This window comes from Argopecten irradians, chromosome 4 (genome assembly GCF_041381155.1).
Source record: "Argopecten irradians isolate NY chromosome 4, Ai_NY, whole genome shotgun sequence".
Lineage (NCBI taxonomy): Eukaryota > Metazoa > Mollusca > Bivalvia > Pectinida > Pectinidae > Argopecten > Argopecten irradians.
This window is the reverse complement of record NC_091137.1, coordinates 22,920,524-22,992,612: the sequence shown is the minus strand read 5'-3', so window position 1 is coordinate 22,992,612 and position 72,089 is coordinate 22,920,524. Positions and strand designations below refer to the sequence as shown.

The window sequence follows — 72,089 nt, the reverse complement described above, 5'->3', positions numbered from 1 at the left end:
TGATGAGATCTTATTGTTTTGAAAACAAAAGAGATTGGGACGAAGGTATACACATGTTGTTGTTTGGCGTTAGAGAATCTGTACAAGAATCTCTTGGTTTCAGTCCCTTTGAACTTGTGTTTGGACATACTGTACGTGGTCCTTTGAAAATTTTGAAAGACAAAATTTTGGACGAAGATTCTAAAGTTAATCTCTTAGAGTATGTGTCTAACTTTAAGCAAAGGTTGACAAGGGCATGTGAACTGGCAAAAGAAAATTTGGCCGTTACTCAAACCAAAATGAAAACATGGTATGATAAAGATGCCCGTGCAAGAAGTTTTGATCCAGGTGACAAAATTTTGGCTCTATTACCAATACCGGGTCAGCCTTTGCAAGCTAGATATTTTGGACCTTATGTTGTTGAGAAAAAGGTCGATGATGTTAACTACATTGTACAAACTCCAGGGAGGCGCAAGAAAACTCAATTATGTCATGTTAATATGCTTAAGAAATATGTAGATAGAGAAGAGAGCAAGACCTCTCAACCTATTGCTACTTTGGCCTCTGTACCATCACAAAGTGAAAGTACAGCTGATATTTGTAAATTAGACTTAGATGGTGGTGTACAAGATGTAGGTTTAGACTGTGGTGTTAAGTTACGGAATTCAGATGTGCTCGCGAACTTGGACAAGAAACTGTGTCATCTATCAGAAAAGGAACGCAATGAACTGAAAGATTTGATACTTGAGTTTAAACATTTGTTTCCGGATACACCAGGCAAAACAGATGCTATCTATCACGACGTGGATGTAGGCGATGCGCCACCTGTCAAGCAACATCCTTACCGTGTCAATCCTTTGAAAGAAGAACACTTAAAGAAAGAAATTCAATACATGTTGGACAATGATATTATTGAACCAAGCAAAAGTGAATGGAGCTCTCCATGTGTTCTGGTGCCAAAGCCAGACAAGACATACCGGTTCTGTACTGACTTCAGAAAAGTAAACTCTGTCAGTAAAACAGACTCTTATCCAATTCCAAGGATTGACTCATGTATTGACAAAGTTGGCAAAGCCAAGTACGTAAGCAAGTTTGACCTGTTGAAAGGATATTGGCAGGTGCCATTAACAGAAAGAGCTAAAGAAGTGTCGGCATTTGTAACCTCGCAAGGTTTGTACCAGTACAAAGTTATGCCATTTGGTATGAAGAATGCCCCGGCAACATTTCAACGTCTTCTTAACAGCGTGATATCAGACCTGGAAGGCTGTGATGGATACATTGATGACGTCATCAACTACCACGACACGTGGGAAGACCATCTACGCGGGATTCGTGAATTCTTCGAGAGACTCACTACCATGAAATTGACTGTAAACTTATTGAAATGTGAATTTTGTCATGCAACTGTTGAATTTTTAGGCCATGTTGTAGGACAGGGGCAGGTTAAACCTGTTCAGGCCAAAGTAGAATCAATTATAGATTTTCCAGCTCCTGGAGGCAAGAGAGAGCTGATGAGGTTTCTTGGTATGGCTGGATACTACAGAAAATTTTGTCAAAATTTCTCTGTTATAGCAGCTCCACTTACTGCTTTGTTAAAGAAAAATGTCAAATTTGTCTGGTCAGACGAATGTAAGTCTGCCTTTGAGAAATTGAAAGCCATACTATCAAACTCACCAGTTCTGACTGCTCCAGATTTTAATAAACAGTTTAAACTATTTGTTGACGCCAGCGATGTAGGTGTTGGTGCTGTTTTGATGCAAGAAGGTACTGAACAAATTGACCATCCAATTTGTTATTTCTCGAAAAAGTTTGACAAACACCAGAGAAATAATTCCACCATTGAGAAAGAATGTTTAGCGTTGATTTTGGCCTTGAACCAATTTGATGTGTATCTCTGCACTACAGTTGTGCCTGTGTTGGTCTTCACCGACCACAACCCTTTGACATTCATTGGGAAAATGAAAAACAAAAACCAAAGAATTCTCAGGTGGAGTTTGACTTTGCAAGAATACAATCTTGACATCAAACATATCAAAGGAAAAGACAATATTCTAGCTGATGCTTTATCAAGGATTTAAATATTACTTGATATGTCAAGAAAGTTTCCTTTTCAAGAAAACTTTCTTTTCTTTAAGGAGGGGTGTGTTATGTATGACACTAAATACATGTAGTTATGAGATAAGGGAGATAACTCCTATAGTTTTTTTTTATCAATACATCCTATAAAGGTCATATCATTAATCTAGGTTATAGAACTTTCTAGAATATAATCATGTATAAACAAATATGTTTGTAAACATGTTGATTTTAAGTAGAGATCTAGAATGATCTATTTCCAGAAAGTTATGTGTGTTTATTTGTTTACTGCTTTTAGTTAGATATTTCTAGAAGTAGAAGGTTCTCCAATATTCTTGAATTAGGGTTTAGCTATATATACTCCAGCTGTCCAAGGCTAATCAGAACTGTAATGAGACCTGTAATAAGACATATCAAGAATTGTACAGCGCCATACAAGATTCTATTGGGAGAGCTATTGTGACTTTATCTGTGGATTATTACAACACTTTGTGTGGATTTTTTCATATTGCCTGGAACTTTACAAATCATCGGTGGACATTCAATTTCCTTGTGGATTTGTGATTATTGTTAATTTGAAACCTGGAAGGATCAAGGATTATACCAGGACATTCGCATACAGATAAGTAACACTTTAAATCATCGTACTAGTCTTGTACCACCACCAATTACTTTAGATATTGTAAACCATCTCTGTATAATATTGTATATATAATTAAATTGTGTTTTTGAATTTAGCTGCTGGTTTCTCCTTTCTGTTATTCGTTCATGTAACAACTTTATCTACTGCCTCTACTCTACCCACATAGGTTTTTTCTAGGATAGTAACAGGTTGTCCAGTTAAATTTAATATGGAAAGAGGTATTGATTTGCCTTCTTCAGGGGCGACAACTGTTTTAGCTAGCAGTAATTGTTTGTTAGTGATAAATTTAACAGGTTCTACTACCCCAACTCCACCATCCAAATGGCCCTCTACTCGCCCTGGAAAACACATCTCAGAGTTTTGAGGTATAGTCACTGTTTCACATACACGAACTCTAGCACATTGTGGCTTGACATGGGAGGATACGGGTACCTTACGACCACCTAACCGTAATGTCTGAGTACCAAAACTAATCTCACCATTATGTGCTGTGAGGAAATCTATCCCTATTATGCCTGCATGCTCTATTTTTGCAATGATAGTGTTCTGTTTAACAGTGTGACCACCTATTCTAAATTCCATGATGCTAGCACCTAAAACATCAAGGTTATCCCCAGAGGCTGTTGCTAACCGTAATCTACTGTTGTTTAACACAGGTTTATTCTTTAATACCCTAAAGACCCTATCTGATATAATGGTAACAGAAGATCCGGAATCTAGTAAAAAGCTTATTTGTTTACCTCCTACGCTAGCCTCAACATATAAACTCGGTTGTACCATGTTTAGATATACCACTGGCCCTTTCTCAACCTCAATTTCCTTCCCAAGGACTGGACCTCCGGGCCCGAGCCCAGCCCTGACTAGTTTTCCTGGATGGGGTTAGGTTTATCATCATCTCCCCCCTTCCTATTTGGGCATGTATAGGTGATATGACCCAGCTCCCCACATATGAAGCATACTTTCTTTGACATGTCAATTCTCCCTTGTTTACGGTAAGTAGGGGCCTTCGCCTGACATTGTTCCATCTTTTGTTCTAACTTAGCTATCTGCTCCATCATCCAGGACTTAAAATCATCCCCCTTTGTACTTTCTACTAGGGTCTCTACTTCTTTATTGACAGCACAGACCTGGGGTGTGGGGTTTAAGTCCCATTGTGTTGGTTTTTTAGGAAGTCTACCATGTTTATTGCTAAACGCCTCAAATTCGATAGCGTTACTCACTGCTTCCTCTAATGTTTTAGGATGACTGAATTGGACATATCGCTTAACCTCCATACTACCAAGCCCCTCAATAAACTGCTCTATCGAGTTACTTTCTCTACTAGTTGCTGGCTCATCAGGATAGGCCTGTGAAGCTAGAGACCTAAGAGCACTCCCATATTCCTCAAGAGTTTCGTCCCCTTGCCTACACCTGCCTCTGAATACCTGTTTATGGGCATACTCCCTACCTGGAGGTGAAAATCTTGCCTTGAGACATTTCTTAAGTTCCCCATAATCATTGAGCTGTGTTATGGTAAGTTCCCTAAGTACCTTTAGAGCAGGACCCCTTAAGCATGCACTTAAATTAAAGGCTCTATCATACTCTCCCCAGCCATTGTAGGCCGCTACGGTCTCGAAATGTACCATAAAATCCTGGAAATCAGTATCCCCTTTTCCATCAAAGGTCATAACCTTTTCTTTTTTCCCACTCAACTGTATCCTTTCTGGACCCTGGGAATACCTTGACTGAGTTTCTGCACTAGGTATAGGTCTATAGGATTGACTTGGATATGGAGGAGGGGAAGGTCCTATCCCTGCAGGGTTACTGGTAGTTTGAGGGAATAGTTCTGATTGGATATTTCCCATTAGTGCACCCCGGTCAACCCTTTGTTCCTCAACAGGTGTATCTCTGACCCCTGGATTATGTTCTACCCTCCTGTTACTTGGAAGCCTAGTGTATTGCTGGCTAGTGTGTGTAGAACCACTATATTGTCGGGGTTGCGTAAACATAGACCTACTAGTCCCTGCCTGACTATCTGTAATAGGGGTCCCTGGGGGAATAACAGGAGTACTAGTACTGGTACTGTTCTCTACTTTCCTATTTGCTTGCCCACTATACCGGGAGGAATTACTGTAACTCTGCCGAAATTCTTCCCTAGGCACCCTATTGGAAGGTGTGGTTACTCTATGCATGGCCAGAAATTCCTCAATCTGTTCCCTATGAGTAGGAGAAATACCTATCTCATCCTGACCTGGGGCAACAGTAATAGTCTCAATACCAAATTTATTCTGCCCATTAGTAGGAGAGGTGTAATGACTAGCCTGGTTAGGGGCTGGAGTACTAGTTATCCAGTGATTTATCCTGAAAATGTCTGGGGACTCCTGAGAGAAAGATACAGACTTTCCCATGCCCTTTCCTATTACCCTACCAGAGTCTAATGACTTATACATATTGTAAGTGGACTCTCCTGGTGTTTCAGGTATAACCAAATCAAATTGGGCACGCCCACCGTCACCGTGTAATACAGTCTCTGGTGTGTCATGTACCAAAACTCTAGTTTCTAGCTCCTGTCCTAGCCCGGAGTTTAAACAGTTTCCTGTCTCTGTACCCTACCAGGAACCATCGACAATTCTACAGGGTAACAATCCTCCCCTAGCTCTTCCTCACGGTCTACAATTTCTATGCTGGGACTATGGGCCGGTACATAATTAGGTGGGGTTGTTGGAACTACTACGTTACCTACTCTACTCTGCTCAGAACTCTTTCTTCTAAACTTATCCTTTAGACTGTTTAGGACCCTATCCATGTTTACAGTTTATTTAATACCTTGATACAACTTCAAAATAGCCAATATCCTGGTCCCACGCACCAATTTGTAACGGGAGGGGTGAACTCACGCGTGCACCCGCTCCGCGCACATGTGTGTACTGATCAACCCAGGTTCGAATTGAGTTATGATGTTAAGTACGGTATTGGCTATTAGAAGAATGAACAAAGGCGTTTAAATACTGATATTGACGTTTATTACATAGACATAAACAAACAAAAGTAAACAATTACCGCAGCGGTTCGACTACACATACATATTGACATGGCACTCTACACATGACGTACACAAATACTCTTTGAGACCGTCCCCCCAACCCTCATACCGCTACATTCCTATAAACCCCCATGCATATAAAGCTTATCAACGACCACCCACCATAGTTATACCTAAATAAGAGAGGGAAAGAAATGTGACCGTCGGCTCACGAAGTCAATCGTAATAGCGGCGAACATACCTGCAAACACGGCGTGATAAATAAGTTCCGAGCACACAAATCCGAATAACCGTCCAATCAGAAGACCGAATCGAAGGTACCTGACTAAATAATCTCGGACCCAAAGTACTCTCATTGGTAAACGAGGAAAGCGTGCAAAGTGTCGCAAGTCACCAGACAGAACAGGCGGCAAGTGCTAACTTTGGCTATAATTTGCATTACAATAATCTTAAACATCGCGAGACATATGCCTAACAACGAGAGGTAAACAAATAGGAAACGAACTGACAGAAATTTAAGAAACTAAAACCAATCCCGTTACAGATGTATATCTATGTGCGTGGCGCAGGCGCAGTCCTGGAATGACAAGATTTTGTTGGATGAGGAGAGTACGAGTCAAATGCGGTTTTTGTTGAATCACTTAGGTTGCATTAATGTCAGAGAAATTTGTTACACCCCTCATTGTAATAGAATTAGTATATTCAGATGCTAGCGGTACTGGGTACGGTGGCTATCGCTGTACGAGGCAGGTCAGAGTTCGACGTATCGAGAACTAACAGCCGTATAAAGGTTTTATTTCATTTCTATATGAATTAAGAGGTACCCGGGTCAAATGGTTTTCGGATAACCAGGCTGTGGTGAAGATTGTTGAGAAAGGAAGTATGAAGAGTACTTTACAGCATATAGCTTTGGACATTTATAATATTATGGTGAAGAATCACATTTCATTGGAAATGGAATGGGTACCACGAGATAAAAATGAGAGGGCTGACTTCATAAGCCAAATTGTTGATTTTGATGACTGGAGTGTGGCTGAATGTGTGTTTCAGCAACTGAATCAATGTTGGGGTCCGTTTGAAATGGACTGGTTCGCATCGTGGTATAATGCAAAAGTTCCTATGTTCTATTCCAGGTATTGGAATCCCGGTTCTACAGGTATCGATGCGTTTTCGGCAGATTGGTCAAGTATGAATGGTTGGTTTAATCCATCTGTGTAACTGATTACTAGGGTCATTTAGTACAAGCAGATCGGTGGAGCATGTGGTATCCATATCATTCCGTTTTGCAAATCGGGTAGGTTTTGGCCATTCTTATGCCAAGATGGAAAGCATTTTATATACGGAGTACGAGAGTACAAAGCTCTGGGTACTGACAGGTGTTGTTACATTCCCTACAGGTCAGGGACAGGTATATTTGGTAATGTGGATTTAAAATTCCGTATGTTAGCAACGCGTATGGATTTTCGTAGAAAGATATTGGTACAGTTGGGAGCAAACTAAACTTGGTATCTAGTGCACTTTGTAGTGCACATGTAGTGAACAACGTAGTGCACTAGACTAAACATTGTAGAGCACTAGAGTGCACTACAATGTGAACTCAAGTGCACTACAGTGCTAACTCTAGTGCACTACGTAGTGCACTTCAGTTTTACAGTGCCAGTGTGATTCACACATATTCCCTTATAACCTTACAAATACAAGTATCTTCAAATTTGAATATTCATTTTGAAATAAAAATATGAATGAATTTTCCGGATACCATATGGTTCCTTACAATTACTTACAATTGTAATATGGGGGATGAAAGTAATCCCAACAGTACTGTGCATGGACAATTAAACTTGTCAAATAAATAACTTGTATTTAACTTGTAACTTATATATTCTGGCTAGATTATAGGTTTTACCAGAAATTTATATAGAATATTATCTAAAAATCGGATTTTACAAACGATCATTCACGTTATCACATCCTTTCTATACTAGATACTAGTATGTATGATTGCTGTATGTAAACCTGAGCCAGCATGTTAGTTATATTTTAGGTAAAACAATTCATGGCCAGAGGGCAGAATTAGTGTCATTTTTGAGTGGCGAAAAAAAACTTACAACATAGCTAGGTAGGTTTGGGATGGGGCTGGGGTATAAGAGAGCCCAAATGGTATTGTCTCGAAGCATGTGTGGAATACACATATATACATGTCCATGTACATGTAGTATAAATTTAACTATAATACATAGTTAATAAACCCCTATCCATCTCTTCAAAAAAATATAAAAATAAAAACAAGATACAAAACAACGTGTATACATTATCTTCATTTTGAGAAAAAAAAATATTATAACAATTATTCTCAATTGAAAGAATAAGCGTGTTTTGATAAAAAGTAGATATGAGTTTAATTTATTTTTATCAGGTATTATTATATGAAACAAAACCACATGGGGTCAAGTAGACAGTTAGACTTTACTTAACTAATCAGGTACATGTACAGAGGATGTCACAGCATGTTATCAATTAAATTGAATGCATGGACCCCCTATGGTTAAAGAAAATAATTATACCTTACCTGTGACACCTAACTAATCATCAGGTGGTGGAATGGGGAAAGGGGAGAAAAAGGCCCTAGGCCCAGTAGACAAGTAATTTACGCGGGTGCAGTGTATACCTGTATCCCCATGTACAATGTACAGTACATATATATCAGTGTATGCGACAGACTTTACTACCAATTACACATCAATTATACATGTACATACATCTACAGACATGTAATAATGATATGATAACAATTAAATAATTAATATGTAGACGTAGTATGTAGTTTGTGAAATCCTTGTTATGTACATGATAAAAATATTGTATTTTATGTGCATGTGTAAACACTTAAACGATTAAAATGTCTCTTGACAACATGAATTAAATATTTATGACACTACACATTATTTCAATGTGCATATGCAGGTCATCACTTTTAGTTAATTATCTTTTAATAAATATACACAACTTTTGCTTAATTTCAATATAGATTTCATATGTTTATACCAGAGATTTAAATCTTATACATGTCTGTATAAGCGCTATGGTTTAATACCGGAAATACATTTTTTTTTACTTTATCGCTATTCATGATTTAGTGCTTCAAACACAGCGCTAAAATGTCACTAAAACAAGAACATTTACAGTATATGAGCAATAAAGCATAATTCAATAAAACCGGTTTCGTCATTTTTAAGACAAAAACAGCATTTGCGCTCTCTGTTTCAGACTTGCTGATGCTACAATGTATCAACCGCTCTCGGCACTGGACTGGTTGTGATGTTGATTGCCGGAGCTCTTATATCTGTGCTTGACACGGACATCATCAGTGCATACATTATCGCCACCGTGCCTGCCATCGTCTAAGCCCAAATTTATACCAAATTCTAGCCGCACAGGCCCTTGGTGCATTATATATTTTTATTATGGCTATTGTTTTTGTCGAGATTATAAACATCGCTTTTCAAGAAAACCCGCTGCATCCAAGTGTTATATTTATTGAAGCACTGATACTGGACATCATATTTTGCGCTATCATCCATCCACGTGAATTTTCTAATGTTATCTATATATGCTACAATATATTATATGTGTATGCCAGTAAGCTTCCTACTATTAATGATATATTGTCTTTGCAATATGCACATTATGGCTTGGGGAACAAGAGAAATACCGAAGATTAAAACACAACAAGAAATTGAAGAGGAAGAGAAATTAGAGAAAGAAAAAGAAGAAATGAAAAACCAAGGTTCATCGCTCGTTTCTTGCCAAGGATGACATTTAATGATATAAGTCACGTACTTGACAACCTGAGGCTTAGGAACAGAAACAAAGACAAAATGTTAGAAATACTCAGAACCATGAATACTAAATTTGAAATGTTTCTTAAAGCTAAACAATCGAACGGAGCCAACATTAGTGCAGATATGATGGATGCTGACAATAATCCAGAAATAGTTAATCATGATAAACAGCTTTCAAACATCGACCGCAAAGTCAAGTTTGATGCTGATGCTTTACAACATGACCAAGAAGTCTCAGAAAAAGCAAATAGTAACGCAAACAATAATGAATTCAAGGAAACCAACTGGGTATTACAAAGCCAGCTTGGGAATGGTCGCATACTACAAATGAATGCTGCGGAAGAAGATTTCTGGAAAAGTTTAATAAACAGGTATATCAGCACTATAATACTATATGTCCCGTTTAAATCGCTATCAACATTTCTAAATGCAAATGGAAATGTATAATACTGGTCAAAATAAAACAATTCGGTAAACCATTTATGAATATCAGGAAATTGCAATTCTGAAATAAATAGGGAGCATAAGGCATGTTTTAGTCAGTCGCCATACATATGTAGCGGTACTGGACTGGGTCAGTCATTGGCGACCAGGTAGCTGAGTCGGTAAATGTTCGGAGGCAACGATTTCGAACCACGGTCTAGAAGCTACATTTTCTCCTTCATTACTACACGTAGCTTATTAACAGATTTTGACTTAGTCCAATTATTATTTGGTAATCAAGGTATTCGAAGTTTTAAGAATGCTAAAACATGAAAAAATATCGATGACGATGTAGTCAATGCATACGAAACGTATTAATATCTCTGTATATTATCATATATCATATACATTTTGTATTATCTCCTGGCGAAAGACATACGTTAATATCAATCACTAAATTAATCTTTTATTCAGGTATCTTTATCCTTTGGAGAATTCCGTTGCCTCACAGGAAAGAATCAGGACTAAGCTAACAGAGCTACGAAACAATGTGTGTGATGGCATCGGCATCCTCAATTTCCTTTATATCGCTGTTAACTTCATGTTTCAGCTGAGAAAACCATCTGTGATCTTCTTTACAGTACCGGTATGTATCGAAAACCGCCATCTTATTCTTTGTGTGAGAGACAGTGACGTTGACAAGGACAAACATCGATCTGATGAAATCTAGTAGATTCAGACATATTGCTGGACGTAGGTTTATTTGTATGTAACAGTCATTAAGATGTCACATATAGTTCAAAAGGCTGGGGAATGCTGGAGTAAGTTTGAAAATACGGTGGTACTATGCTCGAATACATAAATTATAAGATCATAGCGGTATATCTCTATATAGGTATGTTAATGTTTTGTTTCATAATTATGATTTAACCTATCCATCAATACATTGTGGTTACAAATTCCACATGATTATTTACAACTATATTAACATAATAATGAGTCTAACTTCGGTTAATTTACTATTGTGTTTGACGAAAAATAATCGACATTGAATTTATCAGGCGACAGGATCATGGATCAGTCTTAGACTTTCGCTTAGCCAATCAATATTGATTATATTGTTTTTGTCTGCTTCATTAAATGACAGTTAATTAACAGTCATTTAAACTATTTGAACCTTCGTATATTTGTGCTTCTAACAAACGTTCATACTTCTTGTAAATGTTGTTTTCAGGATGATGTTGACGAAGAAAACGTAAACACTAACAGCTTCGAAGTAGACGTGCTTGGTTTGTTATATGTTATATTCTTCGGCGGTGTATTACTTATCCAAAGCATTGGAATGTACATACATAGATGGGGAACCTTTTTGCAACTGATTTCAGCTACAAGCATACCGAGTCATTTACCAACGAGGATAGAAAATGAGGATGAAGTGGAATTTGGTGATCCCAAATATGTCGCGGAGAAGGTTCTTGACTTTTATGAGAGATTAGACGCAGAGGCAATCCCAGAATATGCTATGAATAGTGATGATGAAAAGGAGGAGGAAGAGAAGGTTACTCGTGCACCAAACAAATATCACCAAGTTTACAACGGATTTCGAGTCATACGTACCCCTCTATAAACTCATAAAGACACGAAATTGGAGTTTTCTCAATTAAGAAATAGAATAAAATCAAACATTTTGTATGATAAAAATTGTTGTAAATAATATCAAAGGCAAAGTCACAGTTATTCTTGATTGATATAAAGATAGGTGTTTCCAATATTCGATGCATTCGGACAAAACCACAAGCTGGATCCTTACTGAATGAGCGGATGAGAATGTGCTTAATTATATTTATTTAATTTATCTCTGCCAATCAGAATTTTAATATTGTTCTTGGTAAGTGTGTTAAATGTGTATGTTTTATGCACATGGCTTAGAATTTGTGTTTGTGCATGTTGGCCGTCGTTCGCTCTCCGTCTTTCATTTTTAAACTTTTTGATATAATTTGCGGATGTCGATTTGTCCTCCTTCTTAATGAAATGACAATGCCTCCGAAGCATCTCACACCCACATGAGCATATGATAAAATTGGGAATAATTTCAAATGTAACAGACAACAACAATGTACCTATGGCGTAAAATCCTGAGTTGAAGAATACAATTTCAACTGCAGTTAAAGAACTATTGTTTTATATTGATAATATACATGTATGAGATATAAACATTTTTCGACATCCTAATCAGCATGATAAGTCCAAAACTGCTCGCCACCATAGCATTCAGCAGCATTTAGTCCAAAGTTGTTTGTTGAATAATGGATGACGATAAACCATTTAATGGATATGATAACCAATAATGTTTTTAAAAAGCAAATGGTATTGGAAAACATGCATATTGAGCACCGGCATGGTAATTGGATATCATGAACAAGGTTTCAAGGTTTTCCCTTATCAGATACGTAAAAACTGTAACTGATCCAGTAAGGGCAAAGACGGCATGAGCCGAATCTGGTGATGTAAAAAAGAAAATGAAGCTGTGATGGTGTCCTAGGAACAAATTCGTCTCATAGCGTGCATTCAATATTTCAATTATCACTGAAGTTGGACTCGAAGAAACTACTTTAAAAAAAATCTTGTCTCATTTGCACATGGACTCTGGTATCTTAACATTCATCTAAGAGCAAGAAAATATTTTATCTAGATCTACTTTTGCCTAAGAAGGCGTTGCTTCCTACTAGGCCTAAATCTAAACAGCGATAGTGTTAAAAAGTGCAAATATTACGGACGGATGTCTAAAATATCAAAAACATTTTAATGAACTCACATTTTGTAGTTTTAGCATTAGCTTGATCACGTCGTCACCAAAGGAGAAGTGAGACGTGTACTTTTTTGGCGGTAGGGGGTTTGTAGATCTATTATACAGATAGCGTTTAATATATACTTTAATTGGGTCTATCGGATTTTTTTTCTGTCATTTAACTGACTCTTGTTTATCGTTTGAGTCGAGCAAGCAACATGGCCTACTGAAGAAGAATAAAATGTGTCACGTCACTGTGTGACGTGTGTCGAAACGAAAGTAGGTCTTCGTTAGAACGATTTCGACAATTTCCTATAAATGGAAGGAATGTTTATATATGATCAGAAGTCTTATTCGGCTTTGAATCCCTATAAACAAACAAGTTACTAAAGTGATCTGTTCTCTTCGTTTATCACTTTACATGTATATAAAACGAGCTATTGTACAAACTAATGTATACAATCTTACCATCACATCCATACTTGTCATGTTTTGCTATCAGAATATATGAGTCATCTTCACGACCACACGAATGTAAGAAACAAGGTTTAATAAAAAAAAAAGTACCACCGTTTTGTTGAACTTAATATTATATTGCATGACATCACCGTAAATATCAAACCTATTTTACAAACCTTAATAAAAACATAAGTACCTGTTATTCTCATTAAAGATATCTTTTATTTAACAAAAATGTAATGTTGTCTGTAAATATTAATTAAATTATCAACGCTAGTCAATCTGTTGTTTAACATACATAATCATATATCAACAATATGTTCGTGAAAGTTTAATTTCAGATTTCATTGAATTTTCCATCATCATCTGTGGTGGTGTCGCACTAATCGTTATGTCATTTGTTGATTTAATTGTGATAAATTCATTTTATTGACAATCTACAACCTGTAAAACAGAAAAAATACAGATTACCACCAACGTGAAAGGACAAAATACTTTATTCTAGATCACCCTTACACCGTCGCCATGTGTGTAAAATAAAAGTGCATGTGGCTTCCCTCCCAAACGTTTTTATTTATGAAGTAAATGTTCAAGAAATACCAAAACCTTTATTCATATATCTTTGATAAGGCAAGAAGTTTTTATTAGAGGATAATATTTACATTTATGTATAATCGATCGATTCGTCTTTAATGGATTGGTTAATTGGTAGTCATGATATAAATCTTTATTAACGAGGGTGACATATAGAGACAAGACTAATTCAAAATTGTCATGATGCTTTGTCGTTACTATTAATTCTAAATAAATCAGCAAACATAGATAAAAATGGTTTGTATACAGGTATATATATAAACAAAGACTAATTCTTTAAACGTTTTCATATAGCATTTGCTAGAAAATGGAAATCTGGTACTAAAATCCGAGATTTAGGTAAATATTTAGTAAATGTAATGCTTGCATTTGCGCTATGTAAAGCATGCGGTTTTGCTTGTAATTTGACTATATCATATACAATGTACACATAAAGCGTGCACAAGTTGTTTCAGATTTCATTACAGGAAGGCCAAAACAAGCATTTTTTCTCAAGAAAGGGTAACGCATTTCTATGAAAAGGTGATTTTGAAATGAATGATTCTCGAGTCTGTAAATAAACTTACCGCATTTAAGTGTGTGCTCTAATCATGGATATATAGGATATATAAGTAACAGATAAACATCAAAAGTTTGATATCTAAATTGTAACTTTTTTACATGTATGACACAGGGTTGTATGCATAATGTAAATAACGATCTAATATGCATATACGTGGTAGAACATATTTTATACTTCATTTGCTCATGACGAGATAAATACAAAATACATTTTTGATACAAAATTAGTATCAAAACCATCAGCATATGTTCACTCGATTTCTTTTTATAAATATAGGAACCAATTAGTAATGGAATAATGAGAAGGGAAATATTTCAATGTTAACGTTTTGTTAATGTTTTTCACTTTTTAACGATCAATAGTCAGCTTCCGGGATGTGGACACTAGCTATTCCCTGATGCCTTTTCCGAAGCCTTTGTGAGAGGTAGTGACTTAACGTTCCGACCTCGTAATTCAAGGAACGATCTCTAGTTTTTTCCCGTCTGTAGACATCTTCCGCCCATTTCCGACTTCTTTCATCAGGCTCTACTCCATGTCCTCCTGTTTTACCACTAATCTGGATACCCTGTACTCTTTTAATTTTCTGCGTTTTTCTGATTTATCATTTTTATTGTCTGTTTGGCTATCATTTTGGTAAATTATTTTCGCAGTGTAATTCTTCTTTAATTCGGCCAGAAACTGCTCCCTCTTTTCTTCCAACGTTGTCTTGGACCACGGCAGTGTCAGTTCTGTGAATGCTAATAGATGAAGTAGAGTCCCCCAGCGATGCATCACCATCCCACAGAACTGTATAAGCAGGAGCACCATGAAGAATATGACAAAGGAAAGTCCTAGAATGTCAACCTGGAGATAATCTGGGCCTCCTCTGTCGTCTCCCCATACCTAAAATAAATATCAAGCTAAAGGGAAAGTCATATAGTGATATATATATGGTCTTTGCCTAGTGAAAAAGCGCTAATAATATTGAAATTGAATGTGACTGTATGAGATTTGTCTCATTTGAATCAGTTTCTACTTAAGATTTTGTCATAATGACAGTCAATATAACCACTTATATTTCGCACTTATTAAGCAAAATAAAATAGTTTGTGCAAACCAAGTGTGACTATGAAAAGTGCTTATTCTAAATGACAATTATATTAACGATATGAGACTTAAAAACTTAACTGAAAATTTAACTTCAATTTCTGGCAAATAATGTGTGAAATATGGTTATCACGAAAATCTAAACATGTACATTATATACATACGGACGGAATAGGAATTGTGACTAGTCCAGGGCCCCGGAGCTGGAACATAAAATTAACGGCAATCCAGATAACATTGATGACTGCTATGCCTCCACACACTCCGTTTCGTAGCTCAATCAGCGTTTCCTGAGTTTCTTTCTGTGTTTTGACGTTTGCATCTAATGGCGAAAGGTACCTACGGAATACACACAAACATTTTCATAACACAGAGGGGGAATATCATAAATTCCATGATGTACCTATTTCAAAATATGAATGACTAAGGAGCTAATTGTTCCTATCAAGAGCCATATTTGGTACTACCAATATTTTACTACATACTAAATATACCGTACATTTATTGATTTATGCTATCATAGTCTGGGACATATTTATGTATTTGTAAATACAAATGGATGATATCGAGCCAGTGTATATCAGTCTATTTTGCGCACCTTTAGATGCCGCGAAATCCCGAAAATCAATTGACGCGAAATTGTTTCAAACCCATATACAATGCAACCAAATGAATAGCTTAAATCGCGACATTAAACCGTCTGACAATAGTCGAAAGTCAAAAACTGTGAAATAAAATTATCGCGAAAATAAGATGTTTTACAGTTTATGTAAATGCATGCCATTACAACGCTTATGTGATGAAATCACAAGGCAACATCTTACTTTTCTGTCGTACACCGTGCATTTGGGCTTGATCCTACTCCACCGACACTATAAAATAAACCATGAATGTCGGTCATCTTTTCGGTAAGGTAAAATATTCACTGACAGAAAAAAACCACACATACCTGAGCTCTCCTTCTATTTTAAGTTTAAAAACAATAACACCTTACAACGTAACCCAAGACAACCCGCTCAAAAACTGTGGTTCACAAAAACCATTTCAGACAAATGTATAGAGACCTCTTATAGACACAACTTGTTCTTTGTCTCTTAGGTGGTCTTTATAGACAGGTTTGACGTGTTTGGGAAACCACTAATAAAGTCTTCCTTCCATCACATTCATATATAAGCAGAATGGATATTTAATCTTTTGAGTGAAATCATAACTCGATACGAGAAAACTTTGTAAACAGAAGTGTAAATAAATGTTCTACCAATGAACCCATTAAAATGAGTATAAATAGAACAAGAATGAACAAATATACGATGGTGAAATGGTTTGGTTCCGAAAGGCACGAAACAGGATAGATCCATCGTAAATAATTGTATAAAATATTAACATCACATCAGATGCTAATAGAAGCTTATTTCACTGCATATACTATTAAGTAGTTTTTAATCCGATAAAACAATTTAGTATTACAAAAGAATAAACTTATATATCAAAATATTTTAATGTCTACTACATGGTTCTGTTATATTGATGACGGGTCAATTTTGAATACAAAAAAAAACTTAACATAACAACCGTTCATGTTCGAATTTCATTCAACGAAAAACTTTTTTCTGGGAATCATAAGTCATCCCATGCGTGTTGTAAACAATTCATCATTCAATAACAAATATAACACTCATTTGAATAAAGGAATACTTAATGTTTGTAAAACAACAACCCATATATCAGAGTGAGATTGATTTTTAACCAGATGGTCATTATATACAGGTTACATTGCATCATAATTTATGACCCTAGAAAGATGGTTTTATCAAGCAGGTGATCTAGAGATGGTTTTTACGTCGGGCTTTCATTTCCCTTAATCATGAGAAATTTTTGAACTATTTGAACAAAAGGGAGATAACTCTTCTAGTCGTCTGGTATTGTAGATATTCAACGTTCTAACATCAAATACATGGATCCTGAGCTTATTCAAAATTCTTTACACTGGCACTTTATATCCTGGTTTAGGCAAAACCGATATAATAACACCTGCCAGGAGGGAATACCAATTTTTTACCCATACTCATAACATTTATGAAAGGTAATGAAATTTAATCTGCACGACAATAAAAGGTTGAGATGTTACGTAAGTCAAACAAAAGACAAATGGGGATATGAAATATATCGTATTCGTTTCTCCTGGAAGTTGATAATTTTATAAAAAAAAATAATAAATAACTGATAGTCATTTTGAGAGAAAACACTATGCATCTAAAATGAGTTGTGAATTCAATGGTGTTGTCATTTTTGTAGCCATATGCTTGGTCATTTCTCAGATTTTCACGCATCTGTATCTACAAACATAGCATTTGTATATCTAATGTTAACAAATGAGAGCAGTCGACAATTGGCACTCGACACCTACCATATTGACAGTACACAATATCAATATCTCTTCGGGGTCTCTAAAACGTTCAATGTTTCCATTTTTTCTGTTGGGTATCGCATTACAGTTTCCTAACCTAACATTCCGTTAGCAATACGTAACTATTTTAGTGTAAATATATGTAATATTCTTACTTTTCTATAAATTCCTTCCAGAACAATTCCTCTTCTATTTGTAAGTTAGAAGTCTTGTCATTGCCTAACCATTCAAGTTCAGTCCAATAAGGGAGTGTTTCTGTAGGACTTTGGTGAGGAAGATGTCTTTCATTTTCATTATGTGAGTTTGATGTCTCTGATATATTTTACTCTTTACATTTCTCTGATAATTGATTTGTCTTTGTTGATAAAACAGACGGGTCAACATTGTTTTTTTGCTAGCCATACATTTATCAAGCTGTCAACTTTTGCACTTAGTTCTCTGACAACCTTTGCAGTTTCGTCATCCTTTTTCTTTTTCTGACGCCATTCTTCAAATATTTCTCCGAGATTAACACCAGGAAGAAAACGAGATATGAATCCTTTACTTTTTTTCTAGCTCCTTCTGTCTGGCCTGTTCAGTTTCTTCCTCTAACTCCTTTTTTGTCTTATTAACAGTACTGACTTCTCTTGTGTCCCAGGATACTGCATGTAGGTTACACAGAGAGTACATAACAAGAAGCAAGAAGCCCATGGGCAGTCCAATAAAGACAGTGCACCAAATAATAAACAGCCCAAATTCATGGGATGTAGTAAACCAGCGAAAAGGAATATAACTAGAAATTGTCACCGGGACAATTTGACGGGCTTTTCACCTAAAAGCTACTCCGTTCAAGGTCATTCATAACACACTTGGTAGCGCTTAGTTTCAACGTACCAAAAGTCCAATACCAGGCCGTAGGCCTTTCAGAACTTTACAATAAGTCATTTGAAGATTTTAGGATTGTTAGCCCGAGTGCCCTTTGATATAGGTCAAGGTCAATCACATTAAAAAACTTGGTAGACATCGATATCAGCATGCTTCATGCTTAAAATTAGGTCTCTATGCCTTCTAGAAATTGACAAGAAGATTTTTTAATGATTTTGTCGAAAAATTGCATTTTTGAACTTTGTCCCTTATTTCCAACCGGAAGTTGACGTTTTACAGAAAAGTGGTTGTTAAATTAATTGTTTCATTTTTGATTCTTCATAACATATCCAAAAATGAAAGGAATTGGCTGTGTGGTTAACCGGCTACGGCTGTCTCAATGAGCTGAATTTTCACAGGATTATTTTCATAACTCTACAATCAAACGCACTCTGTGACCTTGGATGATGGTCAAGCTCGTTTATTTTTTTCAAATCCGGTAGTCAACTACCTAAGCTTACTTCATGCAAAACATGAAGCCTCTATACCATGTAGAACTTGACAAGAAGATTTTTTCGTGATTTTCACCGAAAACGGCGATTTTGCACTATGAGTCAATAAACAACCGGAAGTTGACATTTTAGAGAAAAATGTACAATTACAAAGTTTCTCAGTATGCTATTCTACACAACATATAAAAAACTGAAAGAAATTGGCTCAGTGGTTAACGAGTTATGGCTGTCTAGGTTAAACCGGAAGTGACGTCATTGCGGCCATATTTGAATTTGAATCAACACCATATTAACAAGAATTAGTCACTGTAATCAGTTGAAGAACTTGTGTGAGTTTGGGCTTGATCGGACTGGTGGAATCAGAGAAGATGTTTAAAATGGAATTGTCGAAATTTGCAAAAAAGTCTTAGTTAAATATTAATTACTTCATAAAAAAATAATTAATGGACCAATTTTAAGTTTGAAGACATCAAAATCTTCAAAATGTCATACTGCATCGATTTAATGCAAAAATTTTGGAAAAAAATGAATAATAAAAAAATTCTAAAAATAGTTACTTATTTGTAAACTTTGACCTCTAGCGAGCTTTTTAATGAGACATATTTTGTGGAAACATGTCATGGGTAAAAGTTAGATATGTTCATTCCCTACAATAAAATACCTTCAGATTTGCAATAGCTTTCACATTTTTTGAGTTATAGCAGTTTTTGTGTGTTTAGGTTTTACGTCATGGCAGCCATTTTGGATTTTTTGACCTACTTAATTTTGTCCATGGATCACCTTCAGATGTTTGGTTTAAACATACTGAAATGATTTTTATCCTATGTCTTACCGTTTGACCGATAGAGCGTTCACAAAAACAGGAAGAAGAATAATAATAAGAACTAGAAATTGTCACCGGGACAATTTGACGGGCTTTTCACCTAAAAGCTACTCCGTTCAAGGTCATTCATAACACACTTGGTAGCGCTTAGTTTCAACGTACCAAAAGTCCAATACCAGGCCGTAGGCCTTTCAGAACTTTACAATAAGTCATTTGAAGATTTTAGGATTGTTAGCCCGAGTGCCCTTTGATATAGGTCAAGGTCAATCACATTAAAAAACTTGGTAGACATCGATATCAGCATGCTTCATGCTTAAAATTAGGTCTCTATGCCTTCTAGAAATTGACAAGAAGATTTTTTAATGATTTTGTCGAAAAATTGCATTTTTGAACTTTGTCCCTTATTTCCAACCGGAAGTTGACGTTTTACAGAAAAGTGGTTGTTAAATTAATTGTTTCATTTTTGATTCTTCATAACATATCCAAAAATGAAAGGAATTGGCTGTGTGGTTAACCGGCTACGGCTGTCTCAATGAGCTGAATTTTCACAGGATTATTTTCATAACTCTACAATCAAACGCACTCTGTGACCTTGGATGATGGTCAAGCTCGTTTATTTTTTTCAAATCCGGTAGTCAACTACCTAAGCTTACTTCATGCAAAACATGAAGCCTCTATACCATGTAGAACTTGACAAGAAGATTTTTTCGTGATTTTCACCGAAAACGGCGATTTTGCACTATGAGTCAATAAACAACCGGAAGTTGACATTTTAGAGAAAAATGTACAATTACAGTGTTTCTCAGTATGTTTCTACATAACAGAAAGTATTGGCGTTGTTCTAACACGGTTGTCAGCTGAATTTTCTATAAAAAACTGAAAGAAATTGGCTCAGTGGTTAACGAGTTATGGCTGTCTAGGTTAAACCGGAAGTGACGTCATTGCGGCCATATTTGAATTTGAATCAACACCATATTAACAAGAATTAGTCACGGTAATCAGTTGAAGATCTTGTGTGAGTTTGGGCTTGATTGGTCTGGTGGAATCAGAGGAGATGTTTAAAATATAATTGTCGAAATTTGCAAAAAAATCTTAGTTAAATATTAATTACGTCATAAAAAATTGATTAGTGGACCAATTTGATTTTTGAAGACATCCAAAACCTTCAAAATGACATCCGGAGTCGATGTATTGAAAAAAGTTGGGGAAAAAATGAATAATAAAAAAAAATCTAAAAATAGTCACTTTTGGTAAACTTCGACCTCATAGCGAGCTTTTTAACGAGACATATTTTGTGGAAACATGTCATGGGTAAAAGTTAGATATGTTCATTCCCTACAATAACATACCTTCAGATTTGAAAAAGCTTGCATACTTTTTGAGTTATAGCATTTTTTGTGTTTTAAGGTTTTACGTCATGGCGGCCATTTTGGATTTTTTGACCTACTTAATTTTGTTCATGGATCACCTTCAGATGTTTGGTTTAAACATACTGAAATCATTTTTATCCTATGTCTTACCGTTTGACCGATAGAGCGTTCACAAAAACAGGAAGAAGAATAATAATAATAATAATAATAAGAACTAGAAATTGTCACCGGGACAATTTGACGGGCTTTTCACCTAAAAGCTACTCCGTTCAAGGTAATTCATAACACACTTGGTAGCGCTTAGTTTCAGCTTACCAAAAGTCCAATACCAGGCCTTTCAGAACTTTACAATAAGTCATTTGAAGATTTAAGGATTGTTAGCCCGAGTGCCCTTTGATATAGGTCAAGGTCAATCACATTAACAAACGTGGTAGGCATTTATGTCAGCCTGCTTCATGCTTAATATTAGGTCTCTAGGCCTTCTAGAAATTGAGAAGAAGATTTTTTAATGATTTTGTCGAAAAATTGCATTTTTGAATTTTGTCCCTTATTTCAAACCGGAAGTTGTCGTTTTACAGAAAAGTGATGATAAAATTAATTGTTTCATTTTTTATTCTACATAACATATCCAAAAATGAAAGAAATTGGCTGTGTGGTTAACGAGCTACGGCTGTCTCAATGAGCTGTATTTTCACTGGATCATTTTCATAGCTCTAAAATCACAAGCACTCTGTGACCTGGGATGACGGTCAAGCTCGTTTATTTTTTCAAACATGATAGTCAACTACCTAAGCATACTTCATGCTCAATATCAAGCCTCTATACCATGCTGAACTTGACAAGAAGTTGTTTTCGTGATTTTCACCGAAAACGGCGAATTTGCATTATGAGTCAATGATCAACCGGAAGTTGACATTTAAGAGAAAAATGTACAATTACAAAGTTTCTCAGTATGCTATTCTACACAACATATAAAAAAATGAAAGAAATTGGCTCAGTGGTTAACGAGTTATGGCTGTCTAGGTTAAACCGGAAGTGACGTCATTGCGGCCATATTTGAATTTGAATCAACACCATATTAACAAGAATTAGTCACGGTAATCAGTTGAAGAACTTGTGTGAGTTTGGGCTTGATCGGACTGGTGGAATCAGAGGAGATGTTTAAAATATAATTGTCGAAATTTGCAAAAAATTCTTAGTTAAATATTAATTACGTCATAAAAAATTATTTAGTGGATCAATTTTAAGTTTGAAGAAATTAAAATCTTCAGAATGACATACTGCATCGATGTAATGCACAAATATTGGCAAAATTTGAATAATGAAAAAAAATCTAAAAATAGTAACATTAGGTAAACTTTGACCTCTAGCGAGCTTTTTAACGAGACATATTTTGTGGAAACATGTCATGGGTAAAAGTTAGATATGTTCATTCCCTACAATAAAATACCTTCGGATTTGAAATAGCTTTCATACTTTTCGAATTATAGCAGAGTTTGTGTTTTTAGGTTTTACGTCATGGCGGCCATTTTGGAATTTTTGACCTACTTAATTTTGTTCATGGAACACCTTCAGATACATGGTTTAAACATACTGAAATCATTTTTATCCTATGTCTTACCGTTTGACCGATAGAGCGTTCACAAAAACAGGAAGAAGAATAATAATAACTAGAAATTGTCACCGGGACAATTTGACGGGCTTTTCACCTAAAAGCTACTTCGTTCAAGGTCATTTATAAAACACTTGGTAGCGCTTAGTTTCAACGTACCAAAAGTCCAATACCAGGTCTTAGGCCTTTCAGAACTTTACAATAAGTCATTTGAAGATTTTAGGATTGTTAGCCCGAGTGCCCTTTGATATAGGTCAAGGTCAATCACATTAACAAACTTGGTAGGCATTTATGTCAGCATGCTTCATGCTTAATATTAGGTCTCTAGGCCTTCTAGAAATTGAGAAGAAGATTTTTTAATGATTTTGAGGAAAAATTGCATTTTTGAACTTTGTCCCTTATTTCCAACCGGAAGTTGACGTTTTACAGAAAAGTTGTTACAAAATGAATTGTTTCATTTTTGATTCTACATAACATATCCAAAAATGAAAGTAATTGACTTTGTGGTTAACGAGCTACGGCTGTCTCAATGAGCTGAATTTTCACTAGATTATTTTCATAACTCTACAATCACACGCACTCTGTGACCTTGGATGAAGGTCAAGCTCGTTGATTTTTTCAAACCCGATAGTCAACTACCTAAGCTTACATCATGCAAATCATGAAGTCTCTATACTATGTAGAACTTGACAAGAAGATTTTTTCGTGATTTTCACCAAAAACGGCGAATTTCCATTATGAGTCAATGATCAACCGGAAGTTGACATTTTAAAGAAAAATGTACAATTACAAAGTTTCTCAGTATGCTATTCTACATAACATATAAAAAACTCAAAGGAATTGAGTCAGTGGTTAACGAATTATGGCTGTCAAGGTTAAACCGGAAGTGACGTCATTGCGGCCATTTTTGAATTTGAATCCACACCATATTAACAAGAATTGGTCCCGTTGACAAGTGGAAGATCTTGTGTGAGTTTGGGCTTGATCGCACTGGTGGAATCAGAGGAGATGTTTAAAATATAATTGTCGAAATTTGCAAAAAAATCTTTCTTAAATATTAATTACGTCATAAATAAATAATTAGTGGACCAATTTTAAATTTAAAGACATTAAAATCTTCAGAATGAGATACTGCATCGATGTATTGTAAAATGTTTTGAAAAAATTGAATAATAAAAAAAATCTAAAAATAGCCCCTTTTTTGTAAACTTTGACCTCTAGCGAGCTTTTTAACGAGACATATTTTGTGGAAACATGTCATGGGTAAAAGTTAGATATGTTCATTCCCTACAAAATAATACCTTCAGATTTGAAATAGCTTTCATACTTATTGAGTTATAGCAGATTTGGTGTTTTTAGGTGTTCCGTCATGGCGGCCATATTGGATTTTTTGACCTACTTAATTTTGTTCATGGAACACCTTCAGATGTTTGGTTTAAACATACTGAAATCATTTTTATTCTATGTCTTACCGTTTGACCGATAGAGCGGTCACAAAAACAGGAAGAAGAATAATAATAAGAAGAATAAGAATAAGAAACTTAACGAAAACAATAGGTCTTAACTAGAAATTGTCACCGGGACAATTTGACGGGCTTTTCACCTAAAAGCTACTTCGTTCAAGGTCATTTATAAAACACTTGGTAGCGCTTAGTTTCAACGTACCAAAAGTCCAATACCAGGTCTTAGGCCTTTCAGAACTTTACAATAAGTCATTTGAAGATTTTAGGATTGTTAGCCCGAGTGCCCTTTGATATAGGTCAAGGTCAATCACATTAACAAACTTGGTAGGCATTTATGTCAGCATGCTTCATGCTTAATATTAGGTCTCTAGGCCTTCTAGAAATTGAGAAGAAGATTTTTTAATGATTTTGTCGAAAAATTGCATTTTTGAACTTTGTCCCTTATTTCCAACCGGAAGTTGACGTTTTACAGAAAAGTTGTAACAAAATGAATTGTTTCATTTTTGATTCTACATAACATATCCAAAAATGAAAGTAATTGGCTTTGTGGTTAACGAGCTACGGCTGTCTCAATGAGCTGAATTTTCACAGGATTATTTTCATAACTCTACAATCACACGCACTCTGTGACCTTGGATGAAGGTCAAGCTCGTTTATTTTTTCAAACCCGATAGTCAACTACCTAAGCTTACTTCATGCAAATCATGAAGCCTCTATACTATGTAGAACTTGACAAGAAGATTTTTTCGTGATTTTCACCGAAAACGGCGATTTTGCACTATGAGTCAATAAACAACCGGAAGTTGACATTTTAGAGAAAAATGTACAATTACAAAGTTTCTCAGTATGCTATTCTACATAACATATAAAAAACTGAAAGGAATTGGCTCAGTGGTTAACGAATTATGGCTGTCTAGGTTAAACCGGAAGTGACGTCATTGCGGCCATATTTGAATTTGAATCAACACCATATTAACAAGAATTAGTCACGGTAATAAGTGGAAGATCTTGTGTGAGTTTGGGCTTGATCGGACTGGTGGAATCAGAGGAGATGTTTAAAATATAATTGTCGAAATTTGCAAAAAAATCTTAGTTAAATATTAATTACGTCATAAAAAATTAATTAGTGGACCAATTTTATTTTTGAAGACATCAAAACCTTCAAAATGACATACTGAATCGATGTATTGCAAAAAGTTGGGAAAAAATGAAATAATAAAAAAAATCTAAAAATAGTCACTTTTTTGTAAACTTTGACCTAATAGCGAGCTTTTTAACGAGACATATTTTGTGGAAACATGTCATGGGTAAAAGTTAGATATGTTCATTCCCTACAATAAAATACCTTCAGATTTGAAATAGCTTTCATACTTTTTGAGTTATAGCAGTTTTTGTGTTTTTAGGTTTTACGTCATGGCGGCCATTTTGGATTTTTTGACCTACTTAATTTTGTTCATGGATCACCTTCAGATGTTTGGTTTAAACATACTGAAATCATTTTTATCCTATGTCTTACCGTTTGACCGATAGAGCGTTCACAAAAACAGGAAGAAGAATAATAATAATAATAATAATAATAAGAATAAGAAACTTAACGAAAACAATAGGTCTTTTCACCAAAAAGTGAAAAGCCCTAATAATAACTAGAAATTGTCACCGGGACAATTTGACGGGCTTTTCACCTAAAAGCTACTTCGTTCAAGGTCATTCATAACACACTTGGTAGCGCTTAGTTTCAACGTACCAAAAGTCCAATACCAGGTCGTAGGCCTTTCAGAACTTTACAATAAGTCATTTGAAGATTTTAGGATTGTTAGCCCGAGTGCCCTTTGATATAGGTCAAGGTCAATCACATTAACAAACTTGGTAGGCATTTATGTCAGCATGCTTCATGCTTAATATTAGGTCTCTAGGCCTTCTAGAAATTGAGAAGAAGATTTTTTAATGATTTTGTCGAAAAATTGCATTTTTGAACTTTGTCCCTTATTTCCAACCGGAAGTTGACGTTTTACAGAAAAGTTGTAACAAAATGAATTGTTTCATTTTTTATTCTACATAACATAACCAAAAATGAAAGTAATTGGATTTGTGGTTTACGAGCTACGGCTGTCTCAATGAGCTGAATTTTCACAGGATTATTTTCATAACTCTACAATCACACGCACTTTGTGACCTTGGATGAAGGTCAAGCTTGTTTATTTTTTCAAACCCGATAGTCAACTACCTAAGCTTACTTCATGCAAAACATGGAGCCTCTATACTATGTAGAACTTGAGAAGAAGATTTTTTCGTGATTTTCACCGAAAACGGCGATTTCGCACTATGAGTCAATAAACAACCGGAAGTTGACATTTTAGAGAAAAATGTACAATTACAAAGTTTCTCAGTATGCTATTCTACATAAAATATCCAAAAATGAAAGTAATTGGCTTTGTACTTAACGAACTATGGCTGTCTCAATGAGCTGAATTTTCACAGGATCATTTTCATAACTCTACAATCACACGCACTCTGTGACCTTGGATGAAGGTCAAGCTCGTTTATTTTTTCAAACCCGATAGTCAACTACCTAAGCTTACTTCATGCAAATCATGAAGCCTCTATACTATGTAGAACTTGACAAGAAGATTTTTTCGTGATTTTCACCGAAAACGGCGATTTTGCACTATGAGTCAATAAACAACCGGAAGTTGACATTTTAGAGAAAAATGTACAATTACAAAGTTTCTCAGTATGCTATTCTACATAACATATAAAAAAATGAAAGAAATTGGCTCAGTGGTTAACGAGTTATGGCTGTCTAGGTTAAACCGGAAGTGACGTCATTGCGGCCATATTTGAATTTGAATCAACACCATATTAACAAGAATTAGTCACGGTAATCAGTTGAAGATCTTGTGTGAGTTTGGGCTTGATCGGACTGGTGGAATCAGAGGAGATGTTTAAAATATAATTGTCGAAATTTGCAAAAAAATCTTAGTTAAATATTAATTACGTCATAAAAAATTAATAAGTGGACCAATTTTATTTTTGAAGACATCCAAACCTTCAAAATGACATCCTGAATCGATGTATTGAAAAAAGTTGGGGGAAAAATGAATAATAAAAAAAAATCTAAAAATAGTCATTTTTGGTAAACTTTGACCTAATAGCGAGCTTTTTAACGAGACATATTTTGTGGAAACATGTCATGGGTAAAAGTTAGATATGTTCATTCCCTACAATAAAATACCTTCAGATTTGAAATAGCTTTCATACTTTTTGAGTTATAGCAGAGTTTGTGTTTTTAGGTTTTACGTCATGGCGGCCATTTTGGAATTTTTGACCTACTTAATTTTGTTCATGGAACACCTTCAGATACATGGTTTAAACATACTGAAATCATTTTTATCCTATGTCTTACCGTTTGACCGATAGAGCGTTCACAAAAACAGGAAGAAGAATAATAATAATAACTAGAAATTGTCACCGGGACAATTTGACGGGCTTTTCACCTAAAAGCTACTCCGTTCAAGGTCATTCATAACACACTTGGTAGCGCTTAGTTTCAACGTACCAAAAGTCCAATACCAGGTCTTAGGCCTTTCAGAACTTTACAATAAGTCATTTGAAGATTTTAGGATTGTTAGCCCGAGTGCCCTTTGATATAGGTCAAGGTCAATCACATTAACAAACTTGGTAGGCATTTATGTCAGCATGCTTCATGCTTAATATTAGGTCTCTAGGCCTTCTAGAAATTGAGAAGAAGATTTTTTAATGATTTTGTCGAAAAATTGCATTTTTGAACTTTGTCCCTTATTTCCAACCGGAAGTTGACGTTTTACAGAAAAGTTGTAATTAAATTAATTGTTTCATTTTTTATTCTACATAACATATCCAAAAATGAAAGTAATTGGCTGTGTGGTTAACGAGCTACGGCTGTCTCAATGAGCTGAATTTTCACAGGATTATTTTCATAACTCTACAATCACACGCACTCTGTGACCTTGGATGAAGGTCAAGCTCGTTTATTTTTTCAAATCCGATAGTCAACTACCTAAGCTTACTTCATGCAAAACATGAAGCCTCTATACCATGTAGAACTTGACAAGAAGATTTTTTCGTGATTTTCACCGAAAACGGCGATTTTGCACTATGAGTCAATAAACAACCGGAAGTTGACATTTTAGAGAAAAATGTACAATTACAAAGTTTCTCAGTATGCTATTCTACATAACATATAAAAACATGAAAGGAATTGGCTCAGTGGTTAACGAGTTATGGCTGTCTAGGTTAAACCGGAAGTGACGTCATTGCGGCCATATTTGAATTTGAATCAACACCATATTAACAAGAATTAGTCACGGTAATAAGTGGAAGATCTTGTGTGAGTTTGGGCTTGATCGGACTGGTGGAATCAGAGGAGATGTTTAAAATATAATTGTCGAAATTTGCAAAAAAATCTTAGTTAAATATTAATTACGTCATAAAAAATTAATTAGTGGACCAATTTTATTTTTGAAGACATCCAAACCTTCAAAATGACATCCTGAATCGATGTATTGAAAAAATTGGGGAAAAATGAATAATAAAAAAAAATCTAAAAATAGTCACTTTTTGGTAAACTTTGACCTCTAGCGAGCTTTTTAACGAGACATATTTTGTGGAAACATGTCATGGGTAAAAGTTAGATATGTTCATTCCCTACAATAATATACTTTCATATTTGAAATTGCCTTCATACTTTTTGAGTTAGAGCAGTTTTTTGTGTTTTTAGGTTTTACGTCATGGCGGCCATTTTGGAATTTTTTGACCTACTTAATTTTGTTCATGGAACACCTTCAGATGTTTGGTTTAAACATACTGAAATCATTTTTATCCTATGTCTTACCGTTTGACCGATAGAGCGTTCACAAAAACAGGAAGAAGAATAATAAGAATAATAATAACTAGAAATTGTCACCGGGACAATTTGACGGGCTTTTCACCTAAAAGCTACTTCGTTCAAGGTCATTTATAAAACACTTGGTAGTGGTAGCGCTTAGTTTCAACGTACCAAAAGTCCAATACCAGGTCTTAGGCCTTTCAGAACTTTACAATAAGTCATTTGAAGATTTTAGGATTGTTAGCCCGAGTGCCCTTTGATATAGGTCAAGGTCAATCACATTAACAAACTTGGTAGGCATTTATGTCAGCATGCTTCATGCTTAATATTAGGTCTCTAGGCCTTCTAGAAATTGAGAAGAAGATTTTTTAATGATTTTGTCGAAAAATTGCATTTTTGAACTTTGTCCCTTATTTCCAACCGGAAGTTGACGTTTAACAGAAAAATGATACAAAACTAATTGTTTCATTTTTGATTCTACATAACATATCCAAAAATGAAAGTAATTGGCTGTGTGGTTAACGAGCTACGGCTGTCTCAATGAGCTGAATTTTCACAGGATTATTTTCATAACTCTACAATCACACGCACTCTGTGACCTTGGATGAAGGTCAAGCTCGTTTATTTTTTCAAACCCGATAGTCAACTACCTAAGCTTACTTCATGCAAATCATGAAGCCTCTATACTATGTAGAACTTGACAAGAAGATTTTTTTCGTGATTTTCACCGAAAATGGCGAATTTCCATTATGAGTCAATGATCAACCGGAAGTTGACATTTTAGAGAAAAATGTACAATTACAAAGTTTCTCAGTATGCTATTCTACATAACATACAAAAACATGAAAGGAATTGGCTCAGTGGTTAACGAGTTATGGATGTCTAGGTTAAACCGGAAGTGACGTCATTGCGGCCATATTTGAATTTGAATCAACACCATATTAACAAGAATTGGTCACGGTGACAAGTGGAAGATTTGTAGTGCGTTTGGGCTTGATCGCACTGGTGGAATCAGAGGAGATGTTTAAAATATAATTGTCGAAATTTGAATAAAAAATCTTAGTTAAATATTAATTACGTCATAAAAAATTATTTAGTGGACTAATTTTTAATTTGAAGACATCAAAGCCTTCAGAATGAGATACTGCATCGATGCAATGGAAAAAAATTTGGAAAAAAATGAATAATAAAAAAAAATCTAAAAATAGTCACTTTTTTGTAAACTTTGACCTCTAGCGAGCTTTTTAACAAGACATATTTTGTGGAAACATGTCATGGGTAAAAGTTAGATATGTTCATTCCCTACAATAAAATACCTTCAGATTTGCAATAGCTTTCATATTTTTTGAGTTATAGCAGTTTTTGTGGTTTTAAGGTTTTACGTCATGGCGGCCATTTTGGAATTTTTGACCTACTTAATTTTGTTCATGGAACACCTTCAGATGTTTGGTTAAAACATACTGAAATCATTTTTAACCTGTGTGTTACGTTTACCGTTTGACCGAGCGTTCACAAAAACAGGAAGAAGAATAATAAGAATAATAATAATAAGAAGAATAAGAAACTTAACGAAAACAATAGGTCTTTTCACAAATAGTGAAAAGCCCTAATAAGAACTAGAAATTGTCACCGGGACAATTTGACGGGCTTTTCACCTAAAAGCTACTTCGTTCAAGGTCATTTATAAAACACTTGGTAGCGCTTAGTTTCAACGTACCAAAAGTCCAATACCAGGTCTTAGGCCTTTCAGAACTTTACAATAAGTCATTTGAAGATTTTAGGATTGTTAGCCCGAGTGCCCTTTGATATAGGTCAAGGTCAATCACATTAACAAACTTGGTAGGCATTTATGTCAGCATGCTTCATGCTTAATATTAGGTCTCTAGGCCTTCTAGAAATTGAGAAGAAGATTTTTTAATGATTTTGTCGAAAAATTGCATTTTTGAACTTTGTCCCTTATTTCCAACCGGAAGTTGACGTTTTACAGAAAAGTTGTAACAAAATGAATTGTTTCATTTTTGATTCTACATAACATATCCAAAAATGAAAGTAATTGGCTTTGTGGTTAACGAGCTACGGCTGTCTCAATGAGCTGAATTTTCACAGGATTATTTTCATAACTCTACAATCACACGCACTCTGTGACCTTGGATGAAGGTCAAGCTCGTTTATTTTTTCAAACCCGATAGTCAACTACCTAAGCTTACTTCATGCAAAACATGAAGCCTCTATACTATGTAGAACTTGAGAAGAAGATTTTTTCGTGATTTTCACCGAAAACGGCGATTTTGCACTATGAGTCAATAAACAACCGGAAGTTGACATTTTAGAGAAAAATGTACAATTACAAAGTTTCTCAGTATGCTATTCTACATAACATATCCAAAAATGAAAGTAATTGGCTTTGTACTTAACGAACTATGGCTGTCTCAATGAGCTGAATTTTCACAGGATCATTTTCATAACTCTACAATCACACGCACTCTGTGACCTTGGATGAAAGTCAAGCTCGTTTATGTTTTCAAACCCGATAGTCAACTACCTAAGCTTACTTCATGCAAATCATGAAGCCTCTATACTATGTAGAACTTGACAAGAAGATATTTTCGTGATTTTCACCGAAAACGGTGATTTTGCACTATGAGTCAATAAACAACCGGAAGTTGACATTTTAGAGAAAAATGTACAATTACAAAGTTTCTCAGTATGCTATTCTACACAACATATAAAAAACTGAAAGAAATTGGCTCAGTGGTTAACGAGTTATGGCTGTCTAGGTTAAACCGGAAGTGACGTCATTGCGGCCATATTTGAATTTGAATCAACACCATATTAACAAGAATTAGTCACGGTAATCAGTTGAAGATCTTGTGTGAGTTTGGGCTTGATCGGACTGGTGGAATCAGAGGAGATGTTTAAAATATAATTGTCGAAATTTGCAAAAAAATCTTAGTTAAATATTAATTACGTCATAAAAAATTAATTAGTGGACCAATTTGATTTTTGAAGACATCCAAACCTTCAAAATGACATCCTGAATCGATGTATTGAAAAAAGTTGTGGAAAAAATGAATAATAAAAAAAAATCTAAAAATAGTCACTTTTGGTAAACTTTGACCTAATAGCGAGCTTTTTAACGAGACATATTTTGTGGAAACATGTCATGGGTAAAAGTTAGATATGTTCATTCCCTACAATAAAATACCTTCAGATTTGCAATAGCTTTCATACTTTTTGAGTTATAGCAGATTTGTGTTTTTTAGGTTTTACGTCATGGCGGCCATTTTGGATTTTTTGACCTACTTAATTTTGTTCATGGATCACCTTCAGATGTTTGGTTTAAACATACTGAAATCATTTTTATCCTATGTCTTACCGTTTGACCGATAGAGCGTTCACAAAACTGGAAGAAGAATAATAATAATAAGAATAATAATAACTAGAAATTGTCACCGGGACAATTTGACGGGCTTTTCACCTAAAAGCTACTCCGTTCAAGGTCATTCATAACACACTTGGTAGCGCTTAGTTTCAACTTACCAAAAGTCCAATACCAGGTCTTAGGCCTTTCAGAACTTTACAATAAGTCATTTGAAGATTTTAGGATTGTTAGCCCGAGTGCCCTTTGATATAGGTCAAGGTCAATCACATTAACAAACTTGGTAGGCATTTATGTCAGCATGCTTCATGCTTAATATTAGGTCTCTAGGCCTTCTAGAAATTGAGAAGAAGATTTTTTAATGATTTTGTCGAAAAATTGCATTTTTGAATTTTGTCCCTTATTTCAAAACCGGAAGTTGTCGTTTTACAGAAAAGTGATAATTAAATTAATTGTTTCATTTTTTATTCTACATAACATATCCAAAAATGAAAGAAATTGGCTGTGTGGTTAACGAGCTACGGCTGTCTCTATGAGCTGAATTTTCACAGGATTATTTTCATAACTCTACAATCACACGCACTCTGTGACCTTGGATGAAGGTCAAGCTCGTTTATTTTTTCAAACCCGATAGTCAACTACCTAAGCTTACTTCATGCAAAACATCAAGGCTCTATACCATGTAGAACTTGACAAGAAGATTTTTTCGTAATTTTCACCGAAAACGGCGATTTTGCAGTATGAGTCAATAAACAACCGGAAGTTGACATTTTAGAGAAAAATGTACAATTACAAAGGTTCTCAGTATGCTATTCTACATAACATATAAAAAAATGAAAGAAATTGGCTCAGTGGTTAACGAGTTATGGCTGTCTAGGTTAAACCGGAAGTGACGTCATTGCGGCCATATTTGAATTTGAATCAACACCATATTAACAAGAATTAGTCACGGTAATAAGTGGAAGATCTTGTGTGAGTTTGGGCTTGATCGGACTGGTGAAATCAGAGGAGATGTTTAAAATATAATTGTCGAAATTTGCAAAAAAATCTTAGTTAAATATTAATTACGTCATAAAAAATTAATAAGTGGACCAATTTTATTTTTGAAGACATCCAAACCTTCAAAATGACATCCTGAATCGATGTATTGAAAAAAGTTGGGGAAAAAATGAATAATAAAAAAAAATCTAAAAATAGTCATTTTTGGTAAACTTTGACCTAATAGCGAGCTTTTTAACGAGACATATTTTGTCGAAAAATGTCATGGGTAAAAGTTAGATATGTTCATTCCCTACAATAAAATACCTTCAGATTTGAAATAGCTTTCATACTTTTTGAGTTATAGCAGAGTTTGTGTTTTTAGGTTTTACGTCATGGCGGCCATTTTGGAATTTTTGACCTACTTAATTTTGTTCATGGAACACCTTCAGATGTTTGGTTTAAACATACTGAAATCATTTTTATTTTATGTCTTACCGTTTGACCGATAGAGCGGTCACAAAAACAGGAAGAAGAATAATAATAATAATAAGAAACTAGAAATTGTCACCGGGACAATTTGACGGGCTTTTCACCTAAAAGCTACTTCGTTCAAGGTCATTTATAAAACACTTGGTAGCGCTTAGTTTCAACGTACCAAAAGTCCAATACCAGGTCTTAGGCCTTTCAGAACTTTACAATAAGTCATTTGAAGATTTTAGGATTGTTAGCCCGAGTGCCCTTTGATATAGGTCAAGGTCAATCACATTAACAAACTTGGTAGGCATTTATGTCAGCATGCTTCATGCTTAATATTAGGTCTCTAGGCCTTCTAGAAATTGAGAAGAAGATTTTTTAATGATTTTGTCGAAAAATTGCATTTTTGAACTTTGTCCCTTATTTCCAACCGGAAGTTGACGTTTTACAGAAAAGTGTAACAAAATAATTGTTTCATTTTTTATTCTACATAACATATCCAAAAATGAAAGTAATTGCTGCTGTGTGGTTAACGAGCTACGGCTGTCTCAATGAGCTGAATTTTCACAGGATTATTTTCATAACTCTACAATCACACGCACTCTGTGACCTTGGATGAAGGTCAAGCTCGTTTATTTTTTCAAACCCGATAGTCAACTACCTAAGCTTACTTCATGCAAAACATCAAGCCTCTATACCATGTAGAACTTGACAAGAAGTTTTTTTCGTGATTTTCACCGAAAACGGCGATTTTGCATTATGAGTCAATGATCAACCGGAAGTTGACATTTTAGAGAAAAATGTACTATTACAAAGTTTCTCAGTATTCTATTCTACATAACATATAAAAAAAATAAAAGGAATTGGCTCAGTGGTTAACGAGTTATGGCTGTCTAGGTTAAACCGGAAGTGACGTCATTGCGGCCATATTTGAATTTGAATCAACACCATATTAACAAGAATTGGTCACGGTGATAAGTGGAAGATCTTGTGTGAGTTTGGGCTTGATCGGACTGTTGGAATCAGAGGAGATGTTTAAAATATAATTGTCGAAATTTGCAAAAAAATCTTAGTTAAATATTAATTACGTCATAAAATATTATTTAGTGGACCAATTTTTAATTTGAAGACATCAAAACCTTCAGAATGAGATACTGCATCGATTTAATGCAAAAAGTTTGGAAAAAATTGAATAATAAAAAAATTCTAAAAATAGTCACTTTTTTGTAAACTTTGACCTCTAGCGAGCTTTTTAACGAGACATATTTTGTGGAAACATGTCATGGGTAAAAGTTAGATATGTTCATTCCCTACAATAAAATACCTTCAGATTTGAAATAGCTTTCATACTTTTTGAGTTATAGCAGTTTTTGTGTTTTAAGGTTTTACGTCATGGCGGCCATTTTGGATTTTTTGACCTACTTAATTTTGTTCATGGATCACCTTCAGATGTTTGGTTTAAACATACTGAAATCATTTTTATCCTATGTCTTACCGTTTGACCGATAGAGCGTTCACAAAAACAGGAAGAAGAATAATAATAATAAGAATAAGATAATAATATAATAAGAACTAGAAATTGTCACCGGGACAATTTGACGGGCTTTTCACCTAAAAGCTACTTCGTTCAAGGTCATTTATAAAACACTTGGTAGCGCTTAGTTTCAACGTACCAAAAGTCCAATACCAGGTCTTAGGCCTTTCAGAACTTTACAATAAGTCATTTGAAGATTTTAGGATTGTTAGCCCGAGTGCCCTTTGATATAGGTCAAGGTCAATCACATTAACAAACTTGGTAGGCATTTATGTCAGCATGCTTCATGCTTAATATTAGGTCTCTAGGCCTTCTAGAAATTGAGAAGAAGATTTTTTAATGATTTTGTCGAAAAATTGCATTTTTGAACTTTGTCCCTTATTTCCAACCGGAAGTTGACGTTTTACAGAAAAGTTGTAACAAAATGAATTGTTTCATTTTTGATTCTACATAACATATCCAAAAATGAAAGTAATTGGCTTTGTGGTTAACGAGCTACGGCTGTCTCAATGAGCTGAATTTTCACAGGATTATTTTCATAACTCTACAATCACACGCACTCTGTGACCTTGGATGACGGTCAAGCTCGTTTATTTTTTCAAACCCGATAGTCAACTACCTAAGCTTACTTCATGCTAATCATGAAGCCTCTATACTATGTAGAACTTGACAAGAAGATTTTTTTCGTGATTTTCACCGAAAATGGCGAATTTCCATTATGAGTCAATGATCATTCGGAAGTTGACATTTTAGAGAAAAATGTACAATTACAAAGTTTCTCAGTATGCTATTCTACATAACATACAAAAAAACATGAAAGGAATTGGCTCAGTGGTTAACGAGTTATGGATGTCTAGGTTAAACCGGAAGTGCCGTCATTGCGGCCATATTTGAATTTGAATCAACACCATATTAACAAGAATTGGTCACGGTGACAAGTGGAAGATTTGTAGTGCGTTTGGGCTTGATTGCACTGGTGGAATCAGAGGAGATGTTTAAAATATAATTGTCGAAATTTGAAAAAAAAATCTTAGTTAAATATTAATTACGTCATAAAAAATTATTTAGTGGACTAATTTTTAATTTGAAGACATCAAAGCCTTCAGAATGAGATACTGCATCGATGCAATGGAAAAAATTTGGAAAAAATTGAATAATAAAAAAAATTCTAAAAATAGTCACTTTTTTGTAAACTTTGACCTCTAGCGAGCTTTTTAACAAGACATATTTTGTGGAAACATGTCATGGGTAAAAGTTAGATATGTTCATTCCCTACAATAAAATACCTTCAGATTTGCAATAGCTTTCATATTTTTTGAGTTAAAGCAGTTTTTGTGGTTTTAAGGTTTTACGTCATGGCGGCCATTTTGGAATTTTTGACCTACTTAATTTTGTTCATGGAACACCTTCAGATGTTTGGTTAAAACATACTGAAATCATTTTTAACCTGTGTGTTACCGTTTGACCGAGAGAGCGTTCACAAAAACAGGAAGAAGAATAATAAGAATAATAATAATAAGAAGAATAAGAAACTTAACGAAAACAATAGGTCTTTTCACAAAAAGTGAAAAGCCCTAATAAGAAACTTAACGAAAACAATAGGTCTTTTCACCAAAAAGTGAAAAGCCCTAATAAGAATAATAATAATAAGAACTAGAAATTGTCACCGGGACAATTTGACGGGCTTTTCACCTAAAAGCTACTCCGTTCAAGGTCATTCATAACACACTTGGTAGCGCTTAGTTTCAACTTACCAAAAGTCCAATACCAGGTCTTAGGCCTTTCAGAACTTTACAATAAGTCATTTGCAGATTTTAGGATTGTTAGCCCGAGTGCCCTTTGATATAGGTCAAGGTCAATCACATTAACAAACTTGGTAGGCATTTATGTCAGCATGCTCCATGCTTAATATTAGGTCTCTAGGCCTTCTAGAAATTGAGGAGAAGATTTTTTAATGATTTTGTCAAAAAATTGCATTTTTGAACTTTGTCCCTTATTTCCAACCGGAAGTTGACGTTTTACAGAAAAGTTGTAACAAAATGAATTGTTTCATTTTTGATTCTACATAACATATTCAAAAATGAAAGTAATTGGCTTTGTGGTTAACGAGCTACGGCTGTCTCAATGAGCTGAATTTTCACAGGATTATTTTCATAACTCTACAATCACACGCACTCTGTGACCTTGGATGAAGGTCAAGCTCGTTTATTTTTTCAAACCCGATAGTCAACTACCTAAGCTTACTTCATGCAAAACATGAAGCCTCTATACTATGTAGAACTTGAGAAGAAGATTTTTTTCGTGATTTTCACCGAAAACGGCGATTTTGCACTATGAGTCAATAAACAACCGGAAGTTGACATTTTAGAGAGAAAAATGTACAATTACAAAGTTTCTCAGTATGCTATTCTACACAACATATAAAAAAATAAAAGAAATTAGCTCAGTGGTTAACGAGTTATGGCTGTCTAGGTTAAACCGGAAGTGACGTCATTGCGGCCATATTTGAATTTGAATCAACACCATATTAACAAGAATTAGTCACGGTAATCAGTTGAAGATCTTGTGTGAGTTTGGGCTTGATCGGACTGGTGGAATCAGAGGAGATGTTTAAAATATAATTGTCGAAATTTGCAAAAAAATCTTAGTTAAATATTAATTACGTCATAAAAAATTAATTAGTGGACCAATTTGATTTTTGAAGACATCCAAACCTTCAAAATGACATCCGGAATCGATGTATTGAAAAAAGTTGGAGAAAAAATGAATAATAAAAAAAAATCTAAAAATAGTCACTTTTGGTAAACTTTGACCTAATAGCGAGCTTTTTAACGAGACATATTTTGTGGAAACATGTCATGGGTAAAAGTTAGATATGTTCATTCCCTACAATAACATACCTTCAGATTTGAAAAAGCTTTCATACTTTTTGAGTTATAGCATTTTTTGTGTTTTAAGGTTTTACGTCATGGCGGCCATTTTGGATTTTTTGACCTACTTAATTTTGTTCATGGATCACCTTCAGATGTTTGGTTTAAACATACTGAAATCATTTTTATCCTATGTTTACCGTTTGACCGATAGAGCGTTCACAAAAACAGGAAGAAGAATAATAATAATAATAAGAATAAGAAACTTAACGAAAACAATAGGTCTTTTCACAAATAGTGAAAAGCCCTAATAAGAAACTTAACGAAAACAATAGGTCTTTTCACCAAAAAGTGAAAAGCCCTAATAATAAGAACTAGAAATTGTCACCGGGACAATTTGACGGGCTTTTCACCTAAAAGCTACTCCGTTCAAGGTAATTCATAACACACTTGGTAGCGCTTAGTTTCAGCTTACCAAAAGTCCAATACCAGGCCTTTCAGAACTTTACAATAAGTCATTTGAAGATTTAAGGATTGTTAGCCCGAGTGCCCTTTGATATAGGTCAAGGTCAATCACATTAACAAACGTTGTAGGCATTTATGTCAGCCTGCTTCATGCCTAATATTAGGTCTCTAGGCCTTCTAGAAATTGAGAAGAAGATTTTTTAATGATTTTGTCGAAAAATTGCATTTTTGAATTTTGTCCCTTATTTCAAACCGGAAGTTGTCGTTTTACAGAAAAGTGATAATTAAATTAATTGTTTCATTTTTTATTCTACATAACATATCCAAAAATGAAAGAAATTGGCTGTGTGGTTAACGAGCTACGGCTGTCTCAATGAGCTGAATTTTCACAGGATTATTTTCATAACTCTACAATCACACGCACTCTGTGACCTTGGATGAAGGTCAAACTCGTTTATTTTTTCAAACCCGATAGTCAACTACCTAAGCTTACTTCATGCAAAACATCAAGGCTCTATACCATGTAGAACTTGACAAGAAGAATTTTTCGTAATTTTCACCGAAAATGGCGATTTTGCAGTATGAGTCAATAAACAACCGGAAGTTGACATTTTAGAGAAAAATGTACAATTACAAAGGTTCTCAGTATGCTATTCTACATAACATATAAAAAAATGAAAGAAATTGGCTCAGTGGTTAACGAGTTATGGCTGTCTAGGTTAAACCGGAAGTGACGTCATTGCGGCCATATTTGAATTTGAATCAACACCATATTAACAAGAATTAGTCACGGTAATAAGTGGAAGATCTTGTGTGAGTTTGGGCTTGATCGGACTGGTGAAATCAGAGGAGATGTTTAAAATATAATTGTCGAAATTTGCAAAAAAATCTTAGTTAAATATTAATTACGTCATAAAAAATTAATAAGTGGACCAATTTTATTTTTGAAGACATCCAAACCTTCAAAATGACATCCTGAATCGATGTATTGAAAAAAGTTGGGGGGAAAATGAATAATAAAAAAAAATCTAAAAATAGTCATTTTTGGTAAACTTTGACCTAATAGCGAGCTTTTTAACGAGACATATTTTGTGGAAAAATGTCATGGGTAAAAGTTAGATATGTTCATTCCCTACAATAAAATATCTTCGGATTTGAAATAGCTTTCATACTTTTCGAATTATAGCAGAGTTTGTGTTTTTAGGTTTTACGTCATGGCGGCCATTTTGGAATTTTTGACCTACTTAATTTTGTTCATGGAACACCTTCAGATACATGGTTTAAACATACTGAAATCATTTTTATCCTATGTCTTACCGTTTGACCGATAGAGCGTTCACAAAAACAGGAAGAAGAATAATAATAATAAGAATAATAATAATAAGAACTAGAAATTGTCACCGGGACAATTTGACGGGCTTTTCACCTAAAAGCTACTCCGTTCAAGGTCATTTATAACACACTTGGTAGCGCTTAGTTTCAACGTACCAAAAGTCCAATACCAGGCCGTAGGCCTTTCAGAACTTTACAATAAGTCATTTGAAGATTTTAGGATTGTTAGCCCGAGTGCCCTTTGATATAGGTCAAGGTCAATCACATTAAAAAACTTGGTAGACATCGATATCAGCATGCTTCATGCTTAAAATTAGGTCTCTATGCCTTCTAGAAATTGACAAGAAGATTTTTTAATGATTTTGTCGAAAAATTGAAAAATTGCATTTTTGAACTTTGTCCCTTATTTCCAACCGGAAGTTGACGTTTTACAGAAAAGTGGTTGTTAAATTAATTGTTTCATTTTTGATTCTACATAACATATCCAAAAATGAAAGTAATTGGCTGTGTGGTTAACGAGCTACGGCTGTCTCAATGAGCTGAATTTTCACAGGATTATTTTCATAACTCTACAATCACACGCACTCTGTGACCTTGGATGATGGTCAAGCTCGTTTATTTTTTCAAACCCGATAGTCAACTACCTAAGCTTACTTCATGCAAATCATGAAGCCTCTATACCATGTAGAACTTGACAAGAAGATTTTTTCGTGATTTTCACCGAAAACGGCGATTTTGCACTATGAGTCAATAAACAACCGGAAGTTGACATTTTAGAGAAAAATGTACAATTACAAAGTTTCTCAGTATGCTATTCTACATAACATATAAAAAAATGAAAGAAATTGGCTCAGTGGTTAACGAGTTATGGCTGTCTAGGTTAAACCGGAAGTGACGTCATTGCGGCCATATTTGAATTTGAATCAACACCATATTAACAAGAATTAGTCACGGTAATCAGTTGAAGATCTTGTGTGAGTTTGGGCTTGATTGGTCTGGTGGAATCAGAGGAGATGTTTAAAATATAATTGTCGAAATTTGCAAAAAAAATCTTAGTTAAATATTAATTACGTCATAAAAAAATTAATTAGTGGACCAATTTGATTTTTGAAGACATCCAAACCTTCAAAATGACATCCGGAATCGATGTATTGAAAAAAGTTGGAGAAAAAATGAATAATAAAAAAAAATCTAAAAATAGTCACTTTTGGTAAACTTTGACCTCATAGCGAGCTTTTTAACGAGACATATTTTGTGGAAACATGTCATGGGTAAAAGTTAGATATGTTCATTCCCTACAATAACATACCTTCAGATTTGAAAAAGCTTTCATACTTTTTGAGTTATAGCATTTTTTGTGTTTTAAGGTTTTACGTCATGGCGGCCATTTTGGATTTTTTGACCTACTTAATTTTGTTCATGGATCACCTTCAGATGTTTGGTTTAAACATACTGAAATCATTTTTATCCTATGTCTTACCGTTTGACCGATAGAGCGTTCACAAAAACATGGAAGAAATATAATAAGAAGAAGAATAATAATAATAATAAGAATAATAATAATAAGAAAAGCTAGAAATTGTCACCGGGACAATTTGACGGGCTTTTCACCTAAAAGCTACTCCGTTCAAGGTCATTCATAAAACACTTGGTAGCGCTTATAAGTTTCAACATACCAAAAGTCCAATACCAGGTCTTAGGCCTTTCAGAACTTTACAATAAGTCATTTGAAGATTTTAGGATTGTTAGCCCGAGTGCCCTTTGATATAGGTCAAGGTCAATCACATTAACAAACTTGGTAGGCATTTATGTCAGCATGCTCCATGCTTAATATTAGGTCTCTAGGCCTTCTAGAAATTGAGAAGAAGATTTTTTAATGATTTTGTCGAAAAAATTGCATTTTTGAACTTTGTCCCTTATTTCCAACCGGTAAGTTGACGTTTTACAGAAAAGTTGTAATTAAATGAATTGTTTCATTTTTATTCTACATAACATATCCAAAAATGAAAGTAATTGGCTTTGTGGTTAACGAGCTACGGCTGTCTCAATGAGCTGAATTTTCACAGGATTATTTTCATAACTCTACAATCACACGCACTTTGTGACCTTGGATGAAGGTCAAGCTCGTTTATTTTTTCAAACCCGATAGTCAACTACCTAAGCTTACTTCATGCAAAACATGAAGCCTCTATACTATGTAGAACTTGAGAAGAAGATTTTTTCGTGATTTTCACCGAAAACGGCGATTTTGCACATTGAGTCAATAAACAACCGGAAGTTGACATTTTAGAGAAAAATGTACAATTACAAAGTTTCTCAGTATGCTATTCTACACAACATATAAAAAACTGAAAGAAATTAGCTCAGTGGTTAACGAGTTGTGGCTGTCTAGGTTAAACCGGAAGTGACGTCATTGCGGCCATATTTGAATTTGAATCAACACCATATTGACAAGAATTAGTCACGGTAATCAGTTGAAGATCTTGTGTAAGTTTGGGCTTGATCGGACTGGTGGAATCAGAGGAGATGTTTAAAATATAATTATCGAAATTTGCAAAAAAATCTTAGTTAAATATTAATTACGTCATAAAAAATTAATTAGTGGACCAATTTTATTTTTGAAGACATCCAAACCTTCAAAATGACATACTGAATCGATGTATTAAAAAAAGCTGGGGGAAAAATGAATAATAAAAAAAAATCTAAAAATAGTCACTTTTCGTAAACTTTGACCTCATAGCGAGCTTTTTAACAGACATATATTTTGTGGAAAACATGTCATGGGTAAAAGTTAGATATGTTCATTCCCTACAATAAAATACCTTCAGATTTGAAATAGCTTTCATACTTTTTGAATTATAGCAGAGTTTGTGTTTTTAGGTTTTACGTCATGGCGGCCATTTTGGAATTTTTGACCTACTTAATTTTGTTCATGGAACACCTTCAGATACATGGTTTAAACATACTGAAATCATTTTTATCCTATGTCTTACCGTTTGACCGATAGAGCGTTCACAAAAACAGGAAGAAGAATAATAATAATAATAAGAATAAGAAACTTAACGAAAACAATAGGTCTTTTCACCAAAAAGTGAAAAGCCCTAATAAGAAACTTAACGAAAACAATAGGTCTTTTCACAAATAGTGAAAAGCCCTAATAAGAAAAGAAACTTAACGAAAACAATAGGTCTTTTCACCAAATAGTGAAAAGCCCTAATAAGAAACTTAACGAAAACAATAGGTCTTTTCACCAAAAAGTGAAAAGCCCTAATAACCAAACCCGCAAGAAATATGACGCTGGGATGAAACGGGTTTTCTTCCACTGCAGTCACTATACACCCAACCAGGACCACAGTCATCATCAACATGTAAAATGCACTTAGGAGTTTTGCCAGGAATAATTGAAAACTCTGTGGAACCCAGAAACAAAGTAGAAAAAAAGGCCGCTGCAGGTAAACAAGCTATGTAATATGATTCCATAAGGCCAACTTGAAACACCGTCAGTATAGCGCCAGCGATCATCATCAGCACCGTGGCAGGTCCAATCATCGTGGACAGCATAAGTGTCCCTGTTAAAAGAATATATAAACGTAAAAACTCTCAACTGATACATTCTCAATACTCCAGGGGTTGTTATCACTGACGTTTTAACCACCCCTGGACTATTTCAAAGTAAAACTGTGGGCAACAGAAGCCACAGGTAATTTGATCCTTATGACATTGTATAACATTACACTGTGGTTGACTGTTGCTTTGAAGTAGGGCATCACTCTCTCAGTAATCTTCAAAGGAAGTTCCTGCGGGCCTGTGATATTCTCATGAACTGCCTTCAGTTTTACAATAGTCCAGGCGTGGATATCACGTCAGTGATAGTAACCCATGGAATATCGATGTTGCAATTGATCATAAACCCGTTCAATGTAATTCATACTTTTAAGCGAAAGACAAGGTACATATAATAAAATCGTAGATCTACCCTGGTATATAATGTACAGTCGGCTTATGTTATCATTCTTCTTCACTGTCGCATCTGCGTCCTGCAATAGATCCATGATATTAGCAATTGTAGAGGGCATCCATCGTCGTCTCTGGTTGAAAAACTCGTCGAATCCTTCTGGAGCAAATGTGTAAGCGTCGGCCGCCGCGGCATAGTCGACACGATAACCTTGCTTAAGAAGTAGAGTACAAAGCCAGCGGTCTTCACCTTTTAATATGAATATTCAGTATTGAAAATAGTTTAAACAAAATCAAGAAGCAGTTCAAACCCAATTATCAAAGACTTTCAATATAACCTTTCGTTCAGAAGACGTAGATAAGTATGTGTCGTCAATGTATTTGTTATGAACGAGTCATGCTATAAGAAAATTAGTTTTTGATGTTCTTGAAGCCTGAGTCCCCAACAAATCAGCAATAGTTTGAGGTAGTAAAGATATCCAATTCATCTACGATTTGATTGTTATTTTAACTGTATCGCAAAACAATGGTAGTTTACTTGCATCATACAACATAGGTTTCAAGTTATTATAGCATATATGTTTATTCCATTTGTTAAAGGGCTACTACCATTCCAAAATTAAAATTAAATCAAAAGTTAAAAAACAACAGTATTACCGTTAGAATATTTATATTGGTGACTTAAAATGAGGTAATTACACTAGGACAACGGCAGAAAACAGTGCGATCCGCATTATAAAAATCCGCATTGATATTCAACATTAAATTGTTCAGTACGTAACGGTTGACAAATATTACTACGTTTAGCTGATATCTTTTGCGACTCGATTTAACTCCATCAAAACTAAACCTACCCATATCATACATGAGGTAATGAACAGCCTCACTTGGGAGGATGGCATACTTCCGCATCACATTGTCGTCCATTAGTGCAGATCCTCTGAACAAGCTGAAACATCCCGGGCTACATAGCACGCAGCCAAGGATGTGTTCCGTAGACTTCTGAAGCCAGTGTGCTACAGCATATTCAAACTTCTGATACCACACCATCGGACCTAGGACACAATTACAAATTATATCCTCATCATCAATCACTAGATCAGGACATGCAGTCACATATTTTCATTCCTGATGCGTACATTTAAATCATATTTTCAGTTTCACCCGATTCAATAGTACCCAAAAGCCTTAACATTAATGTCTCAAATAAACGATTAACTATAAACGGCTATCATTACTGAATTCACTCACCACGATACAATTGTTTATATAAATCAATTTTACATCTGATACGCTTTTATATAAAATTCCATTTGTTTAATTATTTCATTTTATATTCTTCGCAGCATAACCCTCTAGAGATAATGTATATGTATGATTGAATGTTACCATTGCCAATAGGATATATCCTGCCACAGGACGCCCCTCTTTGTGGTTTTTCCTCATCTTGTCTACCAACATTCGGACGGCATCAGGAGTGAAATCCAAATCACCATTAAGAGCCAGAATAAACGTGTTGTGAGCCTTAAAATTTTGAAAATCATATGAAAATAACCTATAATTTTAGGGTTTTTTTTCTTCCGGTATTAATTGATTATAGTTGATATCGTACAAACTGTAAAGATAAGCAAGCGCTGACTTCCTCAGTTATCATGTGTAGTGTAGTGTTTATAGCATATACTAAGATTAAATTCTCTGATGAAAAAAAAATCGATTATGTATAAGAGAAACACCGAAAACTGTAGATTAGTCAAGATAATGGACAATGCGAGGCCCGAAGTGCCGAACATTATTCATTATCTTGACTAATCTACAGTTTGAGGTGTTTTCTTACTTATAACATGGCACTTTGATGTACAGTGCTCACTATGGCTATTGTGTAACTAATCTACAGCTACAGGTAAGGCCTTCGACCACCTTTGACACTGAACATGTCAGCATAGTAATTGTTGTAATATGTCTACACTGGTCGTGCATGCATCGCATGAATTTTTCATGAAATTCCATACCAAAGTTATTACCAAAGAATTTTTTTGAGTTTGAGTTCTCTTCATTCTGAGTGGAGCAGTACAAGAGGCAACATGGCAGACAGTGCAGATCAGATCTTTACCAAGTCAAACTATCTAAAATGTTTATCAAATTTCCGATAAGAGAGTTTATTTTGTGATATGTTAATTCAACTGCTCTTTATGTCAGAGGCAGACCATTCACTTGGATATAACTTGTCGGAAATTCAAAAGATATAGGATTAGCATGGAAACGTATTAATTTTGAATATATCGCTCTACGTTATGAAATGAAGAATATGATTGGTCCTAAAACATAATATCAAGATTTATTGGATTCTAAAGGAAATTACATTGAAATTCAGTGAAAACGGCAAAGTGATGAAGAAAGACTTAAAATTTCAAACGTGTTCATAAGGCTTTTTGTGATTCTTAGATAAGGAATTATACCGAAATTATTCAATAAGGAAAATGTGGATTAAAGTGTTACGTGTATGTATTCAAGAAATGAGGCAATTAACAGTGAAATTATTGGGAAATACACCAAAAGCATTCATTCAATTTTCAAAGAAAGAACGTACAAATTTCTATTTAAAATCAAAACATCGTTGAAGGAATGCCTGTGCTGTCGAAATACTGAAGAGTCTTGATGTTCAGCACAAGGAGTAATTTTATGCGTTGTGGTTGATGTGATTGGATTAATGCTGATGTCCACGAATCAATATATAAAACAGAAAATATGTAATATGTTTTATTGAAGTTTTCTATTAACATTTATGTTAAATTTGAATACATCTACTTGTTATTTATCTGTCCAATTTTACAATGCTGCATGTAGTGTCACCTTTCATTGTACATAAGTTTACCTGGAACTGTTGATTAGTTGAAACTAATCTACAGCTACAGGTAAACTAATGTACAGTGAAAGGTCTACTAATCTACGGACAGAATAAGTACTTGAACAATAGTCTAAATAAAGTACTGGGGACAACAAAAGATGACATCATAGCCATGTTTTCATTTGCTGTATCGCATTCCACTTGATTTTCTTTTAGACGCAATGTAACTTACAAATGCTGATAATTACGTCTAAAACTTAATATACCGTCATTTTAGTTATTATATATACGTATCTATTGAACAATAATTGAATTATTTACTTTTTCAAATTTAAACTTGAGCACTTTCTTGCCATATTGGTCATCCTTGACAGTTTTCTCAGCATCCAGTCCGATCCGAAACCCAAGTAAGTAATTCATGTACATAACCTACCAGAATAAATAACGAAATACAGAAAGTCAATCTTCGTTAGATTTTGTTTAAATCAATTAAATGATCGATATAACTGAAGTTCTGGTATAGTCCAAGTTGCACTGCATGAAAAACCGATTCTTATATGTTTGTTTCAAAACCCTTTTCCATGGATACTATGGATGTTCTTGATGACGATACTTACCTGTGACCATCGCTTTCGGTGACGTATTACATTTTTGTCTTTCAGGTGTACATAGAGGAGACTTCCACCTGGAAGTTCGTACACCAACTGGCCGCCGTATGGGATAGCATACTTCATCGGATCATCTATCTCTATCTTAGTATCATGTGCAGCACTGTGGGCGATATTACAAAAATAAAGAAAATGTTTCATACGTATCAATAATCATGAATGTGAGTCATTTATACTGATACAGATAATTTGACTGCAAATAAATATATATTATCTTTTAAAATGATAAGTGTTGTCTTCATATCTAACCCAGTTTGTTTATGGCGACTTTGGAGATTTAATTTCTTTATTTACAGATATTAAATCAGGACGAACCGGGTTAATATGGCTGTTATTGAAAAAGTTCAGATTCATTTCAGGAAACTTTTTTTTGCCATTGAAAACTCGTGGAAACGAAAAATGCATATATTGATCAAGGTATTGCCATACCTTTCTGTTAATTTATGTTGGAAATGTACCGTGAACATATCTATTGAATCCACCTCCTATCAATAATTAGAAAATCCGTTATTCGATTCAAGTGACCGCTTGGGGTTATTACATTATCGTAACATTTATTCTTTATCTGTATCGGAGCTAATTGGTCCCTTAAGGCAAACCCTTTCATCATTGGATACGAGCTGAAATTATCACGCCGAAATCTCCATGGAAGCAACAGAGCTTAACAAGAGTGAAATGATAAAAAGGTCAAAGGGTCAGTTGTAGATATCATGATCATTTTGTTATTATTAACAAGCTATATAAGATAAGACTCAAAGAAAACATGTTTGTGTTGTTAGAAATAAATACAAAACAATTTTGAATCTTATGCCAACAGCCACATAAATTTGTTCAATGGTCGTTTCCATGCAAAACATATTATTATATTTGTTGATTTTCATATAGATGCTGTTTATAACTTATACAGGTAAATTGTGACTGCACGAGGGTAGCTGAAGATATCTTCACCATTACATGTCAGACTAGGGATACTGTAAAATATAAACATATACTAAAGGTTTTTTGTATAAATACCAAAATCTGTTAGAAGAAGTCTATTTTATGAGTCGTTTGCTATTTTAGTGATTTTTCGTTCCTTTTTTTAAATTCTACTTTCTTCAGCATTGTCATATGTTGTCGTCGTGACGTCATATAATTATACTGTAAGTGCAGACTGTCTTGACATGAATAAGATAAGAAATATCTTTATCTTACTGTGCCATAACTGGGCGAAATATTTTTACATGCTATGTATCTTCAGTAATCTATTGAAAACCATCTGTTTTGATGAATTAATCTGTGAAAATCATTCAAATGGGCAGAAAAACATGTATCATGCTAATAAACCATAGTTACAACACAGAATTTTCTGCACTGTAAAATTCGTGTTATTTATGCCGTATTTATGAAAAAGTGTGTAGACCACAATTTGACTTAATGGTCTGACAATGTGTACTCAATTTACTACACTGTAGATGTAAATAAACTTGATTTAGTAATACTGCAAAACATCATGTTCGACTCTAATTTGTGCTTGTAACATTAAAATCTATGCATCGTAAGTATTGCGATTCTCAAAATGGTGGTAATGTTTTTGATTCGCGAGTATCAAAATATAGAATAATAGCTGCTGATTGGCTACACACATGGTTACTCTGCCATAACTATCAAAGTCGCCCAAGATACAGTTCAAAAATTTCAAAATATTTTATTGACAAAAATATATAAGTATGTCAATAGTATTGGACATTGGACATCTTAGTCCTCTCTTGATACAGATAGTATATACAAACAAAGTGATCACTACACATTATCTATGACTGGGGTTTATGATGCTAAGGGGAGGTAACACCCTATTGAAGAAATAGATTATCATTATTTTTAAAGTAACTCTTATTGTAAAAAGGTAGCACATTTTTTAAATGGCGAGAGATTCAATATGACTCACTTATGATGTCACTATTACAAGACGTAAATGAAAAGATTGCATGATCCAGGACGTCAAATTGGGGTTGAGAGGACACTATAGCCTCATAGTGTTGTCTTGTGATATATGAGCCATTGCCTTTAGCTCGGGCACTTTTCCATCCCTCGACAATACTATGATACCACAGTGCCTTTTAGCAAGGTCGTGATAGATACACATGTAGATATCGTTGACCACTAGTTACCTGGGCATATGGTTTATGTCATCAATGCTTAACACCGTCTGTTTACTAAGCATGTGTATAATACAAGACGCCCAGCATATGTGTTATAGTTAAAATAAATTTAAAACGAGTTTTTCTTCATGATAGATACCTGTGAGGAGTCTTATTTGAAAGGTAAAAACCACGATAAACCAAAACAATGGAGCAGGAGCCCTTATAACTTTTCAAAAAAAATATCAACGTGATCTCATACATATAACACTGAATATTTTGCAACATTAATATTGGGAAAAAAATTTATTAATCCTTCATATGGCAGTTTCATATCCACACAACATTTATCATCCAACGTATTAATGAAGATTGAGTAATTTGTTTCATTTCCAAACAAAGTGCATTTGGCACTGAATCGCGATACATTGTTTGTTGACCGACCTATAAAACAACTCTTAAAAGATGGATAATAGATGTTTAAACCATATGTGTTAAAAAGTTTTTGGATAGGAGCTGCATATAATTACTTTGTAAAGATTAACTTACTATATGTTTTAACAGTATCATAACAGTATGGTATTCGATACAATAGGGAGAGGTACGACTGTTTACACTGAGGTGATTATATCATCATAATACCTTGCAGCATCAGGCAACAGTTCTACAAACTGTTTCACAAACTTATTGGGCACCCTCCTTTCTTCTTTGTCGTATTCGAAGGCATCATCGAATAATATGTGACCTGGAGAATGAAATGAAAACTTTCAAATTTATACTTGTTTAATAAAAATGCAAATCCCAACAAAAAAGACTTGATTTTTAATTGATAGAAGACAATATTGATATTAACATGTCAATTGGTGTATTTTATTTACTTATTTTTTATTTTAGATATTGCGCATTTTGACCTACCACAATTACTTCCCTCCCTTTCATATCGTGAATACTGACGAAGTAAAATGTAGGGAAGTAACTCTGTTAAACAAGAAAAGATTTTTTGTGACATACTTTCGAATTCATAGGTTTCTGTAGTCGGTTCCTTGGTCGAAGCTGCAGCTTTCCGTATGGAAAAATCCATATCCATGCTTAACAGAGAAATAAAAACAATAATTAAAAACAACAATATATAAGTGAAGTGTTTATATTACATTTGTATAAGTGTTAAAAACCAATACTCTACTTCACTGTAACCCACAACGTTAGTGACTATTACGGAAAAAAAACTGGTGTTAGAATAAGAACAAAATAAAACACAATTTCACGATGTTTACTATCGTGAATCACCAACTCCAGAAGACTAAATCTAAGAAAAATAATGACAACTACAATGTATATCCAGGAATCCAAATTAAAATAACTTGTTTAAATAGATATTTTCGTTATATTTGAGATGTACATGTCTAACGATGATAAAATGATTCACGTATTCAGCTACAAAACACTTTAAATCCTGAAAAGTACACAAATTGCCATTTAAATTTTTATTCAATGAAAAATTTACTGGAAAAGCGATTTCATCAATTGAGTCATTTCCGTTGAGGTCTCGTGCCATAGTGTTGCGCATGCGTAGATAACGGGTGGAGTTTGGTTCTTGTTCGAAGATATTTCACTCTGGGTTTCTTCAGACTTTTCAACATCCTTTTCTTTATCCCTTAAAACCATAATAGTTACGTTTTTCAAAACAATTTTAGCTTCATTAATGCACTTATCCTTATTACTACATAATATTAATTAACTTAAAATCATCCAAGCCAAGGAAAGTCTTACAGAAGTAAGGAAATAAACTTTCCTTAACGTTTCTGATGGTTTTCAAGGAAAACTTGATGTTAGATTTGTGCATGTCATAAGCTTCCTTAGGTTGATGAATATTGGTCAAACTGAACTCTGGTTAGTCAAAACAAAATTGATATTAATGGTTTGACTTCATTTCAAATCGTTCTATCTATTATGTCATCCTCACAACATATCCATAATATAACAGTCAATGCAGAGTAAACTACGCTAGACGTGTATAATACAATTTTGCTAGTTACCAGAATTTTCATTGGCTTTAAATGCACTTTATCAGCCCATAAAGAAAAACATGGCTGGCCGTTCTGATTGGCTGAGATAACGGCGTAATGATTTCACAGAGAAAGAAAAGCCCAAAATGAATTTTGATTATTTAAGATATTATCTGTAGTATTTTGAATTATAAGGATTAATTTTAATATACATTTGATGCTATTGAGATAACACTTCGAATATTATTTAGAGTACACTCAGATTTTTGTGTTATAGTTAATCCTTAATTACTTTACCAAATATCAATCAATTTATATATTTACCATTGCATTATACTATTTAGGATAACGTCAACAAACACAGCCAAAGGACCAATATAACACGGTACTTCAGGACGCCAAGTATTTGTTTTACACAGATCATATTGTTTTGAAATCCAAAAAGTAGTCTTAGTAAGCAGGTTATCTTTATATAAAGTGGTCGCTAAGGTAGGTTTGACTGTTTATGGATATCTTATATTACAAATAAAAAGATATTAAAGTATTAAAAGCAAATGAGGATCGAGGATCATGTCATCAACTCTACTTTAACTCTTTGTTATGAATTATATATAAACATAAACAGCCAAATCAACCCAAAGCAATATAATCGATATATCTGAATAGGCGTTTATCAGAAACATATCCTCCGGGGTTATTACGCTACAACAGAATAGTGATTATACACAAACACAACAGAAGACGATAACATTTTATTTTCATTCGCTATATTGAATATTGTTTCATTGAAGTTAACCAAACACTTATAATCATCAACATATGCATGCGTATCTTCCATGTTAAGATTAATTGCTAGCCAAATCTAACTGTATTTAAATTTAAGTGTAAAACCGAGACATGTGTCTGTTAAGCTTATCAATACACTTGAGAATAATCGTTGGGTTTGTATAAACATTGTATTTGTGTTTTTAAAAATATGTATATAGATAGATTGCCATGTCAGTGACACGTTTTGGTATGTTCCATGCCAGCGTTTTAAACTTTTTCATAATGGGTTGCAGTATTCCATTCACAAAACATGAAATACAATATTTTTACTTCCTGTTTTTGGTCACCCGTTAACATACCATATCACTATTGGTATCTTTAAGACAGGAAAATCAACATTAGTATTACTTACACAAATTATAGAGGAAAACAGACAAACAGATGGAAATGTATTCAAATAAATCTGCTATAGATACAGTTAAACTTAGCGTTCGTTGGCGGTTCACAATGTATGCTGGTCAAAACTTGTACATATGTATATAATCGAACGCCAATCACATGATAAGATAAGATATCGGAAAACTATCTCTTGATTTACGTCATTTACCTTTCAGTGTTTTTGTTGACCTTGTGATCTTGGCGTCGTCGATTCAGAACAAGGTGCTGCTCGAACAGAACTCCGCAATATTTTGGAGCAACAAACAAGCTATTAAAATAAATCAAAATGTACTATCGTTACCTCAGTAATGTATTCCTCGTATTATGTATTTATTTACTGTATTTAGAAATTGTTATGTATCGGCAGACGTTACTGTTATAGATAATATAAGATTATTACTTGGAAAACAATACACTTGAAACAATAAAATCTCATTTTACATGCTCATCTCTAGAGTTGTTGAAATTAACTAAAGGAGTGATTTAAACAAGTAAATTGTTTAATTGAACAACATGTAGGGGTATTGACATTTATGAAAATTTAAATCAAATAGATTAAACCACGGTTTTTTTTTACATTGATGATTATTGTTGTTTTTTCACAATCTCGCCATGAATCATTAATTAAAATCAATTTCCGCACGCATGACCATATCTTTGCAATGTTATTTCAATATTGGGTATTGAAGGACACCACTGTCCAAATACCATTTAGTAAATAAAGGTCTGTTAAAAGTTCTGACATAAAAACCAAGCTCTCAACATACACAGTTGTAGATACATATAGATTAGAAACTCTCATACGGTTATAGATAAAATAACCGGGTGCTTTTAAACCGATTGTTAGATTGTATCACGACAAATCGTGAAACGCGGAATTCGTTCCTCCTTTCTTTATTTACTTTGATATTTCCCTGGAATCCACCTATTTTAATTATTTAAACATTATGGTAATGTCATGTTATGAAATAAGATTGGATACTAATTCCAAAGCTTACTCAACACTTACGCGTCAATTTTGGCCATTCTTTCCTGCTGTAGAGTCCATATATGCCTGCCGATCCAATAGAGGGATGGAACAAAAACATATGCTATGCAGGTTTGCAGGTCCATTGGAAAATCACATTTGGTTTTAAGTCTATTCAGTTGAACTATTGGAAGGAGGTTTTCGGAATTGAGATAGATGACAAGAAACGTAATGGGGGTGGTTAATAATAATGGTAAAGAAAACGAAAACTTCTGCATGTTCAATTTGCATGCTGTATAAGCCACATGGTATCCTATGAATGATGAGAGAATAAATACAAATACATTTGTATCGAATATCCATTTGGGACATATATTTCTAAATGCGATTGGAAGCATATTGAAATAAGTATCGATGTCTTTAGATGTTTCAATAACTCCTATGACAAATACAACACCTATTTTCACAAATGATACTATGATCATAAGAATTGGTCGCTGTTTGTCGGTGATTTTTACCCGCTGCTTCATAAATTCACAATCTTCGAAAAAGTTTTCCCAACACATAAAAGAACACGCAAATAAACATATCACTATACCAATGGTTTCCGACAAGACATCATCTCGATAAACGTCCGTAAGTATGATGTACGGTATCAAACCAAACTGAATGATCACTGCTACCACGTCAAGACTCATTAATCCCCATCCTTTTAATTTTACTTTTTCTGCTTCAGTATTTCTAAATTTAAGCCATGACACAACATTACGTAGACCGGGCAGAAGACCACAGGCGTTCATCATGGCTGTTCCTGTGACATTGTCAAAGTGTGGTAAGTAATGGTAGACCAGGAACCCTATCCCGGCAGTCGGTATGGATTCTAACAGCAGCACCTAAAACGATAAATGTCATAGAAACTCCTATTTTGTATTTGCACATTACAAAATTCCCTGTGTCTATTGATAGCCAGGTTACCGGATTTGCATTGTCATACTCAGAACAGGTATTCATTGGTATCAGGTTGACATTGCATTTTGTCAAGACCAGCCAGAATGCTCTAGACCAATCGGAAAACGGTACAGTCATATAAAAACATGTGTTTGCGAGCATAAAACCATTCTTTTCAGAGAAAACGACGTGAATTTCGTTGTAGCAAAATATTGACGTCACAGCTCATAACTCCGTAATATGCAAAAAAAGGAATATCAAACGGCTAAAGCATTTATTGCAAATATAGGTACAGCGTAGGACCTTCTTTATACATTTGAATTGGAAGTTTCAGCATCAATTGATATTCCAATAATATTTTATATAGCTCAATCATCTTTCACAGCATTGTTATATCTAAGTATTGATAAAATATTTGCTTAATAGTCATAAAGCCATAAAGTTCTAGAAATAACTTTTAGACGATAGACGACACAATATGATGTTAAGACTTTCTATAATAATATGTCTCAGTAATCATATCATTGTCACAAAGTATATAGCCATGAAGTACATTTTGTTGACAACTGCAATCTGTTATCTTCATTTAACACACGTTTTTACAAAATGTGACAACACCTCATACAAAATGGCGGTTGTTGCTCTTTTAGCGTTAGTTTTGTTCGACAATATTTATCCAAAAACAAAAAACAGAATCGTAGATTATGCGTAGTAATGCTTGTATCCTTAAGATAGTAAGCCTTGTACAATCAAATAAGTGATCCGTATTATTCAGTTAAAGAACTAGAACACAATTCTTGGACGTGTTGTTATTAACGCAACACGTTAAAAAATCAAATTAACAGATATCAAAAATTCAGATTAAAATATGTTTGTTATACCATTAAGATTATAAGAGGCGAAGGCCTCTCCGTCTTTCCAAATAGGGATCTCCAGAGTCCGGTGAGAAATATGAACAGATATGGAAAACATACTCCAATCCATAGAACCAATCTTTGTCTGAGTCGGTCAATGGCATCAAGTACTTTAGGGGTTTGGCATCCATGGTTCTTAAAAAAATATTTTCTATTTCGAATTCAATGATAGTAAACACATGCAATTGGGGTAATACATGTAATATATAAATTGAATACTAATTTGATGGATTTTATGAAAGAAGATTCAGAAGTTTCATCCATGGTAAAAGAAATGACAAATTCAAATATTTTCAAAAATCTTCATTTGAACAAAGTTAACACTGCAGATGTAATGAAGTTACTGCTTTGTCTCATTACGACTTAAGGCTTTTGCCAAACTATTACAAAGGATAAATTTTCACTTGAAAAGATAAAAGATATACAAGACCACATACCAAGGAATAAGAAATTACCAGTGCATATTGTATGAAGTTCACAAAAGTTCATGATTAATCTAACTTTATTTTACACGAATAAACTTCAGCAATGTTTGGAAAAGTGACGACAAAAGAATTTTCATAACAAATAGTTCCCACTAGAAGGAGAATGCAACATTTTGTATTGCCGATATGCAATGCAAAACATTCCATTCCTCAGTCTGAAATTTGGTTATACAATAGACACACGATAATCCGGACGGTGGTATTCCGAATAACTCACAACCTGGACGAAATTAATTATCAGGAATGAATATGTTGAATGACTAAGAAATTGGAATTTCACAGTCCGGAAATTCGTAATTCAGTCGCATTGGGGCTGAAGACACATATGTTTGGATTATCGAGGTTCCACTGCATCACCGTAACAATATTCAATAGGTATCTAATAAAAGGCAGAGGTGCTAACCATTATAATATGACTTACATTACCCTGTGGAATGAGGGACAGCAATGTCAATCTCTGGCACACAGTACAAAGTAATAGGGACAAAGACAACGTCACGAATGCCACTCCTTTCAGGATACGAATTACGACTATATAATTCCTAATTCATCTCCGTAAATCTGCAGGGCCATCCATCTCAAACGTATCCCAGTATCTGAAAATAGATTATTGTACTGGGATGTAAGGACCTAACAATCTGACTACTGTAGCATATTTTAACGTCATTGTTTCCAAAAACTATTCAATTTTGATAGTGCAATAATAACTTGGTTTAATTTGACTTGTTAAGTGAACAGTCAGGGTAACTCAAGGGTGTGCGTGGTTCATATGTTGAAAAAAAAACGGAATACCCGAAGAAAAAACAACGATCATAGGTAACTGGCAACCCCTCCAATGGGATTCAATATCATGACCCAGAGGTGGGGGGCATGTGTTTATATGTCGGGATATTTACTCGTATATCAAATATTTCTCTACGTCTAAATATGTTGTGTTCATGTAAGGTACTGTAATATGCATACATTTTCATGACTATTTAAGAGCATTGGTATCTTGCAACATGTTAACTTAAATTATATCCCAAGCAGTCCTAGTAGTACACATGTGGGTTTCTTTCTTTTCATAGACCTTATTTCAAAAAGCAAGGTCACCTATACAATTGGACAGGTAAGATTGAAACATATTGCCTTTTCTTTCACGACACCAATAAATCATCTAACCCAAACGAGAACTTAATTTTTACATCGAACACTGGAGGTCCCGGCAGGCGTCATTGAGTTATTATGTAACTAAGAGAGGGAAATATGCCTTCTTAAAAGCAAGAAGTCTACGTGTATCCAATTAACGGTACAGTGCGGAACATATTAAATGGATCAAAGACAAACAATGACAGGTAAAATGGCCCAAAATCATGATCAATATTATTCTAAAGCCTTCAAGTTTTAAGATAATGAGAAATATATGTAAGCTCTATGTGACTAAGATTTCATGTCTACACTTTGCAACTACATGTAGTTATAAAGTTATAACAGCAAGAATAACAAGAATGTGTTAATATTAAAGTGTCATAGCTCGCATTTACACTTATAATAAGTAAGAGTTAGAGATGCCAAACTAATAATACCGTCAAAATATGAATCATATGCAACAACAATAACAGTTAATACACACAAAGGATCGAATTGAGTCAAGGATCCACACATCTGTCCTTTGAAATCTCGCGTCGACATAAACGTAGATCCAAGAAGTTTTCAAACAAAATTTATTTAAATAAATTACCAATTTGGCAGACATTTTGAAAATATTTTCGCTTTGAGTAGAGCCAAAGTTTTAATTATCCCACTTTTTATTTGTTTTACTTAAATCATCACTGCGCCAGCATTTTTAGCTGTATCGAGCTAAGCTTTGATGTAAATCAAAAGTAGTTTCATGGTAATCAAAATTATACGAATTCATGTGTGAAATAATAAACTTTTGTTACTTTTTACATTTAATGGTACTTTGAACACTTTTCTTTTTTGTACTGGAAAGATTTTGGCTGGTTAACCCGAGGCTTGCAGAGCGGGCAAGCCAAATATTTCACTCGGGTTGCGAAATCCCTTTCCACTTGACTGACCCATGTAAGATTCTAATATAATTAGTCTTCTCAGATGTGTACATCCTAAATACTGCACAACACAAACAGCGCACTCAAAAATAACCATTTAACTTAGCCATATCATAAAAAAAACAGTACATTAATAATTTAATAGTTTATTTTCTTTTTTATTCCTTGTAATTAGAGTATGGCAAATGCAATAATGATAACACCGATAAAATATGTTCTAATTAAATACCATATGTATCCTACCTGACTTTGTTTGTTGGTTGGCTAACGTGCGAAGATGCGTCATACCCACTGGACACGCTTCCATACCGCTGTGAAGAATAGCAAGTTTGTAACATATTTCAAGATATTGATATATTTTTTATAGTTTTTCATTTGTGTAATACTATAAAAAATGTCCCTAAATCTATCTAATGTCACTTACTGGAATATGAAATTAACTGCTTATAAATTGACAAGTTTGAAGTGAAACTCATCATGCTTATTGCAATGTATGAATATAATTCATTAATTTTGCAAAATAATAATATCAATTTTGCAAAATCAAATTTATTTCTTGGAATACCTTAAATGATTGAATTTTGTAAATATTTATTCATATCAGATAATAATTCATGAAAATGACATAAATTCCCTTTTCATCTACATGTGTTACATACTTTAATTGTAATTAAATATGAAAATTCATTTATAAGTCCTATTTCAAAATGTGGAGATGGTCTGCCTGTCTCCATTCTAGTAGACTTAAACACCCTCCACATTGTTTGCTGCATTAAGTTTTTATATACTTTGGGCATTGGTGTATTCTGTCGCATTTTTTCTTTCTAACAATGCTCAAAAGTTTCACGGACCACATAACATTGGCAACATTCTTAGAGACAAACAATACTCTACTCTAAAATATTGTGTTCCTCTGTCAGTAGTTTAAACTAGTTTTTGAGGCAAAGTTTTATGTTTTAGTTTTAAGAAAGATAAAGGTGTGATAAAGTTGTAAGGGTTACCATTGTGTTTTCTGTCCAAATAAAACTAAAAGATGACAAGGTCACAACATGTACAGATGTATAGTATGACTGCCATTTTATCTTTACTATAATCTACCTGTCTGTTACAACGCTGAGACAACTAGATTTAAATGGTTGTTCTTAATAATTATCCATGAACAAACGAATGCACGTATTCACCCATTTCTCTAGTGTATTGGGATAAAAATGTCATCTGATCAACCCAATCCCTATTTATAGTCTACAGCATGCTTAACATTATTTCCTTTTATTACATGCATTGCTTTATGAACGTGTGCACGTATGTGTCACACATACATGTATGTCTTACTAAATCACACAATGACACCATATCAAGATGTTTATATTAAATAAAACACTAGCTTACCGAATATAATGGAAATAAAAATACAGATTTCCACATACTACTATTAACATAAAATATACCATGACCATTGATCGTGGAAAATTTACATGTGAAAAGTACATTCCGGATTCATTTTGAACGTGACAAGACATAGAATTGTTCATTTTAATTATATAAATGTGCTCATTGTTTGAATTAAGTAATGCATTGTAAAAATGTTTAAACTAGTCTATTCGTTTTTCCTACCTGCATGGGAACAAATTATCACTTCACATAAGTATAGTAATATTTTATGCGTAAGTCAATCGATTCATTCTAAAGTGTTTTATATTGAGGTAAAGTCGATATGACTTGATAAACAAGGTTACCTACTGTTAGTATAATGCGGTTTGTAAGTACGGCGGGCATTCTCTGCGTTTACATCTGCGAATGATTTATTTACACAGTACAGACTTAACCAGGAAGTAAAAACACACTCAATGCATACCTAACAAATTGCTACTTTGCATACCTTTTGTATTCAATTGTACCGTCAATAGATCATACACGCACCCTTCACGTGGGCAGACAAAAATGAGTATCGGTGTCAATTTTGTCGGCGGGATTATAATCTTTTCTGCCAACTAGTTTATTTAGTTCTTTGTACGTTACTTCACTATTGTTTTACTTCTTTCAACAATGAACCTAGAGATATCAATAATTTGATAATTAATAATCAATAATAGATATACGTTTACATTCTAGCTTAAACTCACCTGGTAAGATAAAAGAAGAAAAAACCCGTCATATTAATTGTTATGTACGTCTAGGCAAGCTACCATACAACCCACCATTTATTTCACATACTCATTTTGCTTTGTTTTATATTGTGTTCTGGACATTCATACAGACACCAAAAGAAACTCAATCGCTATTTATGCGACCTGCTTTATCTGCTTATTGGAATGTATTCAAGGTAATATACAATTATCAACAATTGACATGAGTAATGTGTACGAAATTCCCTGTACGGAAAAATATTAATGTACTAACCATTTAACATGAGGGTTTATTGTCTATGTATCGTCTTGTATCATCCGCAATGACATATTATCCCTATTTGTTGGTTGGTACCCCCAGATCCCGGTCCTGTATGAAAACTTCATGTACTGAAATATTGTGTATAATTCATTGATGGGTTTCTTTTAAAACCCATTATGGTAGAAACTGCTAATTTCATAGTCATTATGCAATTTTCTTGTCTTTTTCTACACCTTTACTCTCCAGAATGAAGCATAAATGAACTTCATGTTCACAATATAGTGTTTTCTCTTTCAACACATTTGCGAAAAAATATAGTTTCACCGCAGGATGGTATTTCTATTGTTCAGGTTTTAGAGCTAAAAGCTTGAACAACCTTGATCATGCAAAAAACGACTTAACTATTCAAAATGTAGGTTGATTTCTTTTTTATCTGCGAAATGGTTGGGTCGAAAAATTCATGTCATGAAACTTCATTTCAAAATGAATAAAACAAAATATAAAGACAATTTCGCCGGTTTAGATCCTTTTAGTGTTGACTTACACGAACAATGAGCTGCCTTGTATTGTCTATCGCCAAAGTCTTTTATCAAGAAGTAGTTTCTAGAAATGTTTATTCTTATTTTCATAACACATAAATGAATAAAGTCTCCATTTCAATAATTAACCATATGCTTGAATAAAATCACTTCATAAAAAGATATTAGATATACTCAACTCTTTTTTTGAATATCGTATGATTTTATGTTAATATTTTATACAGCAAAATGCAAAAACATCGTTACCTTTTCACAGGCCATCTTGTATATCTTCTACTGTTTCGTTAGGTAATACAATAAGCAAAACATACAAAGCGTCTTTGTAACATGCTGAAATCCTCGAATATTCCTAACCTGGTTTATGGCACTACTACCAAATCATTATTAAAATATTGTTGCCTCAATGTAAGGTTTAACCAACGTAATCGTTATCAGAAAAGGGCTGTTCCGAGAAACTGTTATATTTTTGGCGTTATTTTAAATCGTTTGCCAATATCTGTAAGGTATTTAAATGATATTCGAATATCGTTATCGCCTTGACATACCTCCACAAGTGTAATTATCCGTGTAAACTTTTTGATGTAAATTACCTTTTTATAACAATGTCTGAGTGTTTTAATTGTCACTGTTTCCAAATGGGAACAACAAGGTGTTAAAATTTCAATGGCGTTAGCGTTATGATCTGATTAGTGACTAGAACACCATACTCATAATAGTAGTGATATCATACAAGGTACAATGTTTTAAAGCCAACACTAGAACACTACATCCACTGGTATGTGAAGACAAACTAAACATTGAATACTATTATTTAGTCTGTGGATGGCAATACCATCGATTGCGTCGCCAACTATATATGCGTAGTTTATTAGAAAGACAGACACGTGAACAGATCTCAACCTCACAATATGATTGGTGCATGTTTGCCGTTAGGGATAACTCGAACTGCTCCAAATCTGCATTAAAATGCCGTTTGTTGTGCTCTGTTTGATTAGAAGTGGATAGGAGGATTTGTAGGACATAAATGGTAACCATAAACAGCGTATACCATATTTTACCCAATAAGAGCCTTCATCCCCGTAATCACCCATCGCCCCATTTAGAGACTCAATTATACTAACTTCGATTTAATGCCGTCTAGAAATATGAACGGCAGTGCTTTCCTTATTTAATTTCTTTTTCACATTAATTTATGGCTTAATTTGTACATTAGGGTAGCCAATAATTGATCCTATTTAACGATCCTTATTTGTTTCAATTTTCAAAGCGTTCTGGGGTCTTATTGAATCGATACAGTACGGATACCTACAGATGAACTTCTATCAACCAATAACTGGATCTTATATAATCATCTGCAGCGTTAAACAATCAACAACAAAAATGTAGTCAAAACACTTTTCAAACTCTATAGAGCTTCATTGCGTTGCTTCCAAGGTTCAGATATGATGATATGGTCAAGCCGTTTATTTTAATTATTGACGTCTAAAAGTTGACTGTTAAAACGATTCAACCTAAAGCAGATGACAAAAATCTTTAATTTATTTTTTACTTTCCTTTTTTATTTCAATGTATACGTCGTGTATTTCTTTACGTTTTAATGATTTAACTAAATGTTATCGCAAAGAAATACTCAAAAGACACAAGATATAGATACTCATTTAAAAAATATTTCATAATTCGGCATAACAAATTTAGAAGACATAACCAGTTACATGTATCAAGTGACCCAAAATAAGAATTGAGTGATAGTTATACAAAATTATTTTTACAAAAAATTCTAAAAAAAAAAAACAAAAAAACAAAACGATGTTTAGTGAAGTCTCGAAAGCTGAATCACCAAGTAAGACGACAGCTAGTTTGAGTCACCAAAAATAACCTCTTGGAAACCCTGAAAATAAAGGCGGCAAACGTCACTTCGGTTATACCTCAAACAACGGGTTATCTTAAGATCAAGCGGTTATCTTCTAAAAAAAATGGGTAACAACTGTTTTATGTTGACACCGAAAACGGTTATGTTTTGGGTGTCAGGTATACTCACATAGACTTCAATTTGGCTTGATAAAATTATGTGGTAATTGCGACAAGCCAAAGTAAATATTCATGATTAATGACGTTGAAATCTGAAGTTAAGAGGGTTATAAAATTCCAAATTTACCTACATTTCGTTTGTACATTTGAGTGCTAAATTTACGCCATTTCAAGCTATATTCAATTTTGCAGCATCTGATAGAAGACGTAGGCCAATTAACACAATCAACGCCAGCGATTTATATTCTCTATGCATGTCAACTTCGTGTCAACCTTGTTGACTGTAAAATCGAGACAAAGGTGGCGTAATAATAGTTAGATTATCATCCAATCGCAGCCATTTAAAAAGCCATTTAACAAAAAAGTGTCCCTTTTAAAATAGGCAAATTATATTGAGGAATTAATATGAATGATAACAAAAAAGTGTCCCATTTAAAATTGGCAAATTATATTGAGGAAACAATATGAATGATAACAAAAAATGTCCCTTTTAAAATTGGCAAATTATATTGAGTGATAACAAAAGGTGTCCCTTTTAAAATTGGCATATTAACTTGAGGAAACAATATGAATGATAACAAAAAGTGTCCTTAGGACATCAATCAGATTTGTATTCTTCTTCTCAAAGAAAATACTTCTCTAATGACGAACATGCATAATTAGTTACGGAGTGATTATGAGAAGGCATTTGATATTTACGACGTCATAAAAACCTTTTTTAAATGTTTTCTAAGATTGTTCAAATGACTTGACGTCAATGGACCTTAGGCAATCGGCAACCTGTTTGGTATCAACACACTATGACCGTGACCAAGCGTTGTATTAATGCAGGTGGTCATTCAGGTCCACCTCTCCCAATGTGATTTGTACGGCCGATTAAATTTCATCCACTTGTGATGATAATCTGTTATCGAATGGTAGCTGAAGGTCATATAAATATAATAGGTGACGATAGCTTTAATGTCAGGCTCTGTCACGATCTCTTTAAAGATTCCATCTAATTTGTTTACACTGCCAGTCTACCTTCATGGTCACGTCGCATTAGAATCGAACATGACTTGCCTCTGGGAAAGATGGTGGGAAGGTCGAGGAAAACTTATAAATATGGGTAGAGATACTAACTGGCAGCATTTCAGAGACGATATGGACTCCCGGCTGGTTCTGCTTGCTCTAGCCATCTTCGGGGTGGTTACAGGTGCCAAACTCCAAGGTAAAGTTAACTGCATTTCAGATCTATAAATGCCTTATTTAACAAAACCTTAATGATACTTATCATTACTCACTAAGAATCAATGCTATGTTTAACCATACAATGTAATTTAATGGAAATAAATCAAAACAAGGCCGAGTAATGTGACATTATGATCAAGTTAAAATAATTCAAATTATTTTTAATCAAAATGGCAAAGCAGTTACTAAATCGTAACACTCCATAGAAATGTGCATTTGTGTAAAATTTATGAAGTAGTGAGACCGGCATTACAAAAAACAGAACTTAGTGTTATATAACGTTCCAATTAGAGAAAGTTTAAGAACTTTCCATAATTTGTGTTCTTAAACGGTAATTCATATAAGCATCCATATAGAGAAACTCAAGTTAAACAAAATTAAGAATGTTCCGTGAGTTAAAATTCTGTCCGTAATTTATATGACACTTGATACATCAACTGAAGTCAAGTTTTTTCCAAAAGTTAGAAAACTAGGGTCGTCTTTACTGCTGATAATATTTTCCTAATACAAGGTGTTTTTGTTACAGGAGAGGACGAAGGCACCGATCCAGGCACACCCCCTAACATAGTGGGAGGAACAGACGCCGACGAGGACGCTTGGCCATGGCAGGTCACTCTTACTTACAAGAATCAGTTTATGTGTGGTGGCACCATCCTTAACGAGAAAACGATTTTAACTGCGGCCCATTGTACCTACCGTGCCAAGTAAGTTGCGTCAATGTCGCAAATGCTGATAATCATCATGTCCAAAAGTCACATTTGTGAAAAGTTCTGATTGCGCCGAAATACGTTTGTTTCTAGTAATTTTTTCATTAAAATTTCATTAACTTTCAAATTATCATATAGGCATAGTATTTTTTATGTCTTGTGGTGTAGGTTTGAGCCATCGTCTGTAAATGAAGATGCGTGAATGTTTCTAGAAACAGGGGAGATAATAACCTCTGTAAATAGATTCATATCCATGTCGATCCGATGCGGCATATTAACCGTATTCCTTTTCTTTTCAAGAAAAAGGGCTCTCAAAGTTATAGTTGGAAATTACGACAGGAGAAAGAATGAAAAGAAGACAAGAGGTGAAAAGAAGATGAAAGTCGCTTCAATCATACAGGTAAAGCAATCTTCGAATATAAAACATGTGGAAAGTGTTCTGTGTGTGTAGTAGACAAAAATATCTATGTTAAAATGCATTCATTTCATTGTGTAGTTCTGAGAAAATACTTCATTCCATCTTGTTTCTGGCAATGCTATATAAACCGTGCCGTATAAAGATGATACCCACCTTAATTTTCACTGTGAACAAAAATGGTTACTTTCACGTGGATAATGTTTTTACATGTTTTTGCATTTCAAAATTGAGCTGGCGAAAATTTGCTACACGACAAAAAAAGGTACAACAGATGTGTACTTTTAGTAAGATCAACCGAGAAATTTAAATTCGAGATAATTTATTTTTTTACTTATAATGTAAAACTCGCTATTTTTCCCCGGGTTATAATCGGCTTTATCGTATTTGGCTCAAATTGAATAGTTGAAATACCGCATTTGTATAAAACTAGTTATTTAATTAATAAAGAAAGCATCTTTAATATTGCTCAATTAAATAATCAAATAATGCTATTTGAGAAACAGTATAAAACATTATCAAATGATGATGATGATGATGATGATGATGATGATGATGATGATGATGATGATGATAATGAATGATGATGATGATGATAATAATAATATGATGATGATGATGATGATGATGGTCATAATATGATGATAATGATGATAATATGATGATGATGATGATGATGATATGATATGATGATGATAATATGATGATGATGATGATGATGGTCATGATGATGATGATGATGATGATATGATGATATGATGTGAGATGATGATGATGATGATGATGATGATGATGATGATGATGATGATGATGATGATGATGATGATGATGATGATATGATGATATGATGATATGATATGATGATGATGATGATATGATGATGATGATGATGATGATGATGATGATGATGATGATGATGATGATGATGATGATGGTGATTGTGATTATGGTGATGATGATGATAATGTATAACATGGTTGATGGCAAGGCTTATAGTTACCGTTACGTACTGCTTTACAGCACCCTGGTTATGACGGAGACGTTTTACATGACATCTCAATTATCAAGCTGAAAGGGAAGATAAAGTACGGCGATTACATTCAACCGATACCAGGTCTTGCAGATGACAACATGGATCTGATGAATAGCGTCTGTTTTGTCACTGGCTGGGGAGCAACCAAAGGTAAGTGAAATAAAGTTGATTTATGAATGGTTGACATAGAAGTGAGTTTGTTATATCACATATGTGTCACAGGTGGTGGTGTATGTGTCATGGTGGTGTTAAACCAAATATAAGTAACATTTAGGTACATGTACGTATATATGTGTCACAGGTGATTGTATATGTGTCACAGATGATTGTTTATGTGTGGTCACAGATGTATGTGTCACAGGTGATTGTGTATGTGTCACAGATGATGGTGTATGTGTCACAGATGATGGTGTATGTGTCACAGATGATGGTGTATGTGTCACAGATGGTGGTGGTGTTAAACCAAATATAAGTAACTTTTAAGTACATGTACGTATATATTTGTCACAGGTAATGTTCAACCAATTATAGGTAATTTTTAAATACATGTTATCTTAAGGTATATAATATCACAGGTTTGGATGTTCAACCAAATATAAGTTATCTTAAGGTATATAATGTCACAGGTTTGGATGTTCAATGATCATTATATTATAGTAGGAGGAAATCAAATATTACTAAAAGTATTAAATTTGTTATGTTACTAACTGGAGCAATTAACAAAGATACTTTCTGTCATCATTCTGATCCATCAGAGTTACTTCCCTTGTTTGATTCCGTCAGTATTGAAGCCAATCGGATCCCCTCGGAGAAATTTCCGGTAATCTTCGGAAATATAACACCTCGCTGTGATATATTTCCGAAGATTGACGGAAATTACTCCGAGATGTCGCGATTGTACTGAAGCTAGTGAAATGAGGGGAAGTAACTCTGGTAGTTAAAATGACTTAACATATGCATCATCAAAGTCTAGTAAAGTTTCAAAACATCATGAATGCCACGTGTTTTTCAGGTCCATCAAGTTCAGCACGAATTCTCCAAGAACTTCAGACACCCGTTATTACCAATGCTGCTTGTCAGGCCGGCATTATTTTGAACTATCCAGTAACTGATGACATGATCTGTACGGACTCTGAGCCTAAAGGTTCATGTTATGTAAGTATATATCGGCAATTCTAACACTTAATCATCTGGTCTGTGAAAGTTGATATATTTATATTTCTAAGAGATGTCTGACAAACAATGCAACATTGATATCATTCCCTAACGATTACATAGATAAACAAGAATTAGTATTTCTCTCATACTTGTCAGGTTTATCCCGCGTTTGCTAGGGAAAAGATAACTCGTCTTTTACCGGGGTAGGAAAAAGACAGCTCACACGCGTTAGACAATAACATGACGTCATCATTACATGTGGTATCTAATATCGACGACGTCATTGATTTTCACGCATTGCGACATTCCTATGATGGCGGCGCTTTCGAAATGTTTCAATATAACTGTTTCTTCATCATGTTTCGTTTAAGTATGGCAGAAAAAGAATCATGTAAGATTCTATTAAAATTCAGCCCTCTTGAAAGATTTTGGCCGTAAACTCTCGGCAAGCCTCGGGTTGACCAGCCAAAATCTTTCACTCGGGTTGCAATATCCCTGTTCACCTGACAGACCTTTTTTAAGATTCTATCAATCTTTTTATTATAGTCGTGCAAGGTTTTAACTATCATCTTAGTCTGGGTGAAAAAAATAATAAGCAATAAATATAAATAAAACAAAAATATAAAAGCAAAAAAAAACATTTTTTTTTAAACAAACTTTTTTTGATAATTATAGTATAGGTAAAATAATATTTGCATTGTTTGTGACAGGGTGACAGCGGCGGTCCCCTCCAGTGTTTAGTTGATGGTACATGGGTACATGCCGGAGCTGTGTCATGGGGTAACGAGAACTGTATGGTCGGCCCCTCCGTCTACGCCAGGACCTCATACCACAGGGACTGGATCCTATCCAAGATGTAGACAACCATACCACTAAGACTTGTATCTACAGGTAGCCGGCTGAAGTCAGCATCATCAAATGTTACATAGTTTATTTTTATATATCAATATAGATTTTATATATTATTTTCTTCAATAAATATGTTATTTTTTCCATTCCCGGTGTAGTTTTAATTATGAGTAATATAAGAGGATATACACCATGGTTACCAAAGGTGGTGAAGGCTGTTGGATATGTTATTGTGTTTTATAATCCACTCGCCCATGTGTCCGGCGTGTAATGTAAGGACCGCAGACCACCGTATCCCCGGCACCAGACCACCATTAGTAGATATTCAATCACCGAATAACTATATCGGTCTACATCAATTAAAATTATAAGATATACTGTACAGTAAATGTAAGATTGGATAACCTAAATTATTACGATACATATAGGAATAATCTAAGGGAGTTAACCCATGTTGCGCTTGATTTAAAAAATATCGGTATGCTAAGCATATACTCGATCTGCACAAATAGGAAGCAGATTAATGTGATTAGTTAAAGATTGACAATCAAAACGGATGAGACATACTGAATTTTAATTGCTAGTCATTTATCACCTCTCCTTACCATCTTATACCATCTTAACAATGTATGAGATAGTACATAATATTTATTTTATGTGACACAGTTATGGTGTATTCATTCTTATGCCACACATAATGACAATTAAACACCATCGATGGATATGTGCATACAAAAGTAATCTATGAAAATTATAAAGATTTATTTTTATTTGACCAACACAAGAAACAAGCAGCCTAATCAAATGTGTCGATACTCCTTTTGGAGCAAATAATTCAGCACCTCAAAGTAGGAATGTAGTATTTGAATAATTACAATCCAATATAATTACAATCATACATGTAATTCCGCTGTACTTCGATGCTCTACGTTACGCTCCAATTGTTGTTTTGCTTGTATTGAAGCGGAATTACAATAAGTCTAATTTTAATTAGATTGGTTACAATTTCAATCAATTGAAAGTATTTTACTGGAAGCAAGGCATGTGTAACGAAAAAGAGTCATATGATAAAGTAGTAAACAGAGAAAAAAGGGAGACAACTGAACCAATAAATACACCAACTGTATTGTCATCATGAGAAGGCCTAAAGACGCTTAATCGTAGTGATTGTATGTTGCAAATAACTGAAAGTGTGAATAAATTGGGTTATCAAACAAAACAAAATGGACTTGATATATACAATTAGCATGCAGTACCCAGTTTCATGAACAAGGACAGCATAAAAGAGTTGAAAATATTAAATTAAGGATGCTTTCTTAACTGCTGCATTCAATTGTTTTCATTTGTGACATTTTGGTTACAAAGGATTAAGTTAAGGAATACAATCAAACCCTTTTGGTGTATCGTTTCATATAACAAAACAAATATTGACTTTTTGTAGGTTAATACGAGGAATTGTTAAACCTTTGAAATGAGATATTTCCCTCGGCCTTCGGCCTCGGCGAATATTACCTTTCTCAGGTTTAACAATTCCTCGTATTAACATACAAAAAGTCAATATTTGTATCATGCTGAATGAATGTCATAACATGATATTTACCTTTAATTTGGTAGGGACTAAAACAGATATATACATAAAATATGTATCATCCTGGTTGGTAACTTAAGCCATCTTTTTCATATATCATTTAAAGCGAGTAAATTTATCAGGGCGTGAATAAAAGGCGTTTGAAATGACATTAGAAAATATGTCAGCCCACCAGTGGTTGTTTTCAAAAGTTATCTCAATTTAGGTATAATCGATGCTTGTAAATCCTTTATGAATTTTATCAATTGTACTGCGATATAGAAGAAACAATTCTATTTGAAAAGAAACTTATAATATATAGCAACATTTGTCCTGATTTTTAAATAGCATAGATCTATATATCTTTTTTAAAAGAACAAAGAATTACTTTACAGTTATTTTCAGTTTTACCTATAAATCGGTAAGAATATGTATTTCCTTCGCTGATAGTGGTACAACTAAATATTCAGATTCATTAAACATATCGTGTTCACAAATGTATTAATTTCGCAATACCAGGTATGACAAAAACATAAACAATCATTGTGGTATAATATATTAATGATAAGAATTTTAGAGTTTGAAATTTGGACTAATATATAATTATCTACATTTACATGTGCGGCCTTCAAGTATGTTACATTGTGTAGGTCAAGCACATGTGTTTCTTATTTATAATAGTACATGTAAATGTACGTAAGTCTATTGGAAGCCAACTTCTGTTAGGGTCATTGTATAACTACTAATTACATAGCCATGTTATTAATTAAGATACAAGATAAGTTCTAATGAGTAACCATGTTTCCCTATGTTATACATCAGCTTCATTGATATCAACTGTTCCAGGTATTGGATATCATATCCAAATATTGACATTTATTATTCCGGTATACTGCTATATTAACTCGCCAATAATCTCTGTACAGAGTCGACTCCTAAGACTCCAATAAACGTATCGTACCATTCACTCAATCTGCGTTGGAGTTCTACATTTCCACAACATACACAAACACGAGGTTATCAATATTACATCATCTTACAATCATAACAAAATCATAAAGGAATACCATCTACAACACACAAACACCAAAATATGTAACAATACCTGAGTAGTTCATAAAACGTTTGCCGTAACGGTACCAGAGTGACTTAAAAAATGCCGACAAACTGGATATCATTTGATGCCTATTTCATGATAGAAAGACGCCCATCCAGTGCATAAACGTAACAAAATAGGGTCACCTTCCAAAGCCGTGTCTATGGGTGTTTAATTTTTGCATGGTTCACAGAGCCCAAAAGTCACTCACATTTTGATAGTAATCGAATTGAAGGTGAATTTGTAAGTCGGTATACATGTAACCATAAGTTGTCTCCCGTGATGTTTACTGTGTGTTGAAAATTATAGCATCCTTAGATAGAGATGAATTGTGTATGACATTGGGCTTTTTAACAATTTAATTATCGCAATGTCAATGAAGAAATAATACTTTAGAAATTTACAAACTAAGATCAAATACACTTGATTTTCATGATATGTTTATTTAAAGACAAATGTCAAATATTGGTTTCAAAATGAGCATAAAGTATTAGTATAGATGACAGTAAGTTTGA

At 34.2% G+C, this 72,089-nt stretch overlaps 5 protein-coding genes across 6 annotated transcripts; 2 read left to right on the top strand and 3 right to left on the bottom strand.

The window, feature by feature from the left end:
• The first annotated feature begins 8,123 nt into the window (after positions 1-8,123).
• LOC138321007 (chitin synthase chs-2-like) lies at positions 8,124-11,678 on the top strand. Its single transcript, XM_069264378.1, has 3 exons — positions 8,124-9,933; positions 10,460-10,631; positions 11,220-11,678. Exons 1-3 carry the CDS (start codon positions 9,533-9,535, stop codon positions 11,610-11,612), a joined length of 966 nt encoding a protein of 321 aa, XP_069120479.1. The 5' UTR covers positions 8,124-9,532; the 3' UTR covers positions 11,613-11,678.
• Positions 11,679-14,196: 2,518 nt separating this feature from the next.
• On the bottom strand, positions 14,197-18,199 carry LOC138321010 (chitin synthase chs-2-like). Its single transcript, XM_069264382.1, has 4 exons — positions 18,037-18,199; positions 16,299-16,346; positions 15,639-15,813; positions 14,197-15,270 (listed from the first exon to the last, which is right to left on the bottom strand). Exons 3-4 carry the CDS (start codon positions 15,684-15,686, stop codon positions 14,914-14,916), a joined length of 405 nt encoding a protein of 134 aa, XP_069120483.1. The 5' UTR covers positions 15,687-15,813; positions 16,299-16,346; positions 18,037-18,199; the 3' UTR covers positions 14,197-14,913.
• A 25,471-nt stretch (positions 18,200-43,670) lies between these two features.
• LOC138322186 (chitin synthase chs-2-like) lies at positions 43,671-45,284 on the bottom strand. The gene is made up of 3 exons (XM_069266237.1): positions 45,212-45,284; positions 44,380-44,607; positions 43,671-43,972 (listed from the first exon to the last, which is right to left on the bottom strand). Exons 1-3 carry the CDS (start codon positions 45,282-45,284, stop codon positions 43,671-43,673), a joined length of 603 nt encoding a protein of 200 aa, XP_069122338.1.
• LOC138321006 (chitin synthase chs-2-like) lies at positions 43,677-61,928 on the bottom strand. 2 transcript variants are annotated; one of them, XM_069264376.1, is made up of 14 exons: positions 61,738-61,928; positions 58,808-58,875; positions 56,938-57,112; positions 55,999-56,166; positions 54,212-55,062; positions 53,372-53,470; positions 51,495-51,644; positions 51,002-51,078; positions 50,633-50,735; positions 47,820-47,973; positions 45,747-45,881; positions 45,212-45,412; positions 44,380-44,607; positions 43,677-43,972 (listed from the first exon to the last, which is right to left on the bottom strand). In XM_069264376.1, the coding sequence occupies exons 4-12, from the start codon at positions 55,999-56,001 to the stop codon at positions 45,374-45,376; spliced, it is 1,611 nt and encodes a 536-aa protein (XP_069120477.1). In that variant the 5' UTR covers positions 56,002-56,166; positions 56,938-57,112; positions 58,808-58,875; positions 61,738-61,928; the 3' UTR covers positions 43,677-43,972; positions 44,380-44,607; positions 45,212-45,373. The 2 variants fall into 2 exon arrangements, with proteins under 2 accessions (XP_069120477.1, XP_069120478.1); XM_069264377.1 differs by lacking the exons at positions 43,677-43,972; positions 44,380-44,607; positions 45,212-45,412; positions 45,747-45,881 and adding an exon at positions 47,176-47,631.
• A 2,664-nt stretch (positions 61,929-64,592) lies between these two features.
• On the top strand, positions 64,593-69,057 carry LOC138321005 (chymotrypsin B-like). Its single transcript, XM_069264375.1, has 6 exons — positions 64,593-64,729; positions 65,276-65,453; positions 65,757-65,856; positions 66,892-67,054; positions 67,917-68,059; positions 68,773-69,057. Exons 1-6 carry the CDS (start codon positions 64,624-64,626, stop codon positions 68,920-68,922), a joined length of 840 nt encoding a protein of 279 aa, XP_069120476.1. The 5' UTR covers positions 64,593-64,623; the 3' UTR covers positions 68,923-69,057.
• The last annotated feature ends 3,032 nt before the right edge of the window (positions 69,058-72,089 follow it).

Coding starts and splice junctions, on each gene's coding strand:
- LOC138321007 (XM_069264378.1), top strand. CDS start 9,533: ATGACATTTAATGATATAAGTCACGTACTTGACAACCTGAGGCTTAGG. Junction 9,934..10,459: donor TGGAAAAGTTTAATAAACAG/GTATATCAGCAC, acceptor TCTTTTATTCAG/GTATCTTTATCCTTTGGAGA. Junction 10,632..11,219: donor TGATCTTCTTTACAGTACCG/GTATGTATCGAA, acceptor TGTTGTTTTCAG/GATGATGTTGACGAAGAAAA.
- LOC138321010 (XM_069264382.1), bottom strand. CDS start 15,686: ATGTTCCAGCTCCGGGGCCCTGGACTAGTCACAATTCCTATTCCGTCC. Junction 15,271..15,638: donor TCACAATTCCTATTCCGTCC/GTATGTATATAA, acceptor TATTTATTTTAG/GTATGGGGAGACGACAGAGG.
- LOC138322186 (XM_069266237.1), bottom strand. CDS start 45,284: ATGGACGACAATGTGATGCGGAAGTATGCCATCCTCCCAAGTGAGGCT. Junction 44,608..45,211: donor TTACCTCATGTATGATATGG/GTAGGTTTAGTT, acceptor TCATATTAAAAG/GTGAAGACCGCTGGCTTTGT. Junction 43,973..44,379: donor ACTGTACATTATATACCAGG/GTAGATCTACGA, acceptor TTCTTTTAACAG/GGACACTTATGCTGTCCACG.
- LOC138321006 (XM_069264376.1), bottom strand. Junction 50,736..51,001: donor AGAAACCTATGAATTCGAAA/GTATGTCACAAA, acceptor TTCATTCTCCAG/GTCACATATTATTCGATGAT. Junction 47,974..50,632: donor CTGTTGCCTGATGCTGCAAG/GTATTATGATGA, acceptor TATCGCCCACAG/TGCTGCACATGATACTAAGA.
- LOC138321005 (XM_069264375.1), top strand. CDS start 64,624: ATGGGTAGAGATACTAACTGGCAGCATTTCAGAGACGATATGGACTCC. Junction 64,730..65,275: donor TACAGGTGCCAAACTCCAAG/GTAAAGTTAACT, acceptor TTTTTGTTACAG/GAGAGGACGAAGGCACCGAT. Junction 65,857..66,891: donor AAGTCGCTTCAATCATACAG/GTAAAGCAATCT, acceptor ACTGCTTTACAG/CACCCTGGTTATGACGGAGA.